Source organism: Conger conger, chromosome 3, assembly GCF_963514075.1.
Source record: "Conger conger chromosome 3, fConCon1.1, whole genome shotgun sequence".
NCBI lineage: Eukaryota > Metazoa > Chordata > Actinopteri > Anguilliformes > Congridae > Conger > Conger conger.
The window spans coordinates 15,089,284-15,144,283 of NC_083762.1; the positions used below are offsets into that span (position 1 = coordinate 15,089,284).

Below are 55,000 nucleotides of genomic sequence, written 5' to 3' on the forward strand. Positions count from 1 at the left end.
CTAAAAAATATATTATTGGCAGTTTAGTTTTAGGGCCAATAATGATATTTTTATGAATACTATTAGCAGGTTATGAGTTTCATACAGAGAGCTAACTTGACTGTTCATTCTTGTCAGTTTAGTCTGTACAATCTAAAGTAATTGTGTACATGAACTCTAGGGCAACTTGTAAAAGACTGGAAAAACCCATGAATGCACTGCTTCAAGTTTGTCCTGGACAAATAGTTCATTTGACTCAATACAATTTCATGGTGTCTGTCATGAGTGAGTAACAAAAGAAAATGCTTATGCTTGCATATCCATACATTAAAACCCCAATTCTGTCCCCCCAATTTAGCCCTACTGTCTGATTTCAATTATCACCACTGGTTTTGAGTGCATTTGATAAAATAAAGATGGAAAAAAAGTGTTTGCAAAAATGAAATTCAATGTTATTTGTATATGTGAAGTTTATTTGTATAAAAGGGTGCTTTGACATTGGTCTATAATTTGGTAAGACAGTGGGATCCAAATTTTGGATCCAAAAGACAACTAAATAGCTTGCTAGAATATAGGCAATGCATTTAACTGGTGAAGTAGAATGATGCTAGGTGCCTAGCATGCTTTGCATCTCACCTGGTCAGTATAGTTTGACTCATCAATGACAGCTCTACAGAAAACCTTTATTTATTTATTTATTTTTATTAAACCGTTCAAAAACCTATCACAAGCTTAATTTAATGTTTTAAAAAGAGGCCCTGAGGAGCATTTGTCCTATGGACAAAATCAAGTTTGATCAAAAAAAAAAAAAAATTTAAGATACGGTTTGTCAGGTCAAAAAATCTACAGGGAAGAAAATTAATGCAGAACATTGATATTTAATATTTAGGGTGAAATCTCCATTAAACAAGTTTCATTTTTATTAAGATCTTGTTCACAAGATATGTTCTCCCAACGTTTGGGAAGGAGCCTACTGAGGGGCCTTTAGATTACATTTCCGATGTATGAACAAAACATTTACAAGTGAAAGTGAAAATGTATTAGTCGCCTACAGTCTTTCGAGTCCTCTTTTTTTGGGGTGAGGGGGCTGGGTAAATTTAAATTAGCGTTCTGGGAAGTTCACAACTGCATTTTCTCATTAAAACAGTTTGCTGCTGTCATCAGCTTTCTTACATAACGTTACATAAATGTGCTGATTATGCTGTAGGAGTTGGCACCATTTTAAAATAGAACAGGAAATGTCTCTCACAGGATTAAATGTTTTCATAATTTAAAAACCGCCCAAACTCCTAACTGCTCAACACCAATCCAGTTGCTGTGGATAAACCATAGACGTCAGCATCGCCGTTTCCCGATTTCCCCCCGGCTTCCGTCTTTCAAAAAACGGAAGCGGGCGCTACCATTTTGAAACAGTGCACCGCTTAGGTAAGATGGAAGCCGCAGTCTTTCTCACTTTGTTTTACTTTAGTCGTTTATTGAGTAGCTATATTGTAGTGCGAACATTTATAACCATTCGTGTTAGCTAAATGTTATATAGCTGTGGACGGTTACCTAGGTGATAGTGGGCCTAAACTTTTGTTTTTTCGTCGAGGCCGCTGTTTTGTGCGCGCGACTTGACGGTATCTCCTGTACTCGGTTGTCATAAACCGGGCATGCCGAATTAGCCAGCGGGTTTACTAGATTATATGTTGAGAGATTTTTGCTTGCATGGTTTAAAATTAAATAATATTTAAAAAACACACCATTGTTGTAAATAAAATTAGGTAAATCTGGAAAATTGCACTGTTATCCATTTACCGCGCGAGTTAGCCAGATAACTAGCTAGCTAGTAAACAGGCTAACAATAGCTTGCTAGCTGGCTAAGCATTAACGTTATTCATCATAGCTTAATTCGACAGAATTAATGTTTTGCAAAAGACTAGCGAAACAAAACTAAATATAATTATTTCGTTATTTAATAGTGCGCGTGTAATTGTTTTATTTGTGGTACAGGAAGGTAGATCGATAACTAGAAATGAACTTTGCTAGCAAGCCGGGGTTCACGCTGCGTCAGAGGGCTACAGTTAGTCGTGTTACTTACAATGGGGGCGTATTTCCGGTGATAAGGGAAAGCAAAGTACTGTATTATCAAGTCTTAAGAGCGTGGTAAGGTCGTTGTTGACCGTACCAGTCGTTGCTGTCTAACTTGCGAAGTAAATTAGGCCTATGTATATTATGTACACGCTGTGGAATTTCTTTCGGTTAATTAGGGAATATATCACGATTGGTTAAGGATAATTGTGGTAACTCACTTTAGTTGGTGTTTAGTTCGCTGAGCGATTGTAGTCTGTAGCTAAGTTTCACAGTTCATTTGACTGATTGTATGTGTGTTAGCCAATACACGCAGACAAATTGTAATGCCTTCTGGTGTTTTTAACTTGCTGAATGTACACGTCAATGTGTATCCTTCATGCATTTTGTTATAATTGTATCGTATGCCTTGGCCATGTCCCCTTTGAAAGATACCTCTAAGTGGGACGCCAAGTTTAATAAAGTATAAATAAACCTAAATAAAAATGACAATTGGCTCATTGTAGGTCACACAATGCAATGGAGAAATGTAGACAATTGAAACTTTGTTTGCCAGACTTTTTTCACAGTCTACGACATTGGTAGATGGAAGAACCAAGCTCAATACAATTTTATTTCTATAGTGCTTTTTACAGCGACACTGTCACACAGACATTTTACAGTGGGGAATAAGAAAAAAATTGGGCCTAAACCCCCCAAAAATATGCAATTGAGGCAAAATAATGCACTCAGACGGTGGTAGAAAAAAAATATATATCTCAAAGTACCTGACTATAGAGAGGCAGCCCAATTATAGTGCACATAAACCGATGGTGCTTTGTTATACATGTCTGCCAGCCAGGATGTCATTAACCTGGTTATAAACTTCTGTTTCTCCCCCACCCAACAGGCGCAATGGACAAGAGCAACACGGTGAAGCTCTTCGTGGGCAACCTGGCCCTGGACACGTCGCAGGAGGAGCTGACGGCCATCTTCGAGCCGTACGGCGCGGTGGTGAGCTGCAGCGTGCTGAGGCAGTTCGCCTTCGTGCACCTGCAGGGCGAGGGCGCCGCGGCCCGCGCCATCAAGGAGCTGAACGGGCGCGAGTTCCGCGGCAGGAACCTGGTGGTGGAGGAGTCTCGCGGGCGGCCGCTGCACTCCACCAAGGTGTTCGTGGGTAACCTCAGCGGCATGTGCACCACCGAGGACCTGCAGGAGCTCTTCCAGACCTTCGGGAAGGTGCTGGAGTGCGACAAGGTCAAAGGTGAGCGCACAAAGTCTCCCCCCGTTTAAAACGGCAGGGTTGGGCGGTCGATTCCATTTCCATTCGGTCACTTGGTGAAATGAATTGAAATTCAGTTGGTGAATCGTAAAAAGTTTTTTCTAGTTTACTGAATTTCAGTTCATTTCCCCAATTGACTTGGGTTGAAATTGAAGTCGACCTCAATCCTGTTTTAATGTTTAAAGGCTTCTGAAGACTGGTTGGGACAGATTGCCAAATCATATCGCTGACGAGAAAAGTGTCCGTTTGCAGACACTGCAATGTTGTGACTACTTCAATCATGGCAGACACTTGACGAGGAAGACTTAAATAATTGGAGCCACTTGTCTTCCAGTTCTGACCATTACGTCACATCCCATGATCAGCTGACCAACCTGTCTTCACTGGTCCTTTCACACTAAAGACAGCAGCGTTTTCATTTAATCATTGTTCTTAACTAGAGAAGGCTGACCATTAAGGCATAGCCATCAGCAGATAAACTTATAAAGGCAAAACTTAAGACTGTAATTGATATCTTCTCATTTAAAAGTGTTATGCCAGTTATATAGTCCTGTGTGCATTTACTAAATTGCTACCTGAGCTAATTAATGTCTGTAAAACTCAGATGTTTGAGTTCAGTATGTAGCCTACCAACGTTTGGGCAACATAGTACTGAAGCCTTTTTGAAGAAAAAATTCATTAGCGAAATTTAAAGGGCTGGTTTCACAGACCTAGATTAAGCTTAGACCTGGACCAACTTAAGTTTTGTATGGAAAATCGTCATTCAAAATAGTGGTTAGTCTAGGACAGTGGTCTCAAACCCCTTTTATCATGTAGAGCAGTTGATTACACAGTTAACTCTCCTAACCTGGTCACATGGGTCTCAACAGGGTGCTGATTTTAAAAACAAAAGCCAGTAGACCCAGTAGCTCTCCAGGACCAGGGTTGGAGACCACTAGTCTAGGCCTAGGCTTAATCTCTGTCTGTGAAACTGGCCCAAAATGTGTTAACAACATAGATTGATTTGGGTCCTTTGTTTTGGGTCCCTGTGTTTTGTTGGTGTGTGGCTGAGTTGTGTGTTGGTTTCTAACTGGCTCTCCTGCGCTCAATGACAGCCAGGCTCTCCTCCTCCGCAGGGTACGCCTTCGTGCACATGGAGAGCAAGGAGGACGCCCTGCAGGCCATCGAGGCCCTCCACGGGACCTCCTTCAAGGGGCGGCCGCTCTCGGTGGAGCTGTCCAAGGTGCAGCCCAACAACAAGCAGGCGTCGGGCGGCAAGATCCCCTGCGTGAGCTGCGGGAAGCAGGGCCACTACGCCGGGGAGTGCCCCGTGGGGAAGCCCACCCTGGAGCAGTACCAGAGCCAGGCCGCCGTCCTGGCAGCGGCCGCCGCGGCCGCCGCGGGCCTCCCGCTGCAGGTGCAGCAGAGCGTCCACAACTCGGTGTACAACACCTCCACCTTCGACCCCACCTACGCCGCCCTCACGGGCCTGACCTCCGGCAGCCGGACGGACGGCACGCCCGTCAGCCCCGCCGTGTACGGCGCGCTGGCCAGCCAGGTGTACGGGACGGTGGCCAGCCAGCTCTACGGCTCCGCGGCCAATCAGGCGCTGACGCTGGGCGCCGCGCAGATGTACAGCTCCATGAGCGGGAACGGGAATCCCGCCGTGGCCGCGGCCTACGGCGGCCAGGTGTACGCGCCGGGCATGGCCAACCCCGTGTACCTGGCGGCGGCCGGGGAGGCGGTGGCCGACCCCGGCTACGGAGTGGCCACGGCGGTGTACGGGGCGCCCAGCGCCGACCCCACGGCGGGGCAGGCCATTTTCGAGGCGGCGCGGGCGCACTACTTCGCCCAGGGACAGCAGGTGTTGGCCGAGCAGCAGCAGTCCGCCGCCAAGTCCGGGGACCGCGACCGGAGCCCCGTGCGACGGTCCGCGCCCCTCCTCCCCGACCCGGTGCCCAAGCCCTTCCTGTACCAGCGGCCCAAACGCAGGGCGCTGCTGCCCACCCCTGCCGCCCAGGTCCAGGAGGCTGCCGCCGTGGAGGAAGACCCCATGGCCAGGTACGACCCCCGACCTCCCGCCAGGATACCGCCAAATGGGCAGCTGTGTAGCGTCAGTGCTTAGAGAACCGAGGGTGCCAATTACGACTTGTTAGCTCAAGCCAATACGCAACCTTGGAATTATAGGGTTGTATCTGCTTCAGAGATACCAACGTGAATGGGCCCCAAGTAGATACAGCCTTTTAAATTAGGTATTTTTTGTTTTCTTCTTTTGAACAGTGTTTTTTATGGAAAACTTCATGTTTAGTGCCCTATAAACCAATGTATGCATGACACTTTTTGTCAAAAATGTCAGTTAGAACCTTATAAGGTCTCGAATGGGTAGCAGTGTGCTATTCATGGTTAGGCAACTGGGAATGTGCTCCCCGATAGGACGCTGCCCTTGTGCTTTTGAAGAACATACTTTAATCTGTATTGCTCCAGTTATAGGGTGCTGACTGTATAAAATTGATACTTTGTAAAAATGTATTGTATTGTAAGCGAGTGAAAGTGCAGAGAAATTATCCGTTGATGACTTGCTTACCGTGTGTGTCCGGCCTGCTCTTGCTCCAGGTACTACGCGGAGTACTACCAGCAGTACCAGCAGTACCAGCAGTACCCTCAGTACCAGTTTGCGTACCCGCCGCCCACCGCCGTGCCCGCCATGCCAGTTCAGCCTGCTGCCGTTCTGGACCCCACCCAGGCTGCCACGCCCACCTCCCTGGCCGCACCCAGAGTGTATGATCCGCCGAATCCGCCGCCGGCTCGCAGGGAGCCCCTCCTCCACCGCCCCGACATCCCCCACCTCCACACGCCAGAGCCCCCCTACCGATAACCGCCCCTCATACCTCCCCCCCTCCCCCCTTCCCCCTTCCCCCCCTCTCCACCGCGTGGGGGTGTGCGTGCGCGCGCGTGCGTGCGTGCGTGTGTGTGTGTGCGCGCCCGCGTGTGTCCGTCTCTGAGGGTGTGTGTATGCGTGTGTAGGGAGGTATCTTAGTGTTCGAAGAACTCTTGCCCCAACCTTGGTCCTTTCAGTTTTTTTTTCAATGCAGTCAGACCATGGAGACACAGTACCGTGCCCAGAAGCGCACACAGTTGCTGTATTGCTACTTTGGTGATGCTTTAGTATAGGGAGGGCTGCCGGTGGCCGTCTGAACTAGCTCTGCTGTCCTCGTATGTCCTCGAGTACCTGTTGATTTTTGTTCATTTTGAAACTTTCAGACACTGTTATTTGGACCAAGTCTTCCCAAAACCACACGAGCAGAAATTCCTTGATGTGGGTGGCCATTTTGGATCTAATTACATAAGTAACATGGCAGTCTGGGGAGGCGGACAGGGGGTTGGGGGGGGGGGGGGGGGCAGACGTACAGCTATGCAGAGATGTGCATCACACAGGGCCAGGGTTGGGCAACTGTTTTTCTGGAGTGTGGTGGGTGGATTGCAGCTTCTCGATTCCCGCACACGACCGAGGCGTACACACAGGAATCCGGACGGGACTGATCTCATTACCATGGATACGGGGGAGTAACCGGCCACCCGCAGGCAGATGCATACGGCAAATGTATGAAACATAACCAGCACCCCTCCACCCACCCCCTCCCTCATAACCTCCCGCTCCTGTTGAGGCTTATTTCCCCTTCCTCCCCTACCTCCGGCATCTACCTCTGTGATGCTGCAGGGAGCAGCCAATAGGAATAGGACTGGGCTTTCCAGTTCAGCCAATCACCATTTTGGATTTAATTGCTTACACATAATAACCACGTTGTGCAAACCGGGGTTTCCAGCCTGTATGCGCGCGCACACACACACACACACACACACACACACACACACACACACACACACACACACACACACACACACACCACACACCACACACAAGGCCAGGGAGATTTCTAAATATGAGTCTCGTGTGGGGTTTTTTTGGTTTGTTTTTGCTATTTTTTTTTCTTCTATACATTGGGCCCGTTTCTTTCCACCTCTGAATGCTTTCCATATTTTTGCAAGTGAAATATTGTGTTTGTTGTATATGAACTATAAGAGTAGAGACTCATAAATACATCCCAACTGCTCACTTTAGCCCCAATATAACTGTTCTAAGGGTGGAAGATCCAACAGGCTTCCCACTGATCAAATGTAATTTGCGACACGGACATCCACCCACCCATACACGTCATTTCAGCAGCGTAGACTTCTCCCCTTTTAATTAATAAAATTTGACATGTTGGCATCGTTGCTTGGTGGTCGAGTTACTGTAGATGTGCATAGGGGTTTATTTTTAATTTCAATTTCTGTTAATCACGTGCCGTTTGACAACTTGGATTCAGCGGCACGTGAGCTGTTCTTAGCTGATGCGTTCGCCCTATGGACTACTGAGTGGCTGGTTTGAAAATTAGTCTGACGACGTTATGCTCATTGGCCAACAGTTATAAATATTTTCTCCCCCCTTTATTAGTGCAACCGTTAATCACTGTACAATAAAAGCGATTTTGCAAACCTTTCTACTCCCAAGAATGCTTGAATTGATGCATTTATGTGATTGTTCTAGGTTTTTGTGGAAGAATGTTGTTGTGGAAGAAAGATGCAATGGCACGGACTGAGAGGGTAATCTTGCTCCTGGGGCTTGCCCTGTGTGTGTGGGGGACTTTATTCAACAAAACACCTAAACTTACACATAGTTCAATCACTTCTCTGTTCTTCTCCATCTTGTTTATTTAATTTCCAAACATTCTAAAATCCACATTGCTCTACAACGAGAATAAGTTGATTTGTTAACATTTCCCGATAAAGAAAACCTTAACCCTAATGCTGAAAACCTCCTTTCCCCACTTTTGAATCTCTCCCTTGATCTGAAAATTGAGATTATTTTGTGTTGTCTTATTCTCACTGGCATAACCTGATCGTTTGCAATCAGAAAAACACAACATTTTCAGGGTATCCAATGTGTGACTTGCATTGTGCCAGTTCTATAGCTTTGGGAGGCAATTGATTACACTGGCCTGCCTTTTCCAAGCGCACATTTGCCGTAGTCTCTTGTGTGGTTTCTCTGGATGTATCCGTGGCGCAGGGGGTTCTGGGAAGAAAAGCATTCCGTCGGACGGATGGAAGCGCTTCTCTCAGGTCTCGCATCTCCACTGGTAGATCCTGTCTAGTCTCGCCTCCAGTCTGTTCATTTTTCTTTTCTCTTTCTTTCTCTCTCGGGGGTTGTCCTTCCTCTAACTTCTGCTGGTCGATTAAGATGGTGAGAAACGGTGAGAACAGAAAAAAACACAAACGTACGCACACACACAAACACACACACACACACGGCACCCTTCGCTTGCATTCTTGTTCTTGTTTTCAGTGCAGATTTTGAATTTCTCCTCCTTTTTTTTTCTTTTCTTTTTTTCTTTAAATGTACTCAAAAGAAATAAAGAACTTTCTGACCAGTATTATTCATAGGGCTTTCAAGTTTTCACATTTATTTCCTTCTAACCTTCCCCCCCTCCTCCCCCCCCCACCCAGTGGAAAGTTGTAGTTTCTTGGTCTAAGAATGCCTTGGCGTCTGTGCCAGTGGTTTTCTGATGGGTGATAAACGGGTGGAAAAACCATCCCAGAAGTGTGTCCCACTGTGTTGTGCTGGGTTTTCCCCTCTTGAACACTGGTAGTTTAATCGACCTGTCCCTCCTGGAGGACACACTGCCAGTCCGTGCATTAACTACAGGAAGAAGTTGATCTTTAAGGGAGGACTTTAGTTGAACATCTCTTTGCTGTGGAGTTGGCTGACCTTACCGTGCAGGGTAACTTGTAGCATACCTGTAGCTACAGTCCTGGGATTTTAGTCCTGTGTCCTGGTTTTCATGGTTAGTTTGACAGGGGCTTGTCGCTCCCATGTAAGGCAGTTTGGGGGCATTGCGTAGGTGTATATGTGGCGCCTATGCTGTGGCAGTGCATGCTCCTGTGCTCTCTACCCCTTTGACTAACTATTCCAACTGAAATAGGTCCCAGGCCTCCGGACGGCATGTCCGTGTGACGTGGGGGGAAGACAATTAGCGTCGCGCAGTACCCTGGACGCACTCCCCGCCAAGGTAAAAGTGCCCCCCCGACAACGCCTGCGCCTCGTTAATGCACCCCACCTTCCCCCACCCCCCCCTCCTCCTCCTCCTCCTCCGCCTCCTCCACCGCCGCAGAACATACTCCACATCTCCTTTGTGGACCTCCCCCCTCCCCACACCTTCCGCCGTCGCCATTTGGTGAAGCATCGCCGAGAACACTGGAACATTGAAACAAAACCACAAAAAAAAAAGAAATCGCTCACACGTAGGCTACACGAGCTGTGAACCCGCCACCGGGTTCCCGCCGCGCTTGAACGGGAAACGTGGTGAGTTTCGAGGCCCCCTCTCGAACATCATCATCCGCCGCCGTCTCCGCCGTCTCCTACCCCCCCCCCCCTCCTCCTCCTCCTCCTCCCCTCCCCCAGCGCCTGCCCCGCCGTACACACCGATCGCCGCCTCAGACCGGGTCGGGGGTTTCCCCGTCAGCCCTCTGCAACGGCAGGCCGACTGCCCGGGTGTGTGTGTCCCTTACGTCGAGGATGGTCACGGGTGCAAGTTGGGGGGAGCATCTGAAGACACCTTTACTCAAAACTGGAAAGTGTGTGTGTGTGTGTGGGGGGGCGGGGGGGTTCTTTGGGGAGCAGTGTACAAGGCACTTTCTAAAATGCCTTGTTTAACCCTCCCCCCCCATCCCCTCCTCCCATTGAATTTGTCCCAAACTAAATAATAAAAAAAACTAGTGATCTGGCTCTTGGTCCTCACAAGTGTAGTGGTCCTCACAAGTGCAGTGGTTTGTCATGTAGCAGGGGTGTTAAGTTGTAGTGCACTCTAATCTCGGTGCAGTCCTTATTCTCCTCTACAAAAATGTCCCGGAGGACAGTCTGAGCTGTAGGATCAGGCCAGTGTATCACGTTTCCAAAACAATCTTGCTCGGGACGTTTTTGTACGGGTATCGTCAACGATCGAGGGGGGGTGGGGGCGAGTTGCCGGAAATGTTGTATCGGCTTGTTCTGTGGTTGTGTTTGTGAAGTGGTTCGACTGAGATGCGCGCGCACACACACACACACACACACACACACACACACGCACACACACTACTGAGGTGTTCCACCTGTGCCCCGAACAGCTGTGTGGCGCAGTGCTGTAGGGAGGCTGAGATGAGACTGAGGGGGGTCCCCTCTTTTCGTGTCGGGGCCTCTGCTTCACCCCCCCCTCCCCACCCTCCACCCCGTCATGGGAGCAGGGAAGGAAGGTGAGTAGAACAATGCATGGGTCACCAGCTCCAGTCCATTCCCTTCCTCTCCGAGACACACACACACACACACACACCCACGTATACTCGCAGATGCACCCACCTACTTCCCCTCTTCATTTCTTAAAACTGGAGGGCCGTGGTCCAGGCTTCCAGGTTTTTTGTGAAGTGAGGCGGTTCCTTAAAAAAAGGAGCAAACTCCTTTTTATCAGATTTAGTTCAACTACACTACAAAGGTACTCGAAAGCAGGATGTTGTAGCACACACTCACACACGGGACTCCATATGCGACAGGGTTTGCCATTTCGAAGTTGCTCTTCAGTTCATTCCAGCTTAAATTTACGTTTGATCCCATCCTCAGCTTGGATGTCATGTCAGTAGGGTTTCCCGCAAACTTAAAGGGGGGAGGGTTTGAGTGCTGTTTTTTGGTTGGCCTGGTGGAGGGCAAGAGAGTTCTTGTCCTGTTGGCATCGCATGATGTTTTAAACATTCGGCTGGCACATTTTTCCAGAGCAGGTTTACACAGCTTGGGTTTTTTTTTGTGCGTGTGTGCATAGAATTGATTTCTACTGTTGGATATTTCACTGAAGCAATTCAGCTTAAGCGCTTTGCTCAAGGACATACAGCTTTGCCTGCTTCTCTACATTATTCCACATTGCCTGAGGAAGGAAGCAAATAGAATCAGAAAATGCGGCCGAGTGTGTGCGCTTTTTGGGGACATGGTCCCCCCCTCTGCAGTAATGAAAGCACTCATTCCCCCCCCCCCAATGGCCACAAACGTAGAGACATGACATTACATTTAGTCAACACACTTTAAAAAGTACATGCCGTAGGAGGTTCGTCTAGCTTATTGGAGACTTGAGCTTAAACCATTTGGTTCACCAGTGGAGTTTCAAGAAATGTGCTGAAAATGCTGTGGTTTAAGGATGGGGCATTAAATATATAGGCGGTTCAAGGCATATCGAATTGATATGGTGGTATTTAGCCTTTTTTTGGCTTAGAGAAATGGAGCTTGTACCTCATTGGTTTCCAAAGACGCACGTTTTCGACGGGGGTTCTGTGTTGAGCAGGGGGGGGGGGGGGGGGGGAGGAGGAAGGAAGTATCGCGGGAACGTAGTGCTTCCTTTCCGACTGAAAATACAGCACTACTATTTTAAATATGTAATATTTTCTCTTGCATGAGCAAGCGTGTGCATTTGGGTTGTGGTGGGGGGGAGGTGGGTTGTGGTTTACGATTTTATTTTATTATTTTTGTGGTGTGTAAGGTTGTTTTCAACGGGACAGTAGTACCTCAATTTCAATTGGACTCCTTTTATTTTGTCATGTTCACATTGTATTCATTATACCCTTTGTATGGCATGAATGGTAAATGCAAATAAATTGTTTCTTTTCTAAGATAAAATCCTAAAGCTGTACGTGTATTATTGCAACGCCACCTCTTGGTCTAAATATGGAAACTCATGGGCAGTAGTGTTACCACTGTTCACTAGCAAAGGTTTACCGACAAAGTGTTTAACATTCACATTGGGTTCTCATTCTCTTAACTTTGTCAGGTTTCGCTAATATATGATGTAAACCCTTTAAATATGGGTTTCTTGGAATGTTTATTTTAATTTCATTTTTTTTATTCTAAGGTAGTGTTCTAGAACTCCATTGCTTTCCATTACTAACCAGTAGTGCTCCATCAGCATTAGAACGCTCCGTTACAAACATTCAAATCACATATTTGTAATCTCGCTGTTCAGATGGTTAATGTCGCATTCTGTGCACACTAGAGTCTGCTGCCACTAGCAGGGGTCGTTGGCCCCCAAAAATTTGCTGTACCCCAACTTTGTCACCTCAAGAAATGCTTTTTAATCCAACAGCTATCTGCAGCTTCTTGTTGGCTGGACAAGGCCTCGTTTAAAAATGGAAGGTTGTGGATGAGAAAAATACAAAAAGAATTCTCAAAATGGATCCCGTTGTTTGCACAAATTAGTTACTTGATAGCTGTATGGGTAGCGACAATCTTATGTTTAAGAAGCTATATTGCCTATATTTGTATATTGTTGTAACGGCATTGGAGTGACTTCTGTTGGTGGAATTATTATTATTTTTATTTATTTATCTGGAGTCATTTTAAAAATGGAATCCTTAGCAGAGTCTTCCTCATCTTTAGACCTCCATTCATCAGACCTGCTGAAAAAGAGCTGGTGTCAGTTCATTTTTAGGGTGAGCTATGCTTTTAAATGTTCTGTGGACTAATGATAATTCTAATAATAATTGAACCTAAGGAGAGTATTTGGTTGGATGCACCAGCCACATATCAAGTAAGCGGCCCCAGCATGACTCAAGTCAGTGGTTCCAGCCAAATGCCTTCCCTGCCCTGAAAACGGCCAGCTCCCTTATAGAACTGCCATCTAACACGGCTCTGAGCAGAAACGGGTGGGAGGGTGTACTCACCCGCCCAAAGTAAAAGTCAAATATCAGACTTTTTGTCCTTCTTATTGGTTTAATCTTCACGGTTTCTGGTGATTAAATAAATGCCTTGAAATTATGGGTTTAAAAGCTAACCAACAAAGGCTGAACCAGAATATATAAGAAAGTGTGTTGTGAGTTATTTAAGTGTACCCAAGTGTTGGATCTAGGTCATAATGTGCCTCTGTCCATAACTCCCAGAGGGTCGTCTTGGCAACTTACGCACGATTATACTGAAATGCGTGACTACAAGGTAGAGCATAACTTTATGAATGGCATGGGATACAGGAGACACGTAGTAGGACTCCTGTGGTGGAAATGGGTGTTTCTGTGTTTACTAAGGGGGGAAAAAAAGAAGTGGTGGGCAGGGTGAGTGGAAGGGGAAAAAGTGGATACCAAGGACAACAGGTGCTCGAAATGGCCATTTAGATTTAATGACGCCTTAAGGGGGGCGTGTCCAACTTTCTTAGAAGAAGAAAAAAAACCCGAAGTTCGGAACCACCGCGGATAGGCCAGGCCGTGCGTCAGCCACGCCCCTCTAACCTTTTTAGGGTTAGAATCGGATACCCGAGGGGCGAGCGTCCCGTACTTAGCTGGGTGAGGTCACGTGTCCAACTTTTGACCAGGCAAGGAGCACTGGCTAGCAGCATCCCCCGCACAGGCGCCTTGAAACGCGAGGAGTCAGGGCTCTTGCCGTCTCTCTCACCCCTGAAAACGCCGAGTGCCCCGGAACCCTAGGAAGGGGGGTTTTCTTAAACTTATCTTGCGTCCCAGTGCGTGTATCCGCAATTAGCAGGTGTATACCTTTTTATTTACAGATAAAGTTAAGCGGGTACTAGAACCCCCAAACGACGGCAACAAAATGACGACGGTGGAAACCCAAGTGCAATACACCACAACTACTTACATGATGACATCGGAGGGGGATTACATGCTTCAGGAAGAGGACTGGGACCGGGACCTACTGTTGGACCCTGCCTGGGAGAAGCAACAGAGGAAGGTAAGGTTTAGAGTGACGCGGTCGGACTCGGGAGTGCCCAAGAAACTCAAAAGTCGTCTGTAAGTGGGAGGATATGGTTTGAGAGGTGTGCACTGGGACGCCTGTAGCTTCCAGCGTTTCAATTTGACGGGGAAAGTGCAGGCTAATCCTTGGGATAAGTGATATGGTGATGCCAAGCGGACGCACCTGTCGCGCGCATTTCTGTGAGCAACGAAATTATTTCGGACACTTGACTTCTCCACCGTGGCAAAAGCATTCACAAAAGTTTTTGGGAAAAAAAGTCAGAAATACTGTGTAGAACACTACAGTTTACTCTTGCAACAGTTAAATAGAATAAAAAACAAAACAGTTTGCCTCTTGGGGAAATATGTTGCACAAAACATAAAGGCAATATTATTTTACCCTATATTAACTACAGTAGGCCTACCTGTACGTTTATGTATGCACAGATGTTAAATTAATTGGCCGATTCTCTGATGACGAAGGGTTTATTTGGTTAAAATGTAGCCTATAGACGGTTCATATTCACGACACGCTTTCGAATGCTTTAGCAGAATTGGAACTGGCGCTTGGAGCGGCTAGTCTTTTTCGGGGTGGTTAGAGCGGTACTGGATTTCAAGCAGATAGGAGAGACACGACTTATTTATGTTCGCAGGAAGGCTGGGAGCTCGCGCACCTGTGCCCTGTCATCTCGCTCAGCTGGTGCGGCCGTGACTGACAGCCGTTTCTTTTAACGGCCGTCAGTTTAAAAGTCATTTGGACTGATATTACAGTTTTGTATGACGTCATAACCGACGAAAACTTATGATCATCATTACGATTATCAGTCTTTACGTTGGGAGCCACAAAAATAAATAAAAACCAATACATAGGTGATGCGCCCTGAAGCCATTAGATGGCAATTACATACTAGAGCAAAGGTTACACTGCCTATAGGGTAGAGAATTTGTATGGAAAGTCATTATTCGCCTAATAAAAATTTGATTACAATTTTTTCCCAACTGGTCTTTTGCCTTGTAAAAGCTTTTGCCTTATATATGGTAATGTATTTAGTCTACCAATGCATAGAGTAGTAATGCCACTCTCCATTCCCCCTTCAGCATTCAGAAAAGTGATTCTGAGGCACATTTCGGGCAATCCTGACAGCACACGGATAAGGAACCTCATCATCCACACATGCGTTTATCCTACGTGCTCCACGAGACCATGTGAAAGTTTCTTGAAACCACTATTAATTTGCGTTTATCCAGGGGAGCTGCCAAAGTTCGCATTTTATACGCTAACCATTTATACAGCTGCTTAACCTGCTGACCCCAATTTCTTTTAGGTAATGTTTTGCTTAAAGAATCAGCCACAATACTGTATTTCAACACTGAATGCCAATTTTCTGGCTATTAGTGGCTTACACCACCAACCCTTGGGACACATTAGTGCCCTGTTGAGTGAGTGGCGGTGTGAACTGAGGGCAGGATGATCTCAACTCAACATTTCTGGGAATTATTTATTTATTTATTTATTTTGGTGCTCTCAAACTCTCAACCATTGCTTTCAGTTACCAGTAATGATTGTTGCTGCAGCATTAGATGGACATCACAAATACAGTCAAATCGCATATTTGTGATCAGACACCTGAAAGGGTTAAGCACAAAGGCCAGTGGGATGCTTGGCGTTAGCCGGCTCCCCGCCTCTGACACTGACACTCCAAGAAACTTGACAGGGATTTGAGAGGACTCGACAGATGGTGACACATGGAGAGAGAGAGAGAGGGAGCAGGGGAGCGAGCGAGAGGCAGACACGGCAGAAGTGCATGCTGGGCTGGTTTCAGGCCTCCATATAGACGCGCGTCCTAAAAATACCCCTGAACCCCCGTCAGTACCCCTCTCCCTCACTCCCACCCCACCCTTAGGGCCCACGTCTTGCCCCTCCCACTTGCTGAGTTCACATACTGTCAATGGTGTAATGTCACTACTGTAGAAATGGCTTTATTTATTTAAAAAATCATTTTGTTGTAGAGTCATGTAATGTGGCTGCCATTTTTTCGCTATTACACTGTCACCAGTCTGCCGGGGGTGACCTTTGACCTGTGGGCAGGCTGTCACTCTTTCCATGACCACATGAAGGGCAGCCCAAGAAGCTGATATCACCTCATAAATATAGACTCTTCTTCATTTCACTGAAATGAATATGAAAGCGCTATTCCGCACCTGTCTCCTTTCCGCCCTTACTGCCCTAAAAAATGGGGGGGCAAGGTCAGATAGGTGGTAATAAAGTGTTTGACAACACCTTGTGTAACTTCATGTTTTTTGGGCCATAATAAAAATACGTGTTGGGTCCACATTCGGTCATTCCCTCCACCTGCTTGTGGAAAATTGTATTTAATGGAGAAAGAGGATGGTCCTTTTTGGAGCATCCTGCCACAGATGGAGTTATACTGCTGTTGCAGCATTTGTGTGTTGTTAAAAATTCCACTATTTTGTTGCAACGTGCCGTCAGTGGAGGGCTAGGTGTATGCTCTGAATATTTTTCCTGCTGATGTTCAGGGGGAACAGGCCTCTGTCTTCAGAAATATTCTTTTTTCTTGCATCAGCAGAAAAATCTGACATTGGCCATTCAGATGAGTGTCAGCTCAGACTATAGCGAGGCACCCTGGGGGTCTTTATAAGAGAATGAAAGCTGGAGAAAGTGTCTCATTGGACCTGGAGGGGATCTGTATTGAGGATCTTCCTTTTTGAGAGCTGCTGGCTGGTGTCTAATTAAATTCTCCCCTGCAGTTCAATGCCTGTTTCAAGCCCCTTTAAGTTCTTTTTAAGTGGCAGTTAAATATACATTATGAATGAGAACGGCTAGGTATGCTACAGATACGATTTGTCACATGGCGGGGGGGATAACACTCACCTGGGGTCTCAGGTTTATAGCAACATTTAATGTTCGCTAACTGGAAAATTAATTTCGGAACACATCTACTAATTGGGATGCATTAGTGTGCTCCTAAATCTTTCACCTCAGCCAAAACATGTGCTCCTTGGAAAAGGTGTTGCCATAACCCAACCTGAGTGTGTTGTAATGAAGTTGCATGTATGCTCCTTTTCTGACATTTTGAGTTTTTAATGGTCCGTTTGATCCTTTCTCTTTGGTGATGATTCAACACTGGACAGAATTCCCATCCATCCATCCATCCATCATCAAACCCAATTATTCCTGGTCAGGGTCGTGGGGGGTGCTGGAGCCTATCCCAGCATGCATTAGGCGAGAGGCAGGAATTCACCCTGGACAGGTTGTCAGTCCATTGTGGGGCACACCTTTCACTTACAGAACTAGATGGATTGGACACTCCTACACACTGTTTACTTAGCTCAGTGGTAATACCGGCTATGTACAGTACCAATCCATTTTATTTACCTGGTACAGATGTGGTAACAGATTTAGTCAAATTTGATTTGACTTATGCACAATACAGACATAATGCACAATGAAATGCTTTCTTGCAGCAGTCCCCTGACTATTTAAAAAGCAGATGCTTAAGCTAAATGGTTATGCCTGGTACAACAGCAGTTTCCTACCTGGGAATTGAACCTGCAACCTTGAGGTTACTTGCCCATTTATTTAACCATCCCAGCACAGCTAACTTCACAAGGGTCCTGTGCCACAAAGCAGGATTACTGAGTTAACCGGATAACTGCACAAAGTAAAACCCGGAACAGGTCATTATACTTTAGTCCATGTTCCAGATTTGGGAGGGTTCCAGGTTTCACTTATCAAACTAACTGTATAATCATGCTTTGTGGAACAAGCCCCAGGTGGGTTTCATTCAAGTGCTGTCATGGTTTCCATTTTTTCCATTAGCATCTGCATAATTACACTTCTATTTTAAAAGGGAGATAACCAATTAAACTTATTGCTACTCTCTACTGAATCAAAATCAATTGAATCAATATATTATCTTCCACTTATAATCTAACATGGGATATGTCTGCAGAAAGTTTTTGAAATGTTAATTTTTTACCACCTGCACAGCTCATCATGATTAGTTTTCAGTGCCAAAGACCAAGGTCCACAGCGAAGTGAACTAGCTATTCATAGTCCTGTTCTAACTGTAGTACATGACGTCATCTCCTGCAGCAATGCCGTCTGCCTACTCTTGATACTTAGCAATGCCACACATGGCTATGGTAACCTGATGTCAAATTTCAGCAAGTCAGATTTTAAAGCAAATGGCTGGTGAAAGTGATTGGTTGCACAAAGGAGATGCCCACTAAAATTGAAGCCACTTTCTGTGCATTTTCTTTGTTTAGGTGAATTATTCATTGCTTTGTAATGTAGTGCTAGATGGAAGAACATTTTGTTCAGAGTTTAGGTCCTGAACCTAATGACAGTGAATGGCAATCAATGGTTATATCAGTGGTGGACTGATGCGTATCCGCCGTAGTTTTATATGTTGCTGTAGTTCTATATGTTCTCTTCAAATATTTAATTGAAAGCAAAGATGAGAAGTGAGTACCTACTGTTCAGCTGTTACTTTGTTGGCCACAGAAGTTATGACCTTGAAACTGGGGTTGCAAAAGGACAGAAAACAGGACCTGAAACTGTGTTAACAGTTGAGATTGAAATCCAAATAAAAGAACATGTTAAGTAACATAAGCCATATCGGTCATCGTATAGCTTTACATGCATCTTGTAACATTGTATATCGTGTTACACATTTATACTGCTAGAATCTTAGCGGGTCAGTTGAGATCATCTACTTTACTGTAGTGCACAATCGCTTTGTCCCATTTGGGATTCGATCTCATAACCTTCAGTAGAGCCCTGACATCACACACCCCTCCCTCTTACCATACATCATACCAAACACTAATTGTTTTTTGCCATTGTGTCCTCATTTTAAACTCTCACACTCCAAAACTAAAGGGTCAGTTTCACAGACACAGATTAAGCCTAGTCCTTGACTAAATTATCCATACAAAACTCTGTTTAGTCCAGGATTAAACTTAATCTGAGTCTGTGAAACTGGCTTTAAATTCATCTGTCCATGCAGGAGAAGTATCAAGTACTCCACAGAGTCTTTATAAACCCAAAGATCCTACAACTGGTGGTGTTAGAAATGTTAAATTTCTCACCTGGCAATTGCCATTGAAAGTTTTTGTGACATTTTATTTTATGTTATTTCTTAATTTTAGCTTTGTTTAGACCTCACAGACATAATTAATTGAAAGCAGATTGAAATGATGTTTCCGGCAAATAACAAAAAAAAACAGTAGTTGTATAACCATATGGTTGCATGTCTAATGATGGTCGTCGTACTACGTAAAATTCCATCCATCAATCCATTTTCGATCAGTACATTCACCTGTAGAGGTGGTTGGACCTACCCTGGTGGATGGAGGCAGGGTTGGGTGTCACACCACTGGAGACACAAACTTGCGCACACACACAGGGTACAGTTCAGAGATGCAAGTTAGCCTAGAAGGCGTATCTTTAGACCTGCGGTGGAAGACGGATTGTACGCATAGCACCCACTCAGCCGCAGGGAGAAATGTGACTCTGAAAACCGAGTCTGTTCATAAATCACTCCTGATTGCAGGCCTGTGCCGCGTGGCTCCAGGGTCCTACGACGAAGCCTTTGAATCGTCATGATTAAATCTAAACACGCGTCTAAATGTGATTAAAATCGAAATTACGCGAAGTCTTTAGCAGGGGTTAAGCAGGAACAATGAGCGCATTCTCGCGTATGATGCGCTCCTCGCAGTTCTGTCTGCGAAGATCGTGCTCCAGACACATAGCTGCTCTCGTGAGATCTTGTGATTAATCGGTCCTGTAGTTCTTTAGTCACTCGCATATTTCAAACATTTGATTGGTTCCGCCCGCTAGCACACCAGCTTTGCCCTCATTGTGACGAAACGTCACGTTAAATCAACTTTATACAGAATATTTCCATTTAATTGCATCTCGATATGTTTTCACCAAGTAATACAATTGAAGAAGCCGTAGTGAAACTATTAAACACCGTCTTACAGGGATGATATGAAATGAATACATCTATATGTGCCACCATCCCAACCCTACCATTTTAAGCTGAACATACCCCACTCAGCACCCCACCCCCATCCCTCATAGTACTATGCGATCAGCAAGACATCTTCTACAATCAGCATGACGTCGTCTACTATCATCATGACCTATTCTAGCATTTATGCCTAAGCTTTACTGAATAAGCCGGTCTTTAGCTCGTTCTTAATGAGCCGCTTGGAGCACATCTCAGGTCAGCAGGCGGGCTGTCGCAGTGCTGAGGGGCGCGGGCGGTGAGTGTGATTTCTCCAGACCTGCGGTGCATGGGGGGAGCTGAACTGCTTGAGGAAGAGACAGAAATAGACGGGCTGAGTGACTGACACAGGCCTGAGTGGCCAGGCTGGGACGGAGCTGGCCCTCCCCCAGTCCCCCAGTCCCCCAGTACCTGTCACACCTGCCCGCCCCAACACCCCCCAGGGCTTTTCTGGTATCCTGGGAACACAAAGGTCCCGGTGTCTTATTTATTTTAGTGTCACCAGAGGCTTCCCCCTTGTTACACCCCGACCACCGTCAGTGTATACACACACACACACACACGAGCGTGTGCACTCACAAGCACTCGTGTGCACGCACACACACTCACACACACTTCATTAATTATTTGAGACCACATATGACAAACTCGGTAACTCAGTATTAATGTCCGCACATATCACAGATTTACTGACTGTTGAAATGATTAATCAGTAACAGGCAGACAGACCTTAGAGCAGCAACACCTCCAGGTTGAGAGACAGTGATGGAAATTTGGCTGTTTTTTATTTTATTTATTTATTTTTTAAATGACACATACATAATAAGAGACAGAAGGGGGGCTGGTTTATTAAGTACCTAGTGAGGTAAATGAATGATTTCTGCTGATGCAGCGCCCGCTGAATTAAAAGAACAGCAGGACTTAAGGGGAGAGGTGGTCACAGAGTGAGAAAAGGCAGGAGGGGGTAGTTTATGATGGGGGCTGGGGGGGTAGGAGCTGGATCAAATAACTGTTGCTATTTCAGCGACCGTGTCCATCTAGGGCAGCTTCTATAAACTGCCTGTGTGAAGAGAAGCCCTGCCTGTCTGTAGGAAGGGGGGGGGGGGGCACGGACGGTGTGTACGGGGGCGGGGGGGGGGCCACGGTGGGGGGTAAGAGGTGAGGTCATGCAGGTATTTCAGTGCAGCTGAATTAGGGCAGCCTGAAGTCTCAGGATCTATGGAGACGGTGCGAGGGGGAAACGGGTCGATGGCGATCTCAGCAGACCAGGGAAGCCTCAGCACAGGATAGCCCAGTTTGGCCCACTCACCCGGCACTCGCTCCCCGACAGGCACGTCTGCACGGCATGTCTTAAAAGGTCACATCGTCCATCTCCCCGCTGCTCGCTCTGCAAATACAAGCTTTGAGAAAGGGTGATGTGCTAAAAATACGATCGCGTTTCGCAGACCGAGCGGTGCATGGGGCCGGTTCGGCTTTTCAGTCGGAGCTTAAATTCAAGGTTTCGGTTTGTGCAAGGTGACATGGCCTCCAATGAAGTTGGCGTCTGCTCTATGGCTAAACCCAACCCTAACCCCAGTGCGCACACACAGGCACACACACGCACGCATGCACACACACACACACACACACACAAGCAAGCATACACAGACACACACATAAAAACTGCTCTTCTAGTGAAAAAAGGTTTCATACTTTGCCAGTGGCTACAGGGTATGCCAGTGCTCGCAGTGGTCACATGACGTACTGTGTAAAAGGAAGTCGGCAGTTAAATATAGGCTGGGAATTTCTCTCTATATAGAAGCATATCCTGTTAGGCTAACGCATCTAACCTGCCATTTCATTACCCATAAATTATCTTTTTCTTGCCAGAAGAAGGTTGAACCTTCTGCTGCTACACAGTTCAGGATAGCCATGTCCTATCTGTGTAAATGGAAGATGGGAGTTTAATATAGGTGGGCAGTATATTCCAATGGAAGCAAAATATCCTGTTAGGTTAATACATCTAACGTGCGATGTAATGACCCATAAGGGTTTTTTTCCTTGCTATAAAGTAGATTTCAGTCCATCAGTGTCCCAGCATTGACATAGTACAGACCTAATGCAATTTAGGTCATGCTAGGAAATGGGCCATCAATGTAAATATTGTAGCAGTAGTAGATACTAAGAAATGTTTGATTTAATTTCTGTCATACGTGTACCTGTACTCACATTCATATACAAGATGCATACTGTTTATGTAGTAAGTAATATGTGGTATTGGCTGACTACACTTTCTCTGTTGAAAAGATGTAGATGTATCAGGACATTAGACAGAATGCTTGTTTTCGTTTAAGTAAAGGAACCTGAACCTTCTTTAATCCAGTAATTGCAGAGCTTAGTGCTGTAATGGCAGGGATCAGCTGAGGCTCGAACCCTGGTCTCTAGGGGTAGAGGAGGCCGCGCTAACTGCAGCCCTAAGGATCAATTCACCATTATATATTGCAGTTATTTAACTGACAGTTCTATCCAAAGTGACTTAGGGTTGATTTGCTGGGGCCAATCTCCACTGCAGCAATGTGAGGTTAAGGGCCTCTCTCAAGGGCCTCTCTCAAGGGCCCACAGATAGGATCTTATTGTGGCTACACACAGTCAAGCAACTTAGCCACTAGGCTGTAGGCTGCCCCCATGTTAGCCACAGGAACGGATCACTACACTACTATCAAAACGTTTTTTCATAGTAGTTATACGGCATTGTGCACATAAACAAGGTACTCGACTGACTAGAGACTGAATAAGTATACAAACAGGCAATGTACAGCAGCAGCCATAGTGTATTGTGGTGGTGTCACATCGAGCAGTAACAGCAGCTGTGATTGGACAAAATGCTGAGCTGTCTGATCACGACAGAAACTGATTGGTTGAGGTTTTGCTGTGCTTGTGAGTGACGGTGATTGTGACTGGATGGTTGATGCAGTATGATAGCGCCTGACTGTGATTGGTTGAGACGTGAATCTGAAATTGCTGTTGGATATTGGGAATTGTAGTTCACAGTGGGAACTGCAGGTCAGGTCAGTCACTGGAAATCAGTTGTGCTGTTTCCGGGCATGATGGAACCTCCTTATTGGTCCTGAGATCCCACCTGACTCTTGTGGACCAATGGGGAGAGTGAATTTTGTGTGAACAAATGTGACATGGGTCAGAGGCTCAGTAGGTGACTGTCAGGCAGGCCTGACACCTCCCAGAGTGCAGTTGGGGGGCTGGGGGACGTTGCTTGGGGCCTGAAACCAGACCCCCCCCCCATGCTCAAAATAAGGCAGGTGCACCATCATAAATCCTCACCTCTATCTCAAACCAGTTTAACCCCCCTGCCCAAACCCCGTCAATCACAGGAACCTAACAGATTAAAGAGAAACATGGTGTCTGTTCGCCCCTCCTGTCTTTCAGTGCTCAACACCTTCAAAACGCACCTAAAACTTCACTCCCAGCACTCCACCTCCACTTCTACAGCCTGCGTGGGTTGGTGCGTCCTTGAAATGCTTTGTGAATCATAGCGGTTTGCATTTAATCCAGCCATCTTGAACACGGTCTTTCAATGCAAAAGTACAAATCTGAAGGACACCCATTTATTTTAAGGGCAGGGGGAATATCCTCCTTGGAGTCTCTTAACACATCTTGTACAAGATTGTTTCTCTAAATGCAAATGAAATATATCTTAATGCATGTTTTTTCACTCTCTTGTGTGACTGCCATCAATCTGAAGCACAAGATTATTTTACTTTATGCAGGTATTGTTGACATATTAGACGAATAAAAAAAATCTTCAGCTCCCTGCGTGACCCTTTAAAACTGTCTGTTTGGCTGTTTACCGCTTACCGCACCCTTCAGCAAGGCCTGGCTTTAACCGAGCAGCGAGTGAAAGGCCCTGACTCTGAGCTTTCTGTTCCTCATCTTTCACTTTAACCTTACTATTTGTGTTTTGAATTTAAGCATTAAAACGGCAATATATCCCCTGACCACATTTCTCTTGATTTTAAATCTCAACGTACAGTCATGGAACTGGACTTGTAACCAGCGGGAAAGGGGTGACATTCTCTTGTTCCTCCCATATGAGCAAAAATGGCATTAAATCTGTCTGCAGATTTTATAAAATAAGCCAGGTCTTAGAAAAGAAATAGTGCTTTATTTCACTTTAAAAAAGAGTCTGTATTGGTGTAGTAGTTACAGGTACACATTGAACAGTCCCATGGGTGTCTGTCTGTCTGAATGGAAATATAGCCTTGTTGCAGCAGTGCTAAAATGAGAAACACCAAAAACACGAGGCTATTATCACTAAATTTATGACTGGTAGTTTAAACGATGGCTGCAAGACTGTATGAAATGCCAAATATTCAACGGACACCAGTGAGATCAATTACTAAGATGCATTTGCATGGTTTAACTGTGTAAAGTGTAATAATATAACATAATATTAAATTAAGGTTTTAAATTGAATCAAGATTAGTCTTTGGTCTTTCATGGAAAGGAAACACCTGAAAGCACACCGCTAATGAAATAATTTCATATGAAAATGTTCCTTGTTAAAGAATTTTCTGTGAACTAAAAATCTAGGTGAATTGGTTTCAAGGTTTAATTCGTAAAATAATCATTTACACTTCTCTCTTTCTCGCTCTCTCTCTTTCTCTCTAAGATTTAAAGGTTTATTTGAAGTTATCTGTTGAAAGGCCACGCATGCCTCATCTGTAATAACTGACAGGAACATAGTTGCTTTTGTGTCTGTGGATCGCCAGCCTCTGTTCTGAGCTTATTTCTCGAGCTTTCAGTGTGAGTAAGACACTGGGGAGACATGAGACCCCAGCATGGGAAACGGATGCACTTTTCAGTTCTTAGTCATAATTTCTGGCCAGTGACGGCCCTGCCAACGACACCTCCAGCTCATATCCTGGGTGCAGAGTGTGTGTGTGTGTGGCAGGCTCATATCCTGGGTGCAGAGTGTGTGTGTGTCAGTCTGTGATGCAGTTCTATTTTGTAGCTGTCTAAAAAAGGGCCGTTTAAACTATATATGGACATCAAAGACACAGTTCTTCTTCTTGTGCTCCTGGAAGAGCTGAGCTGGTTCAGATTACCACCGTGGAGCTGAATTGGCTTCGGACAGTATTGCCCCTTGTTGAAGTGCACGTTCTCTATGGGAGAAGAAGCACACCGTGTACATGTTTTAAGTGAGTGCACACTCTCCACGCACACACATTGTATCGGAATCAAACTGGATTATTTATTTATTTCTCTGTGGACCATTAGAATGCAAATGTGATATTAGTCATTGGTTGTTGTATTTCTTTACTTTAACATTTTTTCATCATCCAAAATGATGTCTTTAGGAAGAATGGATTTTGTACAGTCTGTATGTATAATGTCAGGACCGCTTAAGTCAGCCATGGCCAACAGTTTTCTCACTGCTTCAGCCCACTCACTTGCAGTGCAGGTTATCTATTCATAGACCACATGCGTGTGACACAGCAATGACATTACGTTACATTACATTTATCTCCAAAGCGACGTACAATAAGCGCACACTGAAGGTCATTAGAACAACTGCGGAACAGGTCGGGTGAGGTAGGATTCACATAAGGTGTCACAGCCGTGAACATCAAGTCTAGTGTACGCATGGTATATAGGCCAAGTCAGCAATGGGGAGTTTGAATCAGCAGATCTGAAACGCAGTATTTCTGCACAAAAGGAGCGGTCCATTTCAATCAGGCCTAATATGATTATATATTTATCTCTTTTCTGTTCCACTGCATTAGTCATGATTTATACATTTAAACATGGACAACAATGGATTAATTATTCTACAATTAATTTGTAGAATATTATAAGAAATTGTATGTTGAATGTGCTTACCTACATATAGTAATGGAATTGTCATGTGACTTTGATTATGATGTTGGGCATTTGTAGAGTAACTATGTTTATTTTCTACTCCATTTAATTAATGTTTTAATTAACACCCTGAGTGTTGATCAAATAATGCTGGATGAGTGAATTGCCGGAGCAAGAAAAATGTGTAAATGGATGTAAAAAGATTTGCGGCGTGCAAATAAATCATTATCTTGTGATAGATACACCTGTCACTCTTCGGGCCAAACTATAAAGGCCAGCAGGTTGTTTCTACGTGTAAATACAATGTGTAATGTAGAACTCCAAAATGTATACTTTATTTTAGTTTCATTTCTTAGCCCCTGACCTCCCCTCCACCCTTTCCCCCACCAACCATGAATACACCTTATCTATTTAAAACACAACTATAGATGGGCGTGGTGTCTGGTGACTGGGCTTTTGTGAGGATTGCCGGTCGGTACTGGGGGAGGGGGGAGGGGGGTGTATTAGTACATTACATTACATTAGTCATTTGGCAGACAGTTGTATCCAGAGGAACATACAATAAAGTTTATATCATAATCAGGGACAAGTGCGCTGAGAACCCTAGAGCGAAGTACAGTTCCAAGTGCGAGGGTGATCATATACATAACTTGAACACTTGTAGAATAATCAGGTAACTTGGCAAGTAGCAATACCACAGTGTTGAGCAAACGGTATTGGTAGTTTGTTTGTAGGTGATAGTAGTTTGTCATTAGTGCCCGTTATTGGATGCGATGCAGTGAGGGGTGTAATGTTGTGCAGTTTGGCAGGCGGGCTGTTGTCCTGTCGCTGTGTAAAACACACAGGCGGCACATTCCCAGTTACTGCCGTCAAACAGGTGGGGGAATGCGGCCTTCCCTCCAGCTGGACGGGCTATTAATACCGCACGGGATGCTTTGTTCAGACTGAAGGCATTATTAATATGGGGCAGTGTGCTTTATTAATAACCGGATACTTCTGAAAGGTGATAATCCCCGGTCAGCTCCCAGTCCGTACACACCTGCGTGTGTGTGTGTGTGTGTGTGTGTGTGTGCAATGAGGGGTTATTTCTTACTTATGTAAAACTGGATAATAATAGTGTTGTATTATTATTAACAATATTAATTATTATTAATAGTATTCATTAGAATAATTATAATTATAATTATTTTGAATAACAGTTCATTATATCAATAACTATAATTATTATTTGTTGTATATACAGTGTGTGTGTGTGTGTGTATATATATATATATATATATATATATATATATATATATATATATATATATATATATATATATATAGAGAGAGAGAGAGAGAGAGAGAGAGTTCAGCTGAGGATTGGGCTTGTGTTGAATTTCATTATGGGAAGGATTTTCCTTGCTGTGTGGAACAGCGTGAGTGACATAATAGTCTCATAAACTGCCTTTGGGGTGTTAAGGTCCCACACCGTAAACACCAGGAGCACAATCTTCAGAGAAGAGGTCATGATGTGAACTCATGTAGCCTCACTGAAGAGACCTTACAAACAGCAACTGGCTCATTTCTAATGTCTACAATGTCTAAATGTCTACATTTTTACTGTATTGATAACGCAGCAGAGGAGATAAAAATGATACTTGGTGAGTTTTAGGACCAATGGCAGCATCTCACTGAGGACCATGAATGATTTTTAAATTGATCCGCAGTCTATCAAGCAGATTTTGTGCCTGTTTGATTTTTCTCAAAATTGCTGACACACCTGAAGACGATGTTACAGTCTCAGAAGAAAGGCTTCCCTGTGTCTTTCAGGGGGTTACTTTTCATAATGGTTCAATCTGGGAGTTTTCACACTTTTCAGAAGTTGAGGGTTTTGTAAATAATTAAAAAGGTCATAGAACCATTTTTTCCCTGTGAGTGTACCTCAGGAACAGTTCTCGTTTGATAGGCATATCCATAAATTGTCCATAAAGAGGAGACTGGGTTGTTTTATTAAAAAGTTGAAACACATTGTTTTGCATTTAGTTCAGAATCCCATTTTACAAGAGACTGTGTCTGGCATGTATCTGTCTACCTGTCAGCCAGGGCAAGCCAGGGCAAGCCAGGTCAAAGCATTTGAGTTTATTTCCTAAGCTTATTTTTCCCAGAGAATGTAGAATTCCAGGCTAATTTTACACAAGTACTTAAAATAATAGTAGCAGTACTGTACATAAGGAAATATTATTTATTACACACCTGTATGGACTTCAGCTATTCAAGACTATTCAAGGGAGCTAAATTATTGTATTAAAATTGTATCCAAATCCGGCCCTGGTGGGAAACAGGCTGTTCTTGGCCCGAGAGGATGGTGATTTGACACCATGCTTGTTTCTGCTGGAGGTACAAGCGGAATGTAAGTGTGATGTGGCAGTGGGAACAGTGTGGATCACTTAACAGCCTGATATATGCTAATAAGCAGGGTAACATTTATGTTGTATCTAGACTTCCTTCCTTTCCATCAAGATGTGGGAGCTGCTCATTGGCGCATGAAGCCAGTTCACGGAGTTGTTCTTTGCCACGGATACGCCCCAATTACTGAAATGTAAAGGAATGAACTGAAGTGGAAGAAAAGGACCCTGGAGAGTAATTACTTCAGTGTGAAGAAATATTTGAATTCAAAATTATGGTCCAAAATGCGATATATAACTCAATGTGAAAATGAGCTTTTTGGCACCAGAGGCTGACTAAACTGCAACACCTCTGGTGACCACTGGAGTTTGTGCGCTTTGGGAGAATGTCCATCCCTGCTACCCGATTCCTTTCTTAGTCATTGTGTTCCACACCGCCCTCTGCAGGTCACAGCTGTTAATAACAGCCACCTTCCCTCTGATCCAGCACATCTCCCCTCAGACCTGAGGACTTGTACCTCTCTCGCTCTCTCTATCTCTCTTTTTCTCTCTTTCCCCCTCTCTCTTTCTCTCTCACTCACTTTCCTCTCTCTCTCTTGCTGTTGCTTGCTGTTCTTATCCCTCTTTCTCTCTCAACCGCTCTCCCTCTCTCTGGCTGAGCGCTGTCACAGCTGTTCCAGGGTCAGCAGGCAGCAGCACTAGTCGGTTCTCCCAGGGAGTAGTTCGCTAAGGCCGCTGCGATGACCTCATTGTAAAGATCAGGGGAGGCCCTGGACAAGGCAGCCCAAATAGGCCCTGCTGACAGGTGGAGGGGTTAGCATAAGCTCCTGGGGGTCCCCGGCATCACCAGAGCCCAGCCCAGCTCAGCGCCCAACCCAGCCCTGTCAGTCTCAATGAGCTTGTACCAGCACAGGGGGCACGACACTAGCTTTGCTGTCATAGCATACCGTCTTTGGATGATTCATAATTATTTTTGCATCTGACAAACTCGGCCCATGAAATTCCCAAGAGAGATGAAATCTCTGCTGTCAAGTAATCCCTGTTCATGCATTGTGGGGACTAATTGGCCTCTCTGTTCTGTGTGAACTTTCTGGTTGTAAATGCTTTTCCATAGTGCTGTTTTGTGCACTTTTAATTGTGTGTGTGTGTGTGCAAATAAGGACTGGTATAAATTAGGCTCACTTTCATTTCAGCTTGTTTCCAGGGCCATATATGTGTGAACTATAACCGTAAAAATTAAGCAACAAATCCAACTGTCCCTTCAACTTTGCATAATTAATTGATGCAAGCAGTTGGCTTCTTTTTTCAATTAGAACGCACAGGAACAGTTCATAAATGGAAGCTTTGCTTTTACACTGAATGGGTCCACAACTGTGGTATCATATGTCCCATAGTTCTTGGTCGTGGCCACTGGTCGATGTAGACTGTATAACTAAGACCACAATTCTCAGCGCACATACCACACAATCTGCAGAGTTAAGCCGTTTGCAAGACTAATGGCAGTTCCTGCAGAACAATTCCAATATGTAAAAACTGTAATGTGTGGCTGAGAATTACTAAGGTGAGCTACATCAGGAGTCTCTCTCTCTCTCTCTCTATCTCTCTCTCTCTACATCTCTCTACATCTCTTGCGCTCTCTCTTTCTCTCTCCACCTCTGACCGTCTTCCTCAGGAATCCTGCTTCCTCAGCTCCTTGTTGGTATCCCATGGCTACCCAATTTAGCCTCCCCCCCCCTTTCCGTCTCGACCCCCGCCAACCCCGTGCTGCCTTGTCCCATCTGTGTGCGGGACCCTGTCTAAATTTGGGCATGCCTGGAGAGGGGACACCTGCTGCTCCTCAGGCTCCTCTTCCACTCTTACATCAAATTACAGAGGGCCTGGGCATTCCTCTGCCTCACACACACACACACACACACACTTACATATATTCACACATACACACACACACACTTACATATACACACTCTCATACATACACATATACACACTCACACACTCTCTCACACTCACATATACACTCTCTCACACACACACTTACATATACACACACTCTCTCATACACATACATATACACACTCACACACTCTCACACTCACATATACACTCTCTCACACACACACTTACATATACACACACTCTCTCATACACATACATACTCACACACACTCTCATACACACTCGCACGAACGCACTCACACATACATACACACTTTCACACACACACACACACACGTACACACACATACGCACATACATACACACGTACACATACTCACACACTCTCTCATACATATATATACACACTTACACACACTCACAGACACACATATACATTTTAAATCTTTATTTAGGTCCACACTTATACATTATATAAATATAAATATAGGGCCTAAATAATATATTTCTGATGTCTTTCACTTGAGTAGCAGTACTAGATATGAAAGCAATACAGTAGGGATGTAACAATGCAAAAAATGCAGGACACTAATACACACACATACTGTACTACAAAAGTCTTAGGCTCCCTAGATTTTTCAAAAATATAATTTAAAAATAAATATAAATGTTAATATATATTTGGTCTTCGATTCATTTTTTTGTTTGTATGTTCTGCATTATTGTCAGTAGAAAATAACAAATTTGACCGTAAAATGTTACAGTGAAATCTTTGCATTTCATTAAATAAGGTAACATACTGTATTCAATAATGGACTTTTTAAAAACTTGATCAAGGCTCTCTGGAATTACCTAGAGCCAGAAGCAAGCAAGACAGCCAAAGTCTGCAGAAGAACCCAATATGTTTGGAACAACCTACCAGCCAAGTTTCTTATAAAACTATGTACCTAAGAGAATTGATGCAGTTATAAAGGTGATGGGTGGTTGCAACAAATATTGATTTGATTTACTTTTTTAACTGTTCACTGCTCTTTGCCATGATTTTTTATATTTTAAAACCTTCAATTATAAAACTGTTTTTTTTTAAAATATCATCTTTGCTTTACAGAATTGTGCCTATGGCTTTGGCACAGTACTGTACATACACATGCACACACACACACACACACACACTCTCTCTCTCTCCCTCTCTCTCACACAGAAACGCACACACAATGTATTCCTCCTAGCACTGGGAAACGTACGTCTCCTCCTCTGCTATTCCTTTCATCTCCCTCCATATTCCTTCCATCGGTTCTCCTTATACAGATCACTTTCTTCTTTTCCCCTTCTGCGGTTCTCTCTCTCCCCCATCGCCTGTCTCTCTGCCTCTCTCTGATGTACACATTCTCCTTTACTGCAGAATGCAATTACACAAATACGTACAGACATATGCTATACACACACAACACACACAAAACACACACATACACACACCACACTGCACACTCATGCACACACCACACACACACCAACCACACGGCACACACATACACACAGATACACACACACACACACACACACACACACACACAGAGGTCCTCCCACGCACCCACAGTCAGTCTACATCTTTCAGCTCGTCTCTATTATCTATCCCAGAGTGCTTTGTGTTGTGCACAGCAGAAAACCGCTCCTGATCACATGCACAGAGGAGTAAAGCTTCACTGCTCCCACACACAGACCTCTGTACTGTATCTTTTTGGGTCGAGTCTGTATGCGTCGGTACTGCTGCTAAGGCATTGCCTCTGCCAAAATCATATCTTTACCTGTTTCTAGCCCTGTGTCTTTAGTCCTTGTATTACTGTTTGGCCTCTGGTCCGGCCAGTATTGTAAATGCGTTTTTCTTCAATTAACTCGCCTTGATAAAGAAAGGTCAAGCACATAAATAACGCAATGAAATTGACTTTCCGATACTATACTGTATGTGTTTGTAATTGCCTATCAACTTGGTGGATTAACTGTAAATGGGTGGAGGCCTGTGAATGTCAAGCCCATTTGTCATCCCGATCTTATACAATCCCTGCGGAAAAAACCGCTCAAGCTGGTAGCTGAGGTGTGTTCAATATCGCAAATGCTAGCTAACGTTAACTAACGTTCGCGAACATATTAAAACTTTTTTCTGTTCGCCGCTAACGTTAGCTTCATCCAATTTGAAAAGGTAGTGTGCCGCGAACAGAAATGGTTGCTGACAGGGGAGACTCGTAGAGAACAAAAGTTCACAATTATTTGCCCGTAACAATACGCTTTAATCAATGTAATATTTGTTCTTACCTTAAATAAAAAATAAATCACAGGTAAGCAACAAATCAGCTAGCTGGCATTGTTAAATCTAAGTCGCATCCATTTGTATTCAAAATTCGTTGGTGGCGAACTAAATGGAATGCTCATTTAAAATCGTTCAACAGTAACGGTTTACTGCGAACATGGTTCGCCGTGAACGCACCTCTGGTTGACCAGTTAGACCAGCTCCATACTCAACATGCCTTGAAACAGCTGGTATTTCAAGCTGGTCATAGCTGCATTTGACACCAGGGATGCACAGTATATGCAGGAGTTAAACATTGTTCCTCCAGAACCACAATGTGATGTTCGCAACATACAAGATGCGCGTTGCACCCAGGACTACACATTATCCATGAAGGGTGTTAAAATTCATTAAACATAAGAACAATATCTGACCTTTCTTGCATGTTATGTAACCACTGCCAAAAATAGTGTCCCTTGAACCAAATACATAAAAAGATTAATGTTTGAGAATATACAAGGATTTCCGATGGTTGCTGTCTTTCACTTGAATACACAGAAATGGAAAAGTATGAGCATCTTGAGCAAAAATGACAATGAACATACAAGCAAATTTGGCAGTGATAATGGATCACTCGATTAAGTACACTAACTCCTGCCCCATCGTCTGTCCCCCAGACCTTCACAGCCTGGTGTAACTCTCACCTGCGTAAGGCCGGCACGCAGATCGAGAACATCGAGGAGGACTTCAGGAATGGCCTCAAGCTCATGCTGCTGCTGGAGGTCATTTCAGGTGAGAGTCTTACTCCTGCACTACACAGTCTTACTCCTGCACTACACAAGGTCTTACTCCTGCTCTACACACAGTCTTACTCCTGCACTACACAACATGTTACTCCTGCGCTACACAAGGTCTTACTCCTGCACTACATAAGGTCTTACTCCTGCACTACACAAAGTCTTACTCCTGCACGACACAAAGTCTTACTCCTGTGCTACACAAGGTCTTACTCCTGCTCTACACAAAGTCTTACTCCTGCACTACACAAAGTCTTACTCCTGCCCTACACAAAGTCTTTACTTACAATACATGTTGTCTTAATCCAACGCTACATACAGTCTTATTTCAGCATTAAGCATGGTCTTATTCCAACACTACATTGGGCCATAGTCTTCACATACTTTTCACACATTTCACACATGTACATACATATTGTTTCCAAAACTACACTCTGCTCTTGGCACTATATAATCAGCTTTGTTATTTAACTGCTGTGTATGTAGTTTGTGTGTGTGTTTTCTGTATGAGCGTAATTTACTTATTTTCTGTATGCGTACAGGCGAGAGGTTGCCCAAACCAGACAAGGGTAAGATGCGCTTCCACAAGATTGCCAACGTGAACAAGGCTCTGGACTTCATCTGCAGTAAGGGTGTCAAGCTGGTGTCAATCGGTGCTGAGGGTAAGACTTGCTGTGTGTGTGTGTGTGTGTGTGTGAGTGTGTTGTCACCTGAACTGCTGTCCTGTGTACTGTACACTGTCTTCTGTCAGTCCGTCTGTCTGCCTTGTTTTTCTGAATGTTTCGTTTTGGTCTCTGATTGACAGACAGTCTGTCTGTGGAATTGTAGATTTTTTTTTTTCCCCCTGTGCATCAGAGTCCACCCACTTTAAATCTCCTTGGTTACTGGCCCATCTGTTCTATCTGAGCTCATGTAAGCTCTGTACTGAGACAGCCCTATCTGTGAGGCTACTGTCTGTCCCTCTGTCTGACTGTGACTCTGTCCCTCTGTCTGTCCCTCTGTCTGACTGTGACTCTGTCCCTCTGTCTCTCTGTGACTCTGTCCCTCTGTCTGTCTGTGACTCTGTCCCTCTGTCTGACCGTGACTCTGTCCCTCTGTCTGTCCCTCTGTCTGACTGTGACTCTGTCCCTCTGTCTCTCTGTGACTCTGTCTGTGACTCTGTCCCTCTGTCTGACTGTGACTCTGTCCCTCTGTCTGTCCCTCTGTCTGACTGTGACTCTGTCCTTCTGTCTGTCCCTCTGTCTGATGTGACTCTGTCCCTCTGTCTGTCTGTGACTCTGTCCCTCTGTCTGACTGTGACTCTGTCCCTCTGTCTGACTGTGACTCTGTCCTTCTGTCTGTCCCTCTGTCTGACTGTGACTCTGTCCTTCTGTCTGTCCCTCTGTCTGGCTGTGACTCTAATCATCTGTCTGACTGTGACTCTGTCCCTCTGTCTGACTGTGACTGTGATCATCTGTCTGTTTCCTCTGACAGAGATTGTGGACGGAAATGTGAAAATGACTCTGGGAATGATCTGGACCATCATCCTGCGTTTCGCCATCCAGGACATCTCTGTGGAGGGTGAGAGACTGACCCCAACACACACACACACACACACACACACACACACATATATACACACACACACAATGGATCCAGTCACCTAAAGTCCTCATTAGTAATGAGTCATAATGTGGTTTTGATCTTCTCTCTTCCTCTCCTTCCCTGCCCACAGAAACCTCTGCTAAGGAGGGTTTGCTGCTGTGGTGTCAGAGGAAGACTGCCCCCTACAGGAACGTCAATGTCCAGAACTTCCACATCAGGTGAGCACTCAGCTCCCCCTCCTGGCTACAATGTGTAACTACACTCACAGTTCTCCACGCAGTCCATTGAATATGTCGATAATTCAGTGTTCGGTCATGTGCGCTGTTGTGGCTACTGTGGTTTTTTTTCCCTTTTTCATATTTCTCTGTGATGTTTCTCGCACCTTTTTCGTGAATATTTTTTCACACTGTGGTATCAATGCAGTCCTTTCCTCCTCTAAACCTATGTGTCATTTCTGTCTCTCTCTGTCTCTCCCATTCTCCTTTCTTCCCCATCCCTCTTTCTCCTGTTGTCTTTCTCTCTTCTTGCCCCATCCCTCATTTTTCCCTCATTCGCATTCTCCAATCTTCCCCACTTCTCCTCGATTCACCCCTTCATTTCCCTTTCCCACTCTTTCATTCCCCTCCTCTGCATCTTTCTCTCTCTCTCTCTCACTCTGTGTCTTAGTTGGAAGGATGGCCTGGCTCTGTGTGCCCTCATTCACAGACACAGACCTGACCTCATTGACTACTCCAAACTGCGAAAGGTGCTCACCCCTCCTCCTTTGCTACCTGCCCCCATCCCCCACCCCCTCTGTTCCACCCCGACCTGCCCAACTCACCCTCTAGCACAAGGAAACATCCCAGATCCTGTTAAATTTAACCAGCCTCTCATTATTAGTATAGTAGTAGTAGTCTTAGTAGTTGTAATTGTTTTAGCCATAGTAGTAGTAGTAGTTGTTGTTGTTTTTGTTGTTGTAGTAGTAGTAGTAGTAGTAGTAGTAGTAGTGCTTGTAGTTTTAATTGTAGTAGTAGTAGTAGTAGTTGTAGTTGTTATAGTCATGGTAGAAGTTGTAGTAGTAGTCATAGTAGTAGTAGTTATGGTCATTGTAGTAGTAGCAGTAGTAGTAGTAGACATAGTAGTAGTAGTTGTAGTCATAGTCATCGTAGTAGTAGTCGTAGTAATTTTGAGAATGAAGGCTTCTGGTTATGCCTCCCTTCTCTGCACCTTCTCCCTTGTAATTTCCTAAAGAGTAAGCTCTTAGTGTCGTGTGTTATTATGGGCTGGCTGTGTTAAAGTTCCTGGACTGTGGCCCCTATGGTAGGATGGTGAGGCCTTGCCTGTTGCTCGTTTCCTTTCCTCACTGTGACTGAATAAATGCTCGACTTTTGCCAGCAGCATCCGAGCTGGTGCATTGGCCTGGTCACTGGCACGCGCAAGTTTTTACATTAACTTCACTCACTTTTCCTTTTTAAAGTGTGTGCATGTGTCTGTGTTTCCATATTCAGACCAAGCTCTCCGTTTGTATTTGTTTTTTTGTTTTTTCCCCCAATTTCCCCCCATATTTCTACTAAAAATGTCCCAGTAATATTCAGCTTTGATAATGTGGGACAATTTATATTTAATTTACAACTAATGATAATTTATCATTAGTTAGTAACCCTTTAATAATAAATTGTATGTAGCGTATCAGATTAACACTTGACCAAGCAGAAAGGGTTTGTGCATGATATTAAAGAGGAAATGTACATTCTTTATCCTGTAACCCATGGATGCTCAAATCTAGCCCTGAGGCCAGAAGTACTGCTGGTCTCTACCTGATAGTTAACTAACTGATTAATGTGCCAGGTTTAAATCAGTCCTGATTAGAGTGGAAGAATGAAAACCAGCAGTGCGACTGACCCCCAAGGCCAGATTTGAATATAACTGCTATAAGCCTGTGCAGTTTGGTTGTCAGAATTGTTTTTAACAAATCGTCATGCAATAACTGCCATTGTCATAAGCGGTTGGATTGTCCTTCTCACTGAGCCGTGACATGTCCGTCCCTATCTATGTGGACCTGGACACGGTCACTCCTGCGAACCACTGGAATGGGAGTGTTGCTTTGGACTCATCTCCTGGGGTGGGTTCTTCTGCCCCTCGAACCCTGCCCCCATGTTTCTCACCCCTCTCCACCCCTGTCCTTGCAGGACGACCCCATTGGCAACCTCAACACCGCGTTCGAGGTGGCTGAGAAGTACCTGGACATCCCCAAGATGTTGGACGCTGAAGGTGAGCCTTTTAAAAACCCCTGTGTCCAGCCCACTATAAGATCCACACAACTGTTGGGCCCTTGAGCAGGGCCCTTGAGCAAGGCCCTTAACCCTCACATTGCTCCAGGGAAGATTGTATCCTGCTTAGTCTTAGTCTAATTTAGAACTCCCTGGGCAATTCTAATCAACTGTAAGTCGCTTTGGATAAAAGCATTAACTAAATAACATGTAGTCTCAATGTCATTTGCCATTAGCGCACAACCACACAACCACAGATTCTGCGGGTAATGGTCGACTCTAGCACTATTCACGGTAGCAGTGCCCGTGTGATATGACCATGCCTGGGTCCTGGTCATCCCGGTGACATGTCCTAATCGTGCTGTTCTGTTGGGCTCATCCTAATCGTGCTGTTCTGCTGGGCTCATCCTAATTGCGCTGTTCGGTTGGGCAGATATTGTGAACACCCCAAAGCCTGACGAGAAAGCCATCATGACCTACGTGTCCTGCTTCTACCATGCCTTCGCTGGAGCAGAGCAGGTAATGGACTATTTCTGCGATGCTCTGTCCTGATGTCCTAGGCTTTAAATCTTAATTTGGCAAATTTTTAATTTTTATTCTAAGTCAATGTTTTAGAACTACACTAATATAAATGACCAGTAGTGATAGGTTTAAATAATAGGTATGTCTGTTTGAGGGACTTCAGGGACATTAACGTCCGCCTCTCTCTCTCAGGCTGAGACTGCTGCCAACAGGATCTGCAAGGTGCTGGCTGTGAACCAGGAGAATGAGAGACTGATGGAGGAGTATGAGAAACTGGCCAGTGAGGTGAGTCGCCCCTTCTCACGCACTGGTCTGCTTCTCTCTGTGGAGTCGGGTAAACGTCAAGATAATTTCAGAGCTATCGACACAGCGAACACTTTTAAGAAAGAAAGTAAAATCACATTTATTGCAATCACATAAAACACTATGCTGGTGTTCTAGAACTCCATTGCTTTCAATCACCAGTAGTGACCGTTACATCAGCGTTAGAACGTTCAGCAATAGCAATCTAGTATATTGCACCTCTGAATACCTGAACCGGTGTCCCTGTATACCTGTAGCCTTACCTGTGTACACATAGGCTTACCTGTGTTCCTCTGCGCTTCCCTTCACCCTGTCTGTCTGCAGCTTCTGGAATGGATCCGGCGCACTATCCCCTGGCTGGAGAACCGCGTGGCTGAGCAGACCATGCGCGCCATGCAGCAGAAGCTGGAGGATTTCCGTGATTACCGCCGTATCCACAAGCCCCCGCGTGTGCAGGAGAAATGCCAGCTGGAGATCAACTTCAACACCCTGCAGACCAAGCTGAGGCTGAGCAACAGGCCCGCCTTCATGCCCTCCGAGGGCAAGATGGTCTCGGTAAGTCCCCGTCCTTCACCGAAATATGCCCCTGTGGGTTTCTGCCCGTGCATACGTGCCCCTTCACCCCCTCCCTCGCTCCCTCCGCGCTCCTCCAGGACATCGCCAACGCCTGGAAAGGTCTGGAGCAGGTGGAGAAGGGCTACGAGGAGTGGCTCCTGACGGAGATCCGTCGCCTGGAGAGACTGGATCACCTGGCCGAGAAGTTCAAGCAGAAGTGCAACCTGCACGAGACCTGGACCGCTGGTACGAGGAGGGGCGAAGGAGGGTGCAGGAGGGGGAGGGTTTGAGGGTTGAAGAGAGGGAAGCAGGCAGGAAGAGAAGAGGACTGTGGAAGAAGGGGAAAATGCGGTATTTAGAATGTGGTAGTCAGAACCGATTAGTGAAAATTCTTTGTTATGTTATGTCACCCCCTACATTTTATTTACATAATTGAGAGTTCCAGGAAGCCAGATCACCATGATGTGTGTGTGTGTGTGTGTGTGGCGGGGGGTCCTTAATAAATTCCCCCACAAGGGGGGCCTGACTGAAAAAGTTTGGGAAGCAGTGATTTAGCAGACATTTTTACCTAGGATGGAAGTTATGAGTTATGAGTTATGAGCATAACACCGCTCCCCCCCACCTGCCCCTCAGGGAAGGAGGATCTGCTGTCGCAGAAGGACTATGAGTCGGCCTCCCTGATGGAGATCCGTGCTCTGATGAGGAAGCACGAGGCCTTTGAGAGTGACCTGGCCGCTCACCAGGACAGAGTGGAGCAGATCGCCGCCATCGCTCAGGAGCTCAAGTGAGTGCACGGGAGAGAGAGCGGGGGAGGAGGAATGGGGGAGAGGAGGAACGAATCGGTCGAGTAGCTCCAAACCCGGTTCCTGGAGATCTATCGTCCTGTAGGTTTTCACTCCAACCCTAACAAAGAACTCATCATTCCACGGCTATCAGATCAGTGGAATCACTTGTGCCAAGTTAAGGTTGAAGTGAAAACCTACAGGATGGTAGGATCACCAGGAACAGGGTTTGGAACCACTAGAGTGGAGAGATGAGAGGGTGAGAAAGGATAGATGGTTGGAATAGTGGAGGAATACAAGATGGAGAGGAAACGTGAGGGATGGATAAGAATGATCTTCTCATCTCTCCTCTGTTTACTGCATGTACAGTCAATGGATCTGGGAATGTTACGCCTGGTCACCTGGCCGTTAGCTCATATTACTCTGATGCATAGACTTACATCTAGAAAGGAGATGAAAGGAAGAGAGGAGACAAGAGATGGATAGTTGTGGGGGGTGTGTGGAATGCACTGTGTGGTTTTGATGGTCTTCTCTCCATGCCTCAGTGAGCTGGACTACCATGATGCTGCCACAGTGAACACCCGCTGCCAGGGCATCTGTGACCAGTGGGACAATCTGGGCACCCTGACCCAGAAGAGGAGGGACGCACTGGAGGTGTGTGCAGCCGAAACGCCCAACTCCTCGAGAGCAAAGGCTCTCATAATCCCCTTCATCCTCTATAGCAAAGGCTCCCCAAAACCCCAAATCCTCGAGAGGTTCTCAAAAAAACCGAAATCTTTGAGTGGCTTTCAAAAAATGCCAAGTCCTTGAGAGACTCTGAAAAAAACCTAAATCTTTGAGTGGCTTTCAAAAAATGCCAAATCCTTGAGAGGCTCTCAAAAATGCACAAATCTTTCAGAGGCTCTCAAAAATGCCTTCATCCTTCAGAGCCAAGGCTCTAAAAAGACCCTCTTGTGCAGGGGCTCCCAAAACCCCCATATTTTCAAGAGAACTCTGAAAAACACCCAAATCCTCAGATCAAAGTATCCTAAAAAAAAGAACAATCCCCGAGGGCAAAGACTCTATTGAACTTGACCGTATATTGAGCTGCAGTCCTCCAGGGCATTATCTTAAGAGACTTTGTGTGATTTTGTTTTTGTGGTGACACCTTTCAGCGTGTGGAGAAACTGTGGGAGACCATCGACCAGCTGTACCTGGAGTTCGCCAAGAGGGCGGCACCCTTCAACAACTGGATGGACGGAGCCATGGAGGACCTGCAGGACATGTTCATTGTCCACAGCATCGAGGAGATCCAGGTACAGGGCTCTCATGAGATCATTCCGCCACCCTCTTATGACATCACTCCACCACCCACTCTCATGAGATCACTCCGCCACCCTCTCTTATGACATCACTCCGCCAAACTCAAAGAATCGATGGAGCTCAGTTATGAGGTCATGGAATAAACCAGTGACTCCATGGGAAAGTCTGGGTCTTGGGAACAAGTAATTATTTTCTCTTCTTCCTTACCCTCATGACTTTTTCTTTCATCCCCCCATGCATTCCTATTGTGCACTCCCTCCATATCTTATCAGTACTTTTTAAAATTCTTCCATGATCTTCCTCTCCCCTCATCTGATCACATTTTCTCATTCTGGACTTTACCATCGCTCACTTCTCTCCTCTTCCTGTCACCTCTCTAGTTCTTCCTTTCTCCCCTTTCCCATGATTCTCTGCTTTCTGCAAGACCTCTCCTCTCTCTCCTAGTCTCCAAATAATAATAATAGTAATACAATTACATTTTTGTTGTGCCTTTCATAAACTCGAAGCACTTCACATTCACGGGGAGGGGAAGGGGGCTCAACCTCAGCCAGCAACCAATGTGTTGCGCCCACCTGGACGATGGACCTGGATTTCCCATGATCCCTCCTCTCGTCCTTTGCAGAGCCTGATCACGGCCCACGACCAGTTCAAGGCCACTCTGCCCGAGGCCGACAAGGAGCGCATGGCCACCATGGGCATCCAGAACGAGATCACCAAGATCGCCCAGACCTACGGCATCAAGCTGTCCGGGATCAACCCCTACACCAACCTCAGCCCCCAGGACATCAGCAACAAGTGGGAGGCGGTAAGTGACTGCAGCAGAGCCCACCTGAGCCGAGCTGGTCCGAGCTGGTCCGAGCTGGTCCGAACCAGGCTGGGGCGTTGAGGGTAGTCTCCGGTTAGGACAGGGCTGACCAATCCTGTTCCTGGCGATGGAAACTACCGTTCTGTAGTTTTTCACTCCAACCCTAAAAAAGCACACCTTACTCAACAGCTAGAGGTCTCATTGAGCTGCTAATGGAGGAACCAGGTGTGCCAAATTAGATTTGAAGTGAAAGCCTACAGGAGAATAGATCTCTGGGAACAGGGTTGGGAAGCCCTGGTCTATGATGTTCATTGCACATTTAAAAATATCTACTGTCTGCTTCATTCAAATGAACAAGCAACAAGCAACAGGATACAATCAACTGATCGGAATATTTAATGAGAATAGAATCTGCATATTACACATGCTGACATGTTTCTGTTTGGTCAGCTCTTTTCCCAGCAGAACCTTGGAACATAGGCCTTCCTATTCTTACTGAAAAGCTTGGCAATTTATGTCATAATGTGATTGAGTGCAGTCAGCAACAAAAAAGAGGCACTACAGATATAATATCTATAATAATCTGTGATGTTGAACAGCCATTAAGATGGATGAGAGATCAACAGCAAAGAAAATGGCTATAATTATAAGCGTTTATTTTGCAAGTGCTCTCATCTAGAGAGGTCTAAAAAGCTAAAATGGCAAATGGTATGTGAAATTCACAAGAGAACAAGAGCTATTATCACAGGTGCAGAATTACATAATGACTATACTATGCTGAAATAATAATAATACATACAGTTATGTATTAATATTATTTGTGCAAACCTTTTTTTATGCATGCATCCCGACGTACGTCACAGAGTAAAAGACAAAACAAAGAGACCAAATAACTATAATTAATTGTAAAAATGTGTCCGTCTGTGGTGGACCAGGTCACGTGACTCCGTCCTTGTGTCCCTGTGCAGGTGAAGCACCTTGTTCCCCTCAGAGACCAGATGTTGCAGGAGGAGGTGGCCAGACAACAGGCCAATGAGAGGCTGAGACGCCAGTTCGCCGCCCAGGCCAATGTCATTGGACCCTGGATCCAGACTAAGATGGAGGTACGGTTGGCCATGTACCCCGTTCAGACTATTGGATTCATTATGTACAACAGTGTTTCTAAGACTGGGTCGTGGGAGTGTATGATGTGGGTCCCAGAATCTGTAGCCCACTAGGTTATTGGCTCCCTCCATCTTCTCCTTAACTTCCCCCATTTTTCCCCCTCCCTCCTCCCTTTTCCCCTCCCTTTCCTCACCCTTTCTCTTTCCCTTCATCCCTTGTTCTTACCCCTGTCTTCCTTCCATCTGTCCGTCCGTAGGAGATTGGTCATGTGTCAGCAGACATCGCCGGTTCTCTTGAGGACCAGATGAACAACCTGAAGCAGTACGAGCAGAACATTATCAACTACAAGTCCAACATTGACAAACTTGAGGGAGACCACCAGCTCATCCAGGAGGCTCTCATCTTCGATAACAAACACACCAACTACACCATGGAGGTAAGAGTTACAAGAAACTATCATACTAACTATACTACAGAGATAGGAATGACAATATACTATCACCCTAACTACACCATAGAGGTAAGAGTTACTAGATACTATCACAGTAACTATACTACAGAGATCGGAATGACAATATACTCACAGCCTAACTACACCATAGAGGTAAGAGTTACTAGATACGATCACACCCATAGTCATTTGTCTTTGGTCTAAAAGCAGATATGTATCTGTCTCTCTCTCTCTCCCTCCCTGCAGCACATCCGTGTGGGCTGGGAGCAGCTTCTCACCACCATTGCCCGCACCATCAACGAGATCGAGAACCAGATCCTGACCAGAGATGCCAAGGGCATCAGCCAGGAACAGCTCAACGAGTTCAGGGCCTCCTTCAACCACTTCGACAGGGTGAGAATGGGGGTTACAGGGGGGAGAGGAAGGGGAAAAATGGTGAGGAACGCCTGTGGACCTTCGGCAAAGGAGACTGAAACAGCAATACATTGTTTTTTGGCATTGGAAGAACAGGGCAGCCTGTGGCCCAGTGGTTAAGGTGCTTGACAGGGACCTGGAGGGTTTATGGTTCAAGCCCTGGTGTAAGGCCTGTAAGGCCCTGGAGCAAGGCCCTTAACCCCGCATTGCTCCAGGGGGGATTGGCCCCTGCTAACCAACCCTAAGTCGCTTTGAATAAAAGCGTCAGCTAAATGACTGTAATGTAATGTTTCTAAAGGACAGGAGGCGTGGCCAGCTAACGTGGATGTTCCCACGGAAGGGTTGTGTCCTGTGGGCCAGTAATCACCTGTGCCCCCCAGGGGGATAAATTCTTGCTTGGGGTGTAAAGATTCACCAGTTCAAACCGATTCACCGATCCAAGTGTCTAAGATGCAGCTGTATCGATTCCAAAATGTCAAACCAGTCCAAATTCAGTTAATCTAGCCGTCAGAAGGCTGACTTTCCTATAGAAATATCAAGCTTTCTTGAGCGTGCCACTGTGAATGTGGTATTCCACATTTAAAATGAATAATGTAATTTGACGACCATGATAGGAACAAGAGGGAGAGTGAACAAGCTCCACTCAGCTGTTTCCAACAGCTCAAACATGAGAAACAGGAAACGGCTTGTCCTGGAAAAATTGTATAATGAATCTAACCTGCTATCTCCGGTTTGATCAATGGAGTTAAGCGGCCAGAAAATACAACCCATTGATTGCACTCGGGAGCCACAGAACACAGAAATGCATTTCAAATGTAATTATAAGATCATTTAGCAATGGGATGAATATATTGAATGATGATGGTGCATCTATTATGGGAATAAAATGCTGACGGCAACATACACGTTTTATAACGGGAATAATGTATGAACAGTAAATGGCCTGTAATGCTGATAATCTACAGATGGAAAACAGGTCAGTCGAAGTAGGCTACATATTGGGAGTACATGCGGAACTAACAATGGGAAATGAGAAGTTGTTCAATGCAAATTGAACCTGGCAAGTGAAATGAGTCGGTAATTAACTAAACGTAATCAAATACAAGCTGTCAGAAGATCTGTAATGACACAAGAAATGTAATTATATTAACAGGGATGCGTCACTTTAGCCCTGTGTAAACGTGCGAGCAGGTTAAGTGCAGGATTTGTGAACATGTTTCTCGTTCCTCCCCCTGCAGAAGAGGAATGGCATGATGGATCCCGACGATTTCCGTGCCTGCCTGATCTCCATGGGCTACGATCTGGTGAGTGTTGGACGCCCGGCGAGGCGCGTGCCGTTTCCAGAGCGACCGCTCCGTTCTGACCCCTGACCTCTCCTCTGATAGGGTGAGGTGGAGTTTGCCCGCATCATGACCCTGGTGGACCCCAACAACACAGGTGTGGTCACGTTCCAGGCCTTCATCGACTTCATGACCCGCGAGACCGCGGAGACTGACACCGCTGAACAGGTCATGGCCTCCTTCAAGATCCTGGCTTCAGACAAGGTGAACGCTCTCTCTCTCTCTCTCTCTCTCTCTCTCTCTCTCTCTGTCTACACCCTCACACATTCTCAAACTCACACACTGACTCACACACGCATGCACAGACGCACTTATTCAATTACTTCCTGTCCCTGTCTCTCTGACAGATCCCCTCCTGTGTTATAACTGCTGTATAAAAGTAATCTGTTCATGTTATAACAGCTGTATAGCAGTATTGTCCTCTGATCCCCTCCTATTATAACCTCTGTATAACAGTTGTCTGTTCTCCTCGGTTTCCCCCGTGTTATAACCGTTGTATAACTGTAATATGTTCAGATTATAACCACTGTATTAATCTGTTCATGTTATAACATCTGTATAACTGTATTTGCCTGTTTCCCTCCTGTGTTATAACATCTGTATAACTTTAATCTGTCCATGTTGTAACCACTGTATAACTGTAATTGGTTAATGCCATAGCCATTATATAACTGTATTCTCCTCTGATCCTATCCTGTTTCTATAACAACCGTATAACTGTATACTCTTTGTTATAACCGCTGTATAACCGTGATCACCTGATTTATAACTGCTCTGTAACAGTAATATATTCATGTTAGAAATGCTGTATAAGAGTATTCTCCTCTGATGCCCTCCTGTGTTATAACCGCTCTATAATCATAATCAGTTTGTGTTATAACTGCTGTATAACGGTTTTCCTCTGCATTTCCTCCCGCCAGGCCTACATCACAGTGGAGGAGCTGCGCAGGGAGCTGCCCCCAGAGCAGGCGGAGTACTGCATCACCCGCATGACCAAGTTCGTGGGAACGGACATCCCATCCGGCGCCCTGGACTACATCTCCTTCTCCAGCGCCCTCTACGGAGAAAGCGACTTGTAAAATCTCCCTTTCCCCCCTTCTCCTTTCCCCCTCTCTCCCTCCCCTTCGTGCTCCTGCCCCCACCCAAACCCCCTCCCCTACCCCACACCCCCACATCCAAAACACTGCCCCGAGATAGCGGGGAAAGGCGGGGGGGGATTTGCTCAGATGTTCTAGCCCTCCCCACCATAGTCTTACATCAGACATGACGGCTGGTCACATGTGCACACATCCACCAGTCACAGGACAAGCCTGAACGGGCATCTCGTGAGGACCTGTGTTTATTTATTTATTTATTTAGTTCAGACATTCTGCTCCATGTCTGAGATGGGAAGAAACTGAGATCAGTAACCTGTAGTGCAATTTACCTTCAATCCAAAAACTCCCAACCTGTGTATTCTCCTGTGGTTGTCTGAGCAAACCCCCACCCCCCCCTTCTCCGTTTCCCCTCTCCCTCTCCCTCTCCTCCTTTTAACGTAATATTTTTTGTGGAGAAAGAAAACAAGACTAATTGTCCTTTTGAATAAAGTTGGATGATGATGACGATGATGATGTTGATGATGTCGATGATGAGGGTGGTGATGATTTTTTGCAGACGCATGCTGTGTTTGTTGTAGAAACTCTGTCCTTGTGAAATTTCTTCCCCGAGTCCTTGCCCCACCCTGTCCCAAACACATGCGATGATGTCACGGTGCACTGTTAGGCATGTCAAGGGTCCTGTCATTTCCTAATCTCACGTGTAGACCCCCAACCTTTTGAACCCAAGTACCGGCTGGTACACGGCATTCTCGGAACTGCCACCATGTTACGTGTTGCTAGAACATTCTACTAAGTTAGCCAGGTAATGGCTTAATGGTATAGGTGGTATCTACATCTACATCAGGCCCTGGCTCTTCATATGTAGCAATGTTGTTTTGTATGTTTTTGAAAATTGACTGTGGGTCAGCTTGGACCCAAAGCGCAGAAGTTCGGCGGGTGCCCTGAGGCCAGGGGGAAGGTGGTCGCTCCCTATCCTGTACTTGCCAGGAGAGCCACCGATTTCACGCCAAAATACTACCGGCGAATAGTGAACAACTAGAAATGTATACAGAGGAGCACATAGAATAGAATGAGGAAATTCAGGCTCTCTTGACCCCCCCCCCTCTTCCCTAAACATAATAAAGAGGCACAGAATTGGGAGTTGGGTTTTCATACAGGGGGAAACGTGGGGTAGCCTCATGGGTTTGGCAAGTTACTTGACTGGAAACGTATTGGTGAGAAGCAGGTTTCGAACATGTTGAGATGGTACCTCCAGAACTCACCGACAGGCAAAGTCCTTCCCCCTCTCCGCTTCTCGACAGGTAGGACCTGTCCCTTAAAGATGGCCCGGTGGACAGGAAGAGTGGAGGAACAGTTCCATTGACTTAAACTGAAGCTACGCACGTTGGCGAGAGAGAGAGAGAAAATAAGAAAGGGGTTGAAGCGGGGGAGAGAGAGAACTCGATTGGGTGGAATCCCCGGAAAATAGAACTGTTCCTCCCAAACCAGTGAACGGGGGGACTTAGGCCCAGATTCTTTCATTCGCAACTCTTCACACAACATAGGTGAAAGCAGGTCAGCGGTTCGTTTAATTCCCTTGCGCTAGGTCAATCTGTGGACTTCAGGACGGCCTTCTTCATCCCCTTCGCGCTGCCCCCTGGTCATTTTCTCCATAATACACTACACTACCCCACCACCCCCCACCCTGCCGCACCCCCCCGCACCCCCCCACGAATCATGCCTGTGAATCACTTCCACACACTCGGTTCGGAAAGAAGTGACAATTCTGATGATTAAAAAAAGGGAAAATGGATTCAAATGTATAAATGTGTGTGCGCCTCTTTATTTTCTCACCTGGGAGCGTATGACCCCCACGCTCAAGTTCATTAACACACCACAGTGACGGCCACATTGGTTTCACAGTACAAAGGCTGTGGGTTCAGTTCACACAGTTCACAGTTCACCCCCCCCCCCCCCCCCCCCCGACATAAAAAAAAATCAGTTAATACAATTGTTGATGGTTAATTAGTATTAGGTTTATCCTTTGCTTTTTCCAAGTATAAATAATCATGTAAATAATACATTAAGGTAGCCTAATTGTTAAATACTAACTAATGGCAGGTTAATCTTTGGAATGTTTGTTTTAAAACTCTCTCCATTGCATTGCATTTTTGTGTGATCTCACACCTTGAAAGTAATAGATGATTATTTACTGGACACACAGTGAAAAGGAAGACCAGTGCTTTTTTGGGGGGAGACTGAAGACCCAAACATGACTACACAGGCTGTTTTATAAATTTTTTTGTTTATCTTCTGTTTACTACACACACACTCACTTTATTGTTTTTTCTTCATTACTAGTTTTCCCACATCCCCAATACTAAAGCCCCTGGAGTGCATTCAGACACAACATCTGTGAAAGAAAAGCTTAAGCAGGGTAAAATGTTTTGTAGTGTGTGCCTTTTTTTAATTTTCCCATTTTTAAGTGCAGGAATAACAGAAAATATATCAGTAAAACAACCACCTGTGCAAAAGACTCCAGTCAGAGATCAGTGCCTGTATGGGCCACAGGGTGAACTACAACAGTGGGGTGACTTAAAGGTACAATAGGTAATTTCAGACTTATGACGGTAATAACGCTCAAACCACAACACGGTTTATCCCACCCCTTTGAGAGTGCCGGCCCGTCAACTACTCTTCCACCTTTAACATGGCTTTTCAGGCTCTACCCAGAAGCCACTTCCTTATTTACAGAAACGGTAAAATCTTGAGTATAGAATAACAGAATTCGACAAAATGAATATTCATCAGGGGATTGTGCATAAATATTTTAATTAGCAAAAATTAGAGCATTTATTTTTCTAAAAAGACAAAAAAAACAGCCGCAGGAACAGTGCGACTTCAATCTCCCATCCGCATCTGCCTAGCATCCGCACCTGCCTAGCATACGCGTCGGAGCCAGCCCCTCGCCTTCACGGTGGACAGCGCCTCTTCCCCTCCGAGGATGGCGCTGCCTGACCTCTGACCTGTGAACTCAGAGGTCAGGGGCACACTGGGCCAGGTGCTCGGGGAAGGGGAGGCCGCGCTCCAGAGCGTAGCTCCTCCAGCGGTCTCCGTCGCTCTCGTGCGTGAGGTAGCAGCGGCCCAGGCGGAGCTCGAACTCCCGCAGGTCACACCACAGCTGGAAGTCCTGCGGAGGGGCGGAGAGGTGGAGGGGTGGAGGGGTGGAGGAGTGGAGGGGCGGGGCGGAGGGGTGGAGGAGGGGAGGGGAAGAGGGGCGGAGGAAGGGAGGGGTGGAGGGGTTGAGAGGCGGAGGGGCGGAGGAGGGGGGTGAGTGTCAGACCTGAGTCCGGAGGCACAGTGGCGCGGTGGGTAGCACTGTCCCCTCTGGGTTCGAGACCCTTTCTGTGTAGAGTTTCCTCCCGGTACTCTGGTTGGACTGGGAAGACCCTGCCATTACCCTGCTTTCAAGTGGTGTCGGTTTTATGGTCTATACAAGTTTCCCACCAGGAGGGTCCACATGAACACTGTAATCTGTGGGATGATTAATTCAGATGCAACACGAATTGGCCGAGTTGTGACATCATCCCGCTGAAAGCAGGGTTAGGGCGCACACGGTTAGGAAAACCCCAAATGAAGGGTGAAGTGACGGGGTGGGGGGAGGGAAGGGGGTTCACCTGAAGCCAGGCGTGTCCCAGTGCCTTCCCCACACTGAACCTGCGTCTGACGGTCACCTGCAGCAGGTTTTTGATGAGATTGACGGCTGGAATAGAGAATGAGAAATGTGAGTACCTGGTCTGCCTGTGGGGAGGTCGACGGGGTGCTAATACTCACGTCCCAGCCCGATGGTGAAAAGGGAAAATCAATCAGAAATGAGGCCCAGTGCTTACACTAACAGAGTCATGGGATGCTACGGCTTTAGCGGTTAGCTATGAGGAGGGTACAGGGTGGTATGCCTGCTTAGCTTTAGTGGTTAGCCATGAGAATGGTATGGGATGGTAAATGGTAAATGGTTGGCATTTATATAGCGCCTTTATCCAAAGTGCTGTACAATTGATGCTTCTCATTCATACACACACTCACACACCGACGGCAATTGGCTGCCATGCAAGGTGCCGACCAGCTCGTCAGGAACATTTGGGGGTTAGGTGTCTTGCTCAGGGACACTTCGACACAGCCCGGGCAGGGGATCGAACCGGCAGCCCTCCGACTGCCAGACAACCGCTCTTACTGCCTGAGCCATGTCGGCCCACATGCTACGGCGTTAGCGGTTAGCCATGAGAATGGTACGGGATGCTACGGCATTAGCCGTTAGCCATGAGGAGGGTACGGGATGCTACGGTGTTAGCCGTTAGCCATGAGGAGGGTGCGGAATGCTACCACGTTAGCGGTTAGCCATGAGGAGGGTACGGGATGCTACGGTGTTAGCCATTAGCCATGAGGAGGGTGCGGAATGCTACGGCGTTAGTGGTTAGCCATGAGGAGGGTGCGGAATGCTACGGCGTTAACGGTTAGCCATGAGGAGGGTACGGGATGCTACGGCATTAGCGGTTAGCCATGAGGAGGGTACGGGATGCTACGGCGTTAGCGGTTAGCCATGAGGAGGGTACGGGATGCTACGGCGTTAGCGGTTAGCCATGAGGAGGGTACGGGATGCTACGGCGTTAGCGGTTAGCCATGAGGAGGGGGCAATGGCGCCAGCCCCCAGACGAGCCTCACCCTGCACGGAGATGGGAGCCCAGGTCTGGCGGGGGTACATGAAGGCCGCGTTGGTGATCTGCTGGCCGATGTCCTCCTCCTCGTTGAAGGGGAAGGTGCCGCTCAGGCTGACGTACAGGACCACGCCCACCGCCCACATGTCCAGGGAGTGGTTGTAACCGTGGCTACTGATGACCTCGGGGGCCAGGTACGCCGGGGTCCCCACCACCGAACGGCGGAATGACTTCTCCCCGATGATCCGGGCGAAGCCGAAGTCACACAGCTTCACCTTGGGGAGAGAGAGAGGGGGGGCAGGAGAGAGAGAGAGAGAGAGAGAGAGAGAGGGGGAGGGGGGGAGGGGGGAGAGAGGGGGGAAGAGAAAGAGAGAGAGAGAAAGAGAGAGAGAGAGAGAGAGAGAAAGAGAGAGAGAGAGAGGAAGAGAGAGCGAGAGAGAGAGAGAGAGAGAGAGAGGGGGGAGGGGGGAGGGGGGAGAGAGGGGGGGAAGAGAAAGAGAGAGAGGGAGGGGGAGAGAGAGGGGGGAAGAGAAAGAGAAAGAGAGAGGGAGGGGGGAGAGAGAGGGGGAAGAGAAAGAGAAGAGAGGAGGAGGAATGAGGGAAGAGTAAAGATGCACATAAAGTCCAGCAAAAGCTCACAAACCATAGCTGGACTGTAGGGGGCTAGGGGACAAGTGTGTTCACTTCTATGCATACAGACAGGTCATATGCTGCCGTATTGAATTTTTAGAATTTAAAGGGAAGTTGGAACAGTTAGAGCAGCACTAGCGTCCTCGATATGATGTATACACGAGTGAAACAAATCTTTCGGGGAATTTTTGAAGGGCAGGGAGTCGATTTGACTGACGTCAAATGAGAATGCTGTAAGGTTATGAGGAATTGACAAGATTGAGGAAAAAGGTATTTTTGATTTCAGCTTGTCTTTAAAGCAATTGTCAATATTCACCACTATGACACACACATAAATTCTCAGACACTCACACAAACACACACTCTCACACACGCACACACCTGAGGGAAGGGGTCAGGAGAAGCCAGCAGAACGTTCTCTGGCTTCAGGTCGCAGTGGGCGATGCGCTTCATGTGCAGGTACCGTAACGCCTCCAGAATCTAAAGGATTAAAGTGGAATTAGACCAGCAGTCGCAAGCGTATCTAAAGAACGGGCCTAATCTCCCATTAATGCTTCCCAGTCTTAGGTTATTTATGTGGGCTTATGAATTCTTAACTTGAGGAGAAGCCAAGAATCCCAGAGACAATTTCACTGTGCAGTCTATAAAAGACTGATAATCCTGAACCTACAAAGCCAAGCATTCAGCCAGAACAGTGCCAATTTGTTTGATCCTATTACCTCCATTAACTTGGATACAGTCACTTCAGTAATTAGTGTGATAGTGTGCCTTTTTATCAGCTTAGATGTCCTCATAAATACCTGCAGGCTTCAGATTAAAGCCCAAAGAACAGTTAAGGTGACAGTTATGACTGTGAATGGATAATATTTATGGTCTAATCAAATCAAAATGCACTGGAGGCCAGACAACATTAATATTTATGAAAGAGAGAGAGAAAGAGAGAGAAAGAAAGAGATAAAGAGAGAGAGAGAGAGAGGGAGAGGGAGAGAGAGAGAGCATTGCAAAAGAGACTTTTGATGCCCCCTTTATTAAAACACTCAGAGGAAGTCTGTAAGTCTCCACAGAGGTCCTGTGGTCAGACTTGGTTTCTTATCAGAAAAGCAGCGACCTTCGAGGCCTTAAGGCCGGGACACACCAAACCGACGGTCGGCCGTCGGACGTCTTCTTCCGGTGTGTCCCGCACGCCGACACTCCGTCGGCGTGTTTTGGAGGGCTCCGACGCCGATTCAACATGTTGGAGCCCCCGGAGCCGTCGATGAGAGAGAGCTCTCTGATTGGCTGTCCAGCTAGCGAATCAGTGCACGAGAAGAGAAACGGAAGCGACGAAAGCAAGCCATTCCAAACTTACTATCACTACCAGACATAATTTTCGATTAGTATTACTAAATAGCGAGAGAACAAGGAAATTGCTGCAAACTGTTTGTTGTGAGCGAGACAATGGAGCTTGAGTGACCCTGCCTGTGTGACCAGGAAGCGGGTGTTCCGTTCCGGCAGCCGGCCATTCTCATTGGACATGATCATCTCCAGCATGTCGCCATGGAGCTTCTCCATGACGACGAACACGTACCCCGAGGTCTCGAACATGCCCTCCTGCAGAACCACCCCTGGGTGTGAGAGTTTCTACACGCACACGCACACACACACACACACCATGCAGGAATACACACACGCACACACACATACACACAGGCACGTATACACACACACACACACACCATGCAGGAATACACACATGCACACACACACACACACACATACACACACACACACCATGCAGAAATACACATGTGCGCATACACACACCATGCACAAATACACACATGCACACACACACATGCACGAATACACATACACACAAAAACACACACACACACACACACACATACATACTCATGTTATGACATGTTGTTAAAACTGAGGAGATTATGGGTACAAAATAAATCACATTTACACACTGTGTAAAATCCAGTTCATGGATTAGATTAGTACTCTCCACATGATGAAACAGTACATATCTGTGAAGCACTGGCAGCGTTTGTGGCGTTTGTTGACTGATTGATTTATTTTACAACTTCAAAATACACAAAATTCTGCACTGCAGTCTTTATATTAAAATGATGAATTAAAATTATCGAGGATACAAAAACACAGTAATGCCAAAATGGCTTATTTCCATTGCGGCCCTCCTAGAAACTCAACAGAAAAAAAATGGCATAATATGACAAGGATATATACAGACAAAGATGTTGTAAAGAAGCTGTTGGATAGGTATGAATATATAAGAATATGCACATTACTAGGATTGGCAAGACACCTCTTCAGATATGGCTTTGGAGAACAGACAGACAGGCACACAGACTCACAGACGGAGAGACAGACAGAGAGATAGTCTGTAGGTATAGGGAGAGGAGGTCACACCTGCAGAATGGCCACCTCGTTTCTCAGCTGCCGTTCCTGCTTGGTGGGGAAGCGGGTTTTGTCGATGACTTTCACTGCTACGGCTCTACCAGACTGCCGGTGCGTGCCTGGACCACAGCACACACACACACACACACACACACACACACACATACACACACACACACACACACACACACACACACACACACACACACACACACATGCACACACACACATGCACACACACACACACACACATGCACACACACACGCACATGCACACACGCACGCACACACACACACACACACATGCACACACACACACACACATGCACACACACACGCACATGCACACACACACGCACATGCACACACACACGCACATGCACACACACACGCACACGCACATGCACACACACACACACACACACACACGCACATGCACACACACACACACACACATGCACACACGCGCACATGCACACACACACACACGCACACACACACACACACGCACACACACGCGCACATGCACACACACATGCACACACACAAACACGCACACATACATGCACACACACACACACATGCACACACACCCGCACACACACGCACATGCACACACACAAACACACACACAAACACATGCGCACACACACACACACACACACACACACACACACATACAGCTGTTATTAGTGTCCCATTGCAACAAAAACACAAAATTCAAAACACATCTACTCTCTGCTGTTTGTCATCACACCATAAAGGTTTTAGTGTCACTGAGAGAACTCAGACTGGGGCCCTCACACGGCCTGTAAACACAAGCCTATTCACTCCACACAACACAAGCCTATTCACTCCACACAACACAAGCCTATTCACTCCACACAACACAAGCCTATTCACTCCACACAACACAAGCCTATTCACTCCACACAACACAAGCCTATTCACTCCACACAACACAAGCATATTCACTCCACACAACACAAGCACATTCACTCCACACAACACAAGCCTATTCACTCCACACAACACAAGCACATTCACTCCACACAACACAAGCCTATTCACTCCACACAACACAAGCATATTCACTCCACACAACACAAGCATATTCACTCCACACAACACAAGCACATTCACTCCACACAACACAAGCCTATTCACTCCACACAACACAAGCACATTCACTCCACACAACACAAGCCTATTCACTCCACACAACACAAGCATATTCACTCCACACAACACAAGCCTATTCACTCCACACAACACAAGCATATTCACTCCACACAACACAAGCATATTCACTCCACACAACACAAGCATATTCACTCCACACAACACAAGCACATTCACTCCACACAACACAAGCACATTCACTCCACACAACAAAAGCACATTAACTCCACACCACACAAGCACATTCACTC

The 55,000-nt window shown here is 45.9% G+C and overlaps 2 protein-coding genes and 1 pseudogene across 3 annotated transcripts; 2 read left to right on the forward strand and 1 right to left on the reverse strand.

The window, feature by feature from the left end:
• The first annotated feature begins 1,290 nt into the window (after positions 1-1,290).
• Positions 1,291-6,210, forward strand: rbm14b (RNA binding motif protein 14b). Of its 2 annotated transcripts, none has more exons than XM_061235701.1 (4): positions 1,291-1,404; positions 2,939-3,292; positions 4,426-5,350; positions 5,903-6,210. In XM_061235701.1, the coding sequence occupies exons 2-4, from the start codon at positions 2,944-2,946 to the stop codon at positions 6,162-6,164; spliced, it is 1,536 nt and encodes a 511-aa protein (XP_061091685.1). In that variant the 5' UTR covers positions 1,291-1,404; positions 2,939-2,943; the 3' UTR covers positions 6,165-6,210. The 2 variants fall into 2 exon arrangements, with proteins under 2 accessions (XP_061091685.1, XP_061091684.1); XM_061235700.1 differs by having other exon boundaries at positions 4,405-5,350; positions 5,903-6,204.
• Positions 6,211-13,684: 7,474 nt separating this feature from the next.
• Positions 13,685-46,350, forward strand: LOC133125252 (alpha-actinin-3). The gene is made up of 21 exons (XM_061237022.1): positions 13,685-14,072; positions 33,213-33,327; positions 33,875-33,994; positions 34,806-34,892; positions 35,047-35,134; positions 35,583-35,661; positions 37,085-37,166; positions 37,599-37,684; positions 37,880-37,972; positions 38,315-38,545; positions 38,644-38,791; positions 39,179-39,329; positions 39,873-39,981; positions 40,482-40,622; positions 41,252-41,434; positions 42,403-42,537; positions 42,795-42,974; positions 43,236-43,382; positions 44,642-44,707; positions 44,789-44,947; positions 45,664-46,350. The coding sequence occupies exons 1-21, from the start codon at positions 13,935-13,937 to the stop codon at positions 45,820-45,822; spliced, it is 2,697 nt and encodes an 898-aa protein (XP_061093006.1). The 5' UTR covers positions 13,685-13,934; the 3' UTR covers positions 45,823-46,350.
• Positions 46,351-48,632: 2,282 nt separating this feature from the next.
• The window catches only part of LOC133123855 (serine/threonine-protein kinase D3-like), an 18,373-nt pseudogene continuing 12,005 nt past the window's right edge, over positions 48,633-55,000 (reverse strand).

Bases quoted from the DNA above. Each gene is read 5' to 3' on its own strand.
- rbm14b (XM_061235700.1), top strand. From the start codon at position 2,944: ATGGACAAGAGCAACACGGTGAAGCTCTTCGTGGGCAACCTGGCCCTG. The intron at 3,293-4,404 runs GTGAGCGCACAA...GCTCAATGACAG, and splicing joins GGAGTGCGACAAGGTCAAAG to CCAGGCTCTCCTCCTCCGCA. The intron at 5,351-5,902 runs GTACGACCCCCG...CTCTTGCTCCAG, and splicing joins GAGGAAGACCCCATGGCCAG to GTACTACGCGGAGTACTACC.
- LOC133125252 (XM_061237022.1), top strand. From the start codon at position 13,935: ATGACGACGGTGGAAACCCAAGTGCAATACACCACAACTACTTACATG. The intron at 14,073-33,212 runs GTAAGGTTTAGA...TCTGTCCCCCAG, and splicing joins GGGAGAAGCAACAGAGGAAG to ACCTTCACAGCCTGGTGTAA. The intron at 37,167-37,598 runs GTGAGCCTTTTA...TCGGTTGGGCAG, and splicing joins CAAGATGTTGGACGCTGAAG to ATATTGTGAACACCCCAAAG.